Source organism: Pelophylax lessonae, assembly GCF_965119305.1.
Source record: "Pelophylax lessonae genome assembly, chromosome: 8".
Classification (NCBI taxonomy): Eukaryota; Metazoa; Chordata; class Amphibia; order Anura; family Ranidae; genus Pelophylax; species Pelophylax lessonae.
The window spans coordinates 136474684-136546772 of record NC_138775.1 but is presented as its reverse complement, the minus strand read 5'-3'; positions in this window follow the sequence as shown (position 1 = coordinate 136546772).

The window sequence follows — 72089 nt, the reverse complement described above, 5'->3', positions numbered from 1 at the left end:
TCCCGGAGCTCACATGTGGCAAGCCTCCACTACTACAGCGGCTTCCCTGCACTGCAGGAACCACCTTGTAAGTCCTGGGCTGCATGACACAAGCCCATATAACTCCGAACAGCGTCGGGCAAACAGGCACAGACAACTCTGCTGGCCACTGCTCCCCTGAGCTGGTGGAGGAAAAAAGGCACTGCAACACATCCATCATCCGACAGGAGGGGGGTGCTGGGATGAGCAGAAAAAAACCTGGGTAAAAAACCACTCCCCCCTCCCCCTTCAGTGAGAGCATAGCCCCCACTACAAAAGTTGCCTGCAGTGCCTCCATAGTGGAGGAAACACCATAACAGAAGGGCATGGTGGAAGAGGTAGAACTTAAAGGCTTGCTGTGGTGTTTCTTGGGAATTTGGGTGCAGCAACTCTCTCCAGGTGCAGTCCTGATAGACGAATGGGGAAGTGTAAAAGGTTAATTATACCCGATGCTGAATGAAAACAAAGAGCTCAATGCCAATATTTGTTCAATGCTTCTTAAGTCCATGCACACACACCTTCCAGCCATGGTCCATGGATGAACTGCAGAAACCTATTAAAGAGCTGAATGGAAGAAGAGACCACATGAACCAGAAGCTTGAATCCAATAGACCCCCAGCTTTTTAAGAGCATTATTTAAGGCAGTGGTGGTCAACCTTATTGACACAGGGGGCTTCAAGTGCAGACCCATACCACAGGCACCCGGGCACTCTGGAAGGGCATGGAGACCGGCACCCCGGGCACTCTGGAAGGGCATGGAGACCGGCACCCGGGCACTCTGGAAGGGCATGGAGACCGGCGACCCGGGCACTCTGGAAGGGCATGGAGACCGGCACCCGGGCACTCTGGAAGGGCATGGAGACGGGCACCCGGGCACTCTGGAAGGGCATGGAGACGGGCACCCGGGCACTCTGGAAGGGCATGGAGACGGGCACTATAAGTGGCTTTTTTCTTCACTTCCTTTTATCAGGAGAGCTCTATTTGCTTTAACATTAAACAATAACAAAGGGTCACAAATACAATCCCATTTTAAGTGGGCTCCAGCAACAATTGACCCACACCCGCCATGTGACCACCCAAGCTCCCCATGCAAGGTCAATCAACCGCAAATAGACAAGAGAGGAAGGAGCTCCGAGAACTTTCACCAATGCAAAGCTGCCCCCAAGCTGTAGCGCACTTCAGCAGCAGACTTCCTTTACCCTGACACCTAGAGAGGAAGGCACAATAAACCACACACAAGTAATCCCAATAGTAAGGATAACCAAAAGGCCCCTCTGCAAGGGCTTGGAGACACGCAACCGGGGCCCTCTGGAAGGGCTTGGAGACACGCAACCGGGGCCCTCTGGAAGGGCTTGGAGACACGCAACCGGGGCCCTCTGGAAGGGCTTGGAGACACGCAAACGGGCCCTCTGGAAGGGCTTGGAGACACGCAACCGGGGCCCTCTGGAAGGGCTTGGAGACACGCAACCGGGGCCCTCTGGAAGGGCTTGGAGAAACGCAACCGGGGCCCTCTGGAAGGGCTTGGAGACACGCAACCGGGGCCCTCTAAGAGGGCTTGGAGACACGCAACCGGGGCCCTCTGGAAGGGCTTGGAGACACGCAACCGGGGTCCTCTGGAAGGGCTTGGAGACACGCAACCGGGGCCCTCTAAGAGGGCTTGGAGACACGCAACCGGGGCCCTCTGGAAGGGCTTGGAGACACGCAACCGGGGCCCTCTGGAAGGGCTTGGAGACACGCAACCGGGGCCCTCTGGAAGGGCTTGGAGACACGCAAGCGGGGCCCTCTGGAAGGGCTTGGAGACACGCAAGCGGGGCCCTCTAAGAGGGCTTGGAGACACGCAACCGGGGCCCTCTAAGAGGGCTTGGAGACACGCAACCGGGGCCCTCTGGAAGGGCTTGGAGACACGCAACCGGGGCCCTCTGGAAGGGCTTGGAGACACGCAACCGGGGCCCTCTGGAAGGACTTGGAGAAACGCAACCGGGGCCCTCTGGAAGGGCTTGGAGACACGCAACCGGGGCCCTCTGGAAGGGCTTGGAGACACGCAACCGTGGCCCTCTAGAGGGGCTTGGAGACACGCAACCGGGGCCCTGCAACCGGGGCCCTCTGGAGGGGCTTGGAGACACGCAACCGGGGCCCTCTGGAGGGGCTTGGAGACAAGCAACCGGGGCCCTCTGGAAGGGCTTGGAGACACGCAACCGGGGCCCTCTGGAAGGGCTTGGAGACACGCAAGCGGGGCCCTCTAAGAGGGCTTGGAGACACGCAACCGGGGCCCTCTGGAAGGGCTTGGAGACACGCAACCGGGGCCCTCTAAGAGGGCTTGGAGACATGCAACCGGGGCCCTCTGGAAGGGCTTGGAGACACGCAACCGGGGCCCTCTGGAAGGGCTTGGAGACACGCAAGCGGGGCCCTCTAAGAGGGCTTGGAGACACGCAACTGGGGCCCTCTAAGAGGGCTTGGAGACACGCAACCGGGGCCCTCTGGAAGGGCTTGGAGACACGCAACCGGGGCCCTCTGGAAGGGCTTGGAGACACGCAAACGGGGCCCTCTGGAAGGGCTTGGAGACACGCAACCGGGGCCCTCTGGAAGGGCTTGGAGACACGCAAGCGGGGCCCTCTAAGAGGGCTTGGAGACACGCAACTGGGGCCCTCTAAGAGGGCTTGGAGACACGCAACCGGGGCCCTCTGGAAGGGCTTGGAGACACGCAAGCGGGGCCCTCTAAGAGGGCTTGGAGACACGCAACCGGGGCCCTCTGGAAGGGCTTGGAGACATGCAACCGGGGCCCTCTGGAAGGGCTTGGAGACACGCAACCGGGGCCCTCTGGAAGGGCTTGGAGACACGCAACCGAGGCCCTCTGGAAGGGCTTGGAGACACGCAACCGGGGCCCTCTGGAAGGGCTTGGAGACACGCAAGCGGGGCCCTCTGGAAGGGCTTGGAGACACGCAACCGGGGCCCTCTGGAAGGGCTTGGAGACACGCAACCGGGGCCCTCTGGAAGGGCTTGGAGACACGCAACCGGGGCCCTCTGGAAGGACTTGGAGAAACGCAACCGGGGCCCTCTGGAAGGGCTTGGAGACACGCAACCGGGGCCCTCTGGAAGGGCTTGGAGACACGCAACCGGGGCCCTCTGGAAGGGCTTGGAGACACGCAACCGGGGCCCTCTGGAAGGGCTTGGAGACACGCAAGCGGGGCCCTCTAAGAGGGCTTGGAGACACGCAACCGGGGCCCTCTAAGAGGGCTTGGAGACACGCAACCGGGGCCCTCTGGAAGGGCTTGGAGACATGCAACCGGGGCCCTCTGGAAGGGCTTGGAGACACGCAAGCGGGGCCCTCTAAGAGGGCTTGGAGACACGAAACTGGGGCCCTCTAAGAGGGCTTGGAGACACGCAACCGGGGCCCTCTGGAAGGGCTTGGAGACACGCAACCGGGGCCCTCTGGAAGGGCTTGGAGACACGCAAACGGGGCCCTCTGGAAGGGCTTGGAGACACGCAACCGGGGCCCTCTGGAAGGGCTTGGAGACACGCAACCGGGGCCCTCTGGAAGGGCTTGGAGACACGCAACCGGGGCCCTCTGGAAGTGCTTGGAGACACGCAACCGGGGCCCTCTAGAGGGGCTTGGAGACACGCAACTGGGGCCCTGCAACCGGGGAGACACGCAACCATGGCCCTCTGGAGGGGCTTGGAGACACGCAACCGGGGCCCTCTGGAAGGGCTTGGAGACACGCAAATGGGGCCCTCTGGAAGGGCTTGGAGACACGCAACCGGGGCCCTCTGGAAGGGCTTGGAGACACGCAAGCGGGGCCCTCTAAGAGGGCTTGGAGACACGCAAATGGGGCCCTCTAAGAGGGCTTGGAGACACGCAACCGGGGCCCTCTAAGAGGGCTTGGAGACACGCAACCGGGGCCCTCTGGAAGGGCTTGGAGACACGCAACCGGGGCCCTCTGGAAGGGCTTGGAGACACGCAAGCGGGGCCCTCTAAGAGGGCTTGGAGACACGCAACTGGGGCCCTCTAAGAGGGCTTGGAGACACGCAACCGGGGCCCTCTGGAAGGGCTTGGAGACACACAACCGGGGCCCTCTGGAAGGGCTTGGAGACACGCAAACGGGGCCCTCTGGAAGGGCTTGGAGACACGCAACCAGGGCCCTCTGGAAGGGCTTGGAGACACGCAACCGGGGCCCTCTGGAAGGGCTTGGAGACACGCAACCGGGGCCCTCTGGAAGTGCTTGGAGACACGCAACCGGGGCCCTCTAGAGGGGCTTGGAGACACGCAACTGGGGCCCTGCAACTGGGGAGACACGCAACCGTGGCCCTCTGGAGGGGCTTGGAGACACGCAACCGGGGCCCTCTGGAAGGGCTTGGAGACACGCAACCGGGGCCCTCTGGAAGGACTTGGAGAAACGCAACCGGGGCCCTCTGGAAGGGCTTGGAGACACGCAACCGGGGCCCTCTGGAAGGGCTTGGAGACACGCAACCGTGGCCCTCTAGAGGGGCTTGGAGACACGCAACCGGGGCCCTGCAACCGTGGCCCTCTGGAGGGGCTTGGAGACACGTAACCGGGGCCCTCTGGAGGGGCTTGGAGACAAGCAACCGGGGCCCTCTGGAAGGGCTTGGAGACACGCAACCGGGGCCCTCTGGAAGGGCTTGGAGACACGCAAGCGGGGCCCTCTAAGAGGGCTTGGAGACACGCAACCGGGGCCCTCTGGAAGGGCTTGGAGACACGCAACCGGGGCCCTCTAAGAGGGCTTGGAGACATGCAACCGGGGCCCTCTGGAAGGGCTTGGAGACACGCAACCGGGGCCCTCTGGAAGGGCTTGGAGACACGCAACCGAGGCCCTCTGGAAGGGCTTGGAGACACGCAACCGGGGCCCTCTGGAAGGGCTTGGAGACACGCAAGCGGGGCCCTCTAAGAGGGCTTGGAGACACGCAACTGGGGCCCTCTAAGAGGGCTTGGAGACACGCAACCGGGGCCCTCTGGAAGGGCTTGGAGACACGCAACCGGGGCCCTCTGGAAGGGCTTGGAGACACGCAAACGGGGCCCTCTGGAAGGGCTTGGAGACACGCAACCGGGGCCCTCTGGAAGGGCTTGGAGACACGCAAGCGGGGCCCTCTAAGAGGGCTTGGAGACACGCAACTGGGGCCCTCTAAGAGGGCTTGGAGACACGCAACCGGGGCCCTCTGGAAGGGCTTGGAGACACGCAAGCGGGGCCCTCTAAAAGGGCTTGGAGACACGCAACCGGGGCCCTCTAAGAGGGCTTGGAGACACGCAACCGGGGCCCTCTGGAAGGGCTTGGAGACACGCAACCGGGGCCCTCTGGAAGGGCTTGGAGACACGCAACCGGGGCCCTCTGGAAGGACTTGGAGAAACGCAACCGGGGCCCTCTGGAAGGGCTTGGAGACACGCAACCGGGGCCCTCTGGAAGGGCTTGGAGACACGCAACCGTGGCCCTCTAGAGGGGCTTGGAGACACGCAACCGGGGCCCTGCAACCGGGGCCCTCTGGAGGGGCTTAGAGACACGCAACCGGGGCCCTCTGGAGGGGCTTGGAGACAAGCAACGGGGGCCCTCTGGAAGGGCTTGGAGACACGCAACCGGGGCCCTCTGGAAGGGCTTGGAGACACGCAAGCGGGGCCCTCTAAGAGGGCTTGGAGACACGCAACCGGGGCCCTCTGGAAGGGCTTGGAGACACGCAACCGGGGCCCTCTAAGAGGGCTTGGAGACATGCAACCGGGGCCCTCTGGAAGGGCTTGGAGACACGCAACCGGGGCCCTCTGGAAGGGCTTGGAGACACGCAACCGAGGCCCTCTGGAAGGGCTTGGAGACACGCAACCGGGGCCCTCTGGAAGGGCTTGGAGACACGCAAGCGGGGCCCTCTAAGAGGGCTTGGAGACACGCAACTGGGGCCCTCTAAGAGGGCTTGGAGACACGCAACCGGGGCCCTCTGGAAGGGCTTGGAGACACGCAACCGGGGCCCTCTGGAAGGGCTTGGAGACACGCAAGCGGGGCCCTCTGGAAGGGCTTGGAGACACGCAACCGGGGCCCTCTGGAAGGGCTTGGAGACACGCAAGCGGGGCCCTCTAAGAGGGCTTGGAGACACGCAACTGGGGCCCTCTAAGAGGGCTTGGAGACACGCAACCGGGGCCCTCTGGAAGGGCTTGGAGACACGCAAGCGGGGCCCTCTAAGAGGGCTTGGAGACACGCAACCGGGGCCCTCTGGAAGGGCTTGGAGACATGCAACCGGGGCCTCTGGAAGGGCTTGGAGACACGCAACCGGGGCCCTCTGGAAGGGCTTGGAGACACGCAACCGAGGCCCTCTGGAAGGGCTTGGAGACACGCAACCGGGGCCCTCTGGAAGGGCTTGGAGACACGCAAGCGGGGCCCTCTGGAAGGGTTAGGAGACACGCAACCGGGGCCCTCTGGAAGGGCTTGGAGACACGCAACCGGGGCCCTCTGGAAGGGCTTGGAGACACGCAACCGGGGCCCTCTGGAAGGACTTGGAGAAACGCAACCGGGGCCCTCTGGAAGGGCTTGGAGACACGCAACCGGGGCCCTCTGGAAGGGCTTGGAGACACGCAACCGGGGCCCTCTGGAAGGGCTTGGAGACACGCAACCGGGGCCCTCTGGAAGGGCTTGGAGACACGCAAGCGGGGCCCTCTAAGAGGGCTTGGAGACATGCAACCGGGGCCCTCTAAGAGGGCTTGGAGACACGCAACCGGGGCCCTCTGAAAGGGCTTGGAGACACGCAACCGGGGCCCTCTGGAAGGGCTTGGAGACACGCAAGCGGGGCCCTCTAAGAGGGCTTGGAGACACGCAACTGGGGCCCTCTAAGAGGGCTTGGAGACACGCAACCGGGGCCCTCTGGAAGGGCTTGGAGACACGCAACCGGGGCCCTCTGGAAGGGCTTGGAGAACGCAAACGGGGCCCTCTGGAAGGGCTTGGAGACACGCAAGCGGGGCCCTCTAAGAGGGCTTGGAGACACGCAACTGGGGCCCTCTAAGAGGGCTTGGAGACACGCAACCGGGGCCCTCTGGAAGGGCTTGGAGACACGCAACCGGGGCCCTCTGGAAGGGCTTGGAGACACGCAAGCGGGGCCCTCTAAGAGGGCTTGGAGACACGCAACCGGGGCCCTCTAAGAGGGCTTGGAGACACGCAACTGGGGCCCTCTGGAAGGGCTTGGAGATACGCAACCGGGGCCCTCTGGAAGGGCTTGGAGACACGCAAGCGGGGCCCTCTAAGAGGGCTTGGAGACACGCAACTGGGGCCCTCTAAGAGGGCTTGGAGACACGCAACCGGGGCCCTCTGGAAGGGCTTGGAGACACGCAACCGGGGCCCTCTGGAAGGGCTTGGAGACACGCAAACGGGGCCCTCTGGAAGGGCTTGGAGACACGCAACCGGGGCCCTCTGGAAGGGCTTGGAGACACGCAACCGGGGCCCTCTGGAAGGGCTTGGAGACACGCAATCGGGGCCCTCTGGAAGGGCTTGGAGACACGCAACCGGGGCCCTCTGAAAGTGCTTGGAGACACGCAACCGGGGCCCTCTAGAGGGGCTTGGAGACACGCAACTGGGGCCCTGCAACCGGGGAGACACGCAACCGTGGCCCTCTGGAGGGGCTTGGAGACACGCAACCGGGGCCCTCTGGAAGGGCTTGGAGACACGCAAACGGGGCCCTCTGGAAGGGCTTGGAGACACGCAACCGGGGCCCTCTGGAAGGGCTTGGAGACACGCAAGCGGGGCCTTCTAAGAGGGCTTGGAGACACGCAAATGGGGCCCTCTAAGAGGGCTTGGAGACACGCAACCGGGGCCCTCTAAGAGGGCTTGGAGACACGCAACCGGGGCCCTCTGGAAGGGCTTGGAGACACGCAACCGGGGCCCTCTGGAAGGGCTTGGAGACACGCAAGCGGGGCCCTCTAAGAGGGCTTGGAGACATGCAACTGGGGCCCTCTAAGAGGGCTTGGAGACACGCAACCGGGGCCCTCTGGAAGGGCTTGGAGACACACAACCGGGGCCCTCTGGAAGGGCTTGGAGACACGCAAACGGGGCCCTCTGGAAGGGCTTGGAGACACGCAACCGGGGCCCTCTGGAAGGGCTTGGAGATACGCAACCGGGGCCCTCTGGAAGGGCTTGGAGACACGCAACCGGGGCCCTCTGGAAGTGCTTGGAGACACGCAACCGGGGCCCTCTAGAGGGGCTTGGAGACACGCAACTGAGGCCCTGCAACTGGGGAGACACGCAACCGTGGCCCTCTGGAGGGGCTTGGAGACACGCAACCGGGGCCCTCTGGAAGGGCTTGGAGACACGCAACCGGGGCCCTCTGGAAGGACTTGGAGAAACGCAACCGGGGCCCTCTGGAAGGGCTTGGAGACACGCAACCGGGGCCCTCTGGAAGGGCTTGGAGACACGCAACCGTGGCCCTCTAGAGGGGCTTGGAGACACGCAACCGGGGCCCTGCAACCGGGGCCCTCTGGAGGGGCTTGGAGACACGCAACCGGGGCCCTCTGGAGGGGCTTGGAGACAAGCAACCGGGGCCCTCTGGAAGGGCTTGGAGACACGCAACCGGGGCCCTCTGGAAGGGCTTGGAGACACGCAAGCGGGGCCCTCTAAGAGGGCTTGGAGACACGCAACCGGGGCCCTCTGGAAGGGCTTGGAGACACGCAACCGGGGCCCTCTAAGAGGGCTTGGAGACATGCAACCGGGGCCCTCTGGAAGGGCTTGGAGACATGCAACCGGGGCCCTCTGGAAGGGCTTGGAGACACGCAACCGAGGCCCTCTGGAAGGGCTTGGAGACACGCAACCGGGGCCCTCTGGAAGGGCTTGGAGACACGCAAGCGGGGCCCTCTAAGAGGGCTTGGAGACACGCAACTGGGGCCCTCTAAGAGGGCTTGGAGACACGCAACCGGGGCCCTCTGGAAGGGCTTGGAGACACGCAACCGGGGCCCTCTGGAAGGGCTTGGAGACACGCAAACGGGGCCCTCTGGAAGGGCTTGGAGACACGCAACCGGGGCCCTCTGGAAGGGCTTGGAGACACGCAAGCGGGGCCCTCTAAGAGGGCTTGGAGACACGCAACTGGGGCCCTCTAAGAGGGCTTGGAGACACGCAACCGGGGCCCTCTGGAAGGGCTTGGAGACACGCAAGCGGGGCCCTCTAAGAGGGCTTGGAGACACGCAACCGGGCCCTCTGGAAGGGCTTGAAGACATGCAACCGGGGCCCTCTGGAAGGGCTTGGAGACACGCAACCGGGGCCCTCTGGAAGGGCTTGGAGACATGCAACCGAGGCCCTCTGGAAGGGCTTGGAGACACGCAACCGGGGCCCTCTGGAAGGGCTTGGAGACACGCAACCGGGGCCCTGTGGAAGGGCTTGGAGACACGCAACCGGGGCCCTCTGGAAGGGCTTGGAGACACGCAACCGGGGCCCTCTGGAAGGGCTTGGAGACACGCAACCGGGGCCCTCTGGAAGGACTTGGAGAAACGCAACCGGGGCCCTCTGGAAGGGCTTGGAGACACGCAACCGGGGCCCTCTGGAAGGGCTTGGAGACACGCAACCGGGGCCCTCTGGAAGGGCTTGGAGACACGCAACCGGGGCCCTCTGGAAGGGCTTGGAGACACGCAAGCGGGGCCCTCTAAGAGGGCTTGGAGACACGCAACCGGGGCCCTCTAAGAGGGCTTGGAGACACGCAACCGGGGCCCTCTGGAAGGGCTTGGAGACACGCAACCGGGGCCCTCTGGAAGGGCTTGGAGACACGCAAGCGGGGCCCTCTAAGAGGGCTTGGAGACACGCAACTGGGGCCCTCTAAGAGGGCTTGGAGACACGCAACCGGGGCCCTCTGGAAGGGCTTGGAGACACGCAACCGGGGCCCTCTGGAAGGGCTTGGAGACACGCAAACGGGGCCCTCTGGAAGGGCTTGGATACACGCAACCGGGGCCCTCTGGAAGGGCTTAGAGACACGCAACCGGGGCCCTCTGGAAGGGCTTGGAGACACGCAACCGGGGCCCTCTGGAAGGGCTTGGAGACACGCAACCGGGGCCCTCTGGAAGTATTTGGAGACACGCAACCGGGGCCCTCTAGAGGGGCTTGGAGACACGCAACTGGGGCCCTGCAACCGGGGAGACACGCAACCGTGGCCCTCTGGAGGGGCTTGGAGACACGCAACCGGGGCCCTCTGGAAGGGCTTGGAGACACGCAACCGGGGCCCTCTGGAAGGACTTGGAGAAACGCAACCGGGGCCCTCTGGAAGGGCTTGGAGACACGCAACCGGGGCCCTCTGGAAGGGCTTGGAGACACGAAACCGTGGCCCTCTAGAGGGGCTTGGAGACACGCAACCGGGGCCCTGCAACCGGGGCCCTCTGGAGGGGCTTGGAGACACGCAACCGGGGCCCTCTGGAGGGGCTTGAAGACACGCAACCGGGGCCCTCTGGAAGGGCTTGGAGACACGCAACCGGGGCCCTCTGGAAGGGCTTGGAGACACGCAAGCGGGGCCCTCTAAGAGGGCTTGGAGACACGCAACCGGGGCCCTCTGGAAGGGCTTGGAGACACGCAACCGGGGCCCTCTAAGAGGGCTTGGAGACATGCAACCGGGGCCCTCTGGAAGGGCTTGGAGACACGCAACCGGGGCCCTCTGGAAGGGCTTGGAGACACGCAAGCGGGGCCCTCTAAGAGGGCTTGGAGACACGCAACTGGGGCCCTCTAAGAGGGCTTGGAGACACGCAACCGGGGCCCTCTGGAAGGGCTTGGAGACACGCAACCGGGGCCCTCTGGAAGGGCTTGGAGACACGCAAACGGGGCCCTCTGGAAGGGCTTGGAGACACGCAACCGGGGCCCTCTGGAAGGGCTTGGAGACACGCAAGCGGGGCCCTCTAAGAGGGCTTGGAGACACGCAAATGGGGCCCTCTAAGAGGGCTTGGAGACACGCAACCGGGGCCCTCTGGAAGGGCTTGGAGACACGCAAGCGGGGCCCTCTAAGAGGGCTTGGAGACACGCAACCGGGGCCCTCTGGAAGGGCTTGGAGACATGCAACCGGGTTCCTCTGGAAGGGCTTGGAGACACGCAACCATGGCCCTCTGGAAGGGCTTGGAGACACGCAACCGTGGCCCTCTAGAGGGGCTTGGAGACACGCAACCGGGGCCCTGCAACGGTGGCCCTCTGGAGGGGCTTGGAGACACGCAACCGGGGCCCTCTGGAGGGGCTTGGAGACACGCAACCGGGGCCCTCTGGAAGGGCTTGGAGACACGCAACCGGGGCCCTCTGGAAGGGCTTGGAGACACGCAACCGGGGCCCTCTGGAAGGGCTTGGAGACACGCAACCGGGGCCCTCTGGAAGGGCTTGGAGACACGCAACCGGGGCCCTCTGGAAGGGCTTGGAGACACGCAACCGGGGCCCTCTGGAAGGGCTTGGAGACACGCAACCGGGGCCCTCTGGAAGGGCTTTGAGACACGCAACCGGGGCCCTCTGGAAGGGTTCGGAGACAGGCACCCGGGCCCTCTGGAAGGGCTTGGAGACAGGCATCCGCGCACTTCTGATGGGCTGGAGACAGGCATCTGCGCACTTCTGATGGGCTGGAGACAGGCATCCACGCACTTCTGATGGGCTGGAGACAGGTGGTATCATTCAAAGTAAAAAAATCCTAAAGTTTGGGTTGTCCCCATAAAAGAAATAAACGGGAAATATTACAGTAGGGACACTAGATCTGGTGACCTGGCAGTCCCCAAGGAAACCCCTCAATCTGCAGGGATTTCTTCTAAGTTTGTCTACGGGACAGGAAGTTTAGGAAAATCTTGGCAAATGGACAGATGGCAAATAAATATCTGACTGAGGTTATAAACCCCCCCTTACTGTATACATAAAGAAAGTTTTGCTTGTAGTTCTACTTTAAGTGGCTTTTTCCAGGAAGAGCACTTCCTTTTATCAGGAGAGTTCTATTTGCTTTAACCTTAAACAACAAAGGGAAACAAATACAATCCCATATTAAGTGGGCTCCAGCAAGACAAGAATTGACTCACACCCGCCATGTGACCACCCAAGCTCCCCATGCAAGGTCAAACAACCGCAAATAGAGGAGAGAAGAAGGAGCTCCGAAAACCTTCACCAATGCAGAGCAGCCCCCCAGCTGTAGCACACTTCAGCAGCAGGCTTCCATCACCCCGACACCTAAAGAAGAAAGCACAATAAACCACACACAAAAAATCCCAATAGTAAGGACCACTGTACCCCCCTTACCTGGTCCTGGCTAGTGCATGAGATGAGGCACCTGATTCTGCCACAGCAGTCAGTTTCTGCTTTCTCCATGCTGCACAGTGCAGCGGAATACTGAGAATGTGAAGTGGCCAGGACCCGGCAAGCTTCCACTACTACAGCGGCTTCCCTGCACTGCAGGAATCACCTTGTAAGTCCTGGGGTGCATGATATGCCCATATAACTCCGAAAAGCGTCGAGCACACAGGCACAGACAACCACGCTGGCCACTGCTCCCCTGGGCTGGTGGAGAAAAAAAAAGGCACTGCAACACCCCCATCATCTGACAGGAGGGAGGGTGCAGGGATCGTCAGAAAAAACCCTGGGTAAGGCCACCACTACCACCCCCCCCCCCTCCAGTGAGAGCAGAGCCCCCACTACAAAAGTTGCCTGTAGAGCCTCCATAGTGGAGGAAACACCATAACCGATGGCATGGTGGAAGAGTGGAAGACGTAGAACCTAAAGGCTTGCTGTGGTGTTTCCTGGGAATTTGTGTGCAGCAACTCTCTCTCCAGGTGCAGTCCTGATAGACAAATGGGGAAGTGTAAAAGGTTAATTATACCCGATGCTGGATGAAAACAAAGAGCTCAATGCCAATATTTGTTCAATGCTTCTTAAGTCCATGCACACACACCTTCCAGCCATGGTCCATGGATGAACTGCAGAAACCTATTAAAGAGCTGAATGGAAGAAGAGACCACATGAACCAGAAGCTTGAATCCAATAGACCCCCAGCTTTTTAAGAGCATTATTTAAGGCAGTGGTGGTCAACCTTCTTGACACAGGGGGCTTCAAGTGCAGACCCACACCACAGGCACCCGGGCACTCTGGAAGGGCATGGAGACCGGCACCCGGGCACTCTGGAAGGGCATGGAGACCGGCACCCGGGCACTCTGGAAGGGCATGGAGACCGGCACCTGGGCACTCTGGAAGGGCATGGAGAACGGCACCCGGGCACTCTGGAAGGGCATGGAGAACGGCACCCGGGCACTCTGGAAGGGCATGGAGAACGTCACCCGGGCACTCTGGAAGGGCATGGAGACCGGCACCCGGGCACTCTGGAAGGGCATGGAGACCGGCACCCGGGTACTCTGGAAGGGCATGGAGACAGGCACCCGGGCACTCTGGAAGGGCATGGAGACAGGCACCCGGGCACTCTGGAAGGGCATGGAGACAGGCATCCGGGCACTCTGGAAGGGCATGGAGACGGGCACCCGGGCACTCTGGAAGGGCATTTTCCTTTTATCAGGAGAGCTCCATTTGCTTTAACCTTAAACAATAACAAATGGAAACAAATACAATCCCATTTTAAGTGGGCTCCAGCAACAATTGACCCACACCCGCCATGTGACCACCCAAGCTCCCCATGCAAGGTCAATCAACCGCAAATAGACGAGAGAGGAAGGAGCTCCGAGAACTTTCACCAATGCAAAGCTGCCCCCAAGCTGTAGCGCACTTCAGCAGCAGACTTCCTTTACCCTGACACCTAGAGAGGAAGGCACAATAAACCACACACAAGTAATCCCAATAGTAAGGATAACCAAAAGGCACCACTGTGCCCCCCTAACCTTGGCCTGGCTAGTGCATGAGATGAGGCACCTGCTTCTGCTGTAGCAGCCAACAGTTTCTGCTTTCTCCATGTTGCACAGAGCAGCAGAATTCTGAGAATGCGGAGTGGCCAGGACCCGCAGATCACATGTGGCAAGCTTCCACCACTGCAGCGGCTTCCCTTCACTGCAAGAACCACCTTGCAAGTCCTGGGCTGCATGACACAAGCTCATATAACTCCAAACAGCATCGGGCACACAGGCACAGACAACCCTGCTGGCCACTGCTCCCCTGGGCTGGAGGAGGAAAAAAAGGCACTGCAACACCCCCATCATCCGACAGGAGGGAGGGTGCAGTGATGGTCAGAAGGCCCTCTGGAAGGGCTTGGAGACACGCAACCGGGGCCCTCTGGAAGGGCTTGGAGACACGCAACCGGGGCCCTCTGGAAGGGCTTGGAGACACGCAACCGGGGCCCTCTGGAAGGGCTTGGAGACACGCAACCGGGGCCCTCTGGGGCACTTGTCTGCCGGTTGCTGTGTGGAGAGGACACCCAATTTCCTTCCAACTTTATCCTCAAGATCGGCAGTACCTCCATTGGATTGTTTACACCATAAGGGATTGCTCCTGGCTCCTCCCTTTGAGGACTTCAGATGCCCAGCTATTTGTGGGGCACCTACCTGACCTGATCCTCCGGGGTTCCAAATATTCGATCAATCCACAAACTATACTGCTGCATACATTGCCAGATAAATCCACACCAATCAGATGTTTTTAACCTTTGTGCATGCAATGAAAGCCCAGTTATGACCTAACTCTAGTACCGCTTTGAACCACCCCTGAAGAAGAAGCAAGCATTTTGGCTTCGAAACATGTCGGGTTTCATAGTTCTAGCGTTATGAGTTTTTTCCCCCTGTCTATTTCATGCTTGTACATGTCTTTTTAACCCATTGTTTTTTGTATTCAATAAAATTTATTACCTTTTCTATTATATACAATTTTACCATTTTTATGTGCCTTCAAAGTCCCATTTAGGGGAACCCCTGTTTCTTTGGCTTGGAGACACACAACCGGGGCCCTCTGGAAGGGCTTGGAGACACGCAACCGGGGCCCTCTGGAAGGGCATGGAGAGCGGCACCCGGGCACTCTGGAAGGGCATGGAGACCGGCACCCGGGCACTCTGGAAGGGCATGGAGACCGGCACCCGGGCACTCTGGAAGGGCATGGAGACCGGCACCTGGGCACTCTGGAAGGGCATGGAGACAGGCAACCGGGGCCCTCTGGAAGGGCCTGGAGACAGGCAACCGGGGCACTCTGGAAGGGCATGGAGACAGGCAACCGGGGCCCTCTACACAAAAATCACACTCAAAATAGGGGGATCTGTGCCATGTTATAGGATAGAGGGGAACCCTCTGCTGCTGAAGTGCGCTAAAGCGTGGGGGCAGCTTTGAATTGGTGAAAGTTCTCGGAGCTCCTTCCTCTCTTGTCTATTTGCGGTTGATTGACCTTGCATGGGGAGCTTGGGTGGTCACATGGCGGGTGTGGGTCAATTGTTGCTGGAGCCCACTTAAAATGGGATTGTATTTGTTTCCCTTTGTTATTGTTTAAGTTTAAAGCAAATGGAGCTCTCCTGATAAAAGGAAAATGCCCTTCCAGAGTGCCCGGGTGCCCGTCTCCATGCCCTTCCAAGGTGCCCGTCTCCATGCCCTTCCAGAGTGCCCGGGTGCCCGTCTCCATGCCCTTCCAGGGTGCCCATCTCCATGCCCTTCCAGAATGCCCGGGTGCCGGTCTCCATGCCCTTCCAGAGTGCCCGGGTGCCAGTCTCCATGCCCTTCCAGAGTGCCCGGGTGCCAGTCTCCATGCCCTTCCAGAGTGCCCGGGTGCCGGTCTCCATGCCCTTCCAGAGTGCCCGGGTGCCGGTCTCCATGCCCTTCCAGAGTGCCCGGGTGCCGGTCTCCATGCCCTTCCAGAGTGCCCGGGTGCCGGTCTCCATGCCCTTCCAGAGGGCCCCGGTTGCGTGTCTCCATGCCCTTCCAGAGGGCCCCGGTTGCGTGTCTCCAAGCCCTTCCAGAGGGCCCCGGTTGCGTGTCTCCAAGCCCTTCCAGAGGGCCCCGGTTGCGTGTCTCCAAGCCCTTTCAGAGGGCCCCGGTTGCGTGTCTCCAAGCCCTTCCAGAGGGCCCCGGTTGCGTGTCTCCAAGCCCTTCCAGAGGGCCCTGGTTTCGTGTCTCCAAGCCCCTCCAGAGGGCCCCGCTTAAAATGGGATTGTATTTGTTTCCCTTTGTTATTGTTTAAGTTTAAAGCAAATGGAGCTCTCCTGATAAAAGGAAAATGCCCTTCCAGAGTGCCCGGGTGCCCGTCTCCATGCCCTTCCAAGGTGCCCGTCTCCATGCCCTTCCAGAGTGCCCGGGTGCCCGTCTCCATGCCCTTCCAGGGTGCCCATCTCCATGCCCTTCCAGAATGCCCGGGTGCCGGTCTCCATGCCCTTCCAGAGTGCCCGGGTGCCAGTCTCCATGCCCTTCCAGAGTGCCCGGGTGCCAGTCTCCATGCCCTTCCAGAGTGCCCGGGTGCCGGTCTCCATGCCCTTCCAGAGTGCCCGGGTGCCGGTCTCCATGCCCTTCCAGAGTGCCCGGGTGCCGGTCTCCATGCCCTTCCAGAGTGCCCGGGTGCCGGTCTCCATGCCCTTCCAGAGGGCCCCGGTTGCGTGTCTCCATGCCCTTCCAGAGGGCCCCGGTTGCGTGTCTCCAAGCCCTTCCAGAGGGCCCCGGTTGCGTGTCTCCAAGCCCTTCCAGAGGGCCCCGGTTGCGTGTCTCCAAGCCCTTTCAGAGGGCCCCGGTTGCGTGTCTCCAAGCCCTTCCAGAGGGCCCCGGTTGCGTGTCTCCAAGCCCTTCCAGAGGGCCCTGGTTTCGTGTCTCCAAGCCCTTCCAGAGGGCCCCGGTTGCGTGTCTCCAATCCCTTCCAGAGGGCCCCAGGTGCGTGTCTCCAAGCCCCTCCAGAGGGCCCCGGTTGCGTGTCTCCAAGCCCCTCCAGAGGGCCCCGGTTGCGTGTCTCCAAGCCCCTCCAGAGGGCCCCGGTTGCGTGTCTCCAAGCCCCTCCAGAGGGCCCCGGTTGCGTGTCTCCAAGCCCCTCCAAAAGCCCCCCGGTTGCTTGTCTCCAAGCCACTCCAGAGGGCCCCGGTTGCGTGTCTCCAAGCCCCTCCAGAGGGCCCCGGTTGCGTGTCTCCAAGCCCCTCCAGAGGGCCCCGGTTGCGTGTCTCCAAGCCCCTCCAGAGGGCCCCGGTTGCGTGTCTCCAAGCCCTTCCAGAGGGCCCCGGTTGCGTGTCTCCAAGCCAAAGAAACAGGGGTTCCCCTAAATGGGACTTTGAAGGCACATAAAAATGGTAAAATTGTATATAATAGAAAAGGTAATAAATTTTATTGAATACAAAAAACAATGGGTTAAAAAGACATGTACAAGCATGAAATAGACAGGGGGACAAAACTCATAATGCTAGAACTATGAAACCTGACATGTTTCGAAGCCAAAATGCTTGCTTCTTCTTCAGGGGTGGTTCAAAGCGGTACTAGAGTTAGGTCATAACTGGGCTTTCATTGCATGCACAAAGGTTAAAAACATCTGATTGGTGTGGATTTATCCAATGTATGCAGCAGTATAGTTTGTGGATTGATCGAATAAAAAAATGATTTGCTGTAGCAGAGAGCGAGAGGATATACCCTCGGGGACTGCCCCTAGGGTGTGGCCAGAGCATTTTCTTTCCTGTCTAGTCCTACTCCTGTGGAGGGCAGCATAACCCGAGGGTGTTGAATCACCGAGGACTACATCTGTCAATGAGCGATAGAGAAAATCATTTGTGTCCGGATAGAATTGAGGGACAGGTCAGAGTGTGTTAGGCAGGGTGAGTTGTAGGGCATTTTAGGGCGAGGCTGCTGATTTTTAGGGTCAGTGTTCTACAATCGATATTGCTGTGTGTGTGTGTGTGGGGGGGGGGGGGGTTTGCAGTGACCGATCTTATCAATCCTTTTAGGGAGAGGCTGGAGATAGGCAGGTGTCAGTGGTCCACATCGATTTTGCTGTGTGTGGGGTGCAGTGAACACAATCTTTTTTTGCCCACTGAGGAGGAGGGAGAAAAGTCTTTTTCTATCAGTCACTGTGTGCAGCGTTTTTCCTTCAGTGCTGTGCTGTGCTGTGCTGACTGTGATAATACACTGCTGTGTTCAGTGTTCACATGTGCTATTATTGAGAGATTTCAAAAGTTATACACTTTTTTCTATTCCACTATTCAATATACACCCTTGGGTTAAAAAAATTAAATTGTGGCATAGTCTGTACTAATCTAGTTAAAAATTACAAACTTAAAAGGGGAATTTTTTTTTCCCTCCATAGCCTGCAGCAGAGCTGGTCCATGTCGATTTTGCTGTGTGTGGAGTGCAGTGAAAACAATCTTTTTTGCCCACTGAGGAGGAGGGAGAAAAGTCTTTTTTCTATCAGTCACTGTGTGCAGCGTTTTTCCTTCAGTGCTGTGCTGTGCTGACTGTGATAATACACTGCTGTGTTCACATGTGCTATTATTGAGTTGTTTCAAAAATTATACACTTTTTTCTATTCCACTATTCAATATACAGCCTTGGGTTAAAAAAATTAAATTGTGGCATAGTCTGTACTAATCTAGTTAAAAATTACAAACTTAAAAGGGGAATTTTTTATTTCCCTCCATAGCCTGCAGCAGAGCTGAATGATATAAGACACTGCTGTTTACATGTGTTATTGATAAATCACACCAATTTTATATCATATTTTCTACTCCGCTATTCAATAAAAACCTTTGGGTATAAACAATTAAATTGCGGGATAGTCTGTGTTGGTACGTGTGAGATACACCTTTCCAATTTTTGGGGTGCATCTCATACTTCCGAGGATTTGAGGGTGCTGCCTGTTCCGAACTCCTCCTACTCCTCATCCTGCCTTTGGGGGTACAAAAAATAGTAATTGGGGCCTAGTCTGGTTCTGTATGTGTGAGATACATACACCGTTTTTTGATAATATTTTCTATTCCGCTATTCAATAAAAACCTTTGGGTAAAAACAATTAAATTGCGGGATAGTCTGTGTTGGTACGTGTGAGATACACCTTTCGAATTTTTGGGGTTCATCTCATACTTCTGAAGATTTGAGGGTGCTGCCTGTTCCGTACTCCTCCTACTCCTCATCCTGCCTTTGGGGGTACAAAAAATAGTAATTGGGGCCTAGTCTGGTTCTGTACGTGTGAGATACATAGACTTTTTTGGATAATATTTTCTATTACGCTATTCAATAAAAACCTTTGGGTATAAACAATTAAATTGCGGGATAGTCTGTGTTGGTACGTGTGAGATACACCTTTCCAATTTTTGGGGTTCATCTCATACTTCTGAAGATTTGAGGGTGCTGCCTGTTCCGTACTCCTCCTACTCCTCATCCTGCCTTTGGGGGTACAAAAAATAGTAATTGGGGCCTAGTCTGGTTCTGTACGTGTGAGATACATACACCGTTTTTTGATAATATTTTCTATTCGGCTATTTAATCTACACCTTTGGGTAAAAACAATTAAATTGCGGGATAGTCTGTGTCGGTACGTGTGAGATACACCTTTCCAATTTTTGGGGCGCATCTCATACTGCCGAGGATTTGAGGGTGCTTCAGTCTGCCTCCTGCCTGTTCCGAACTCCTCCTACTCCTCATCCTGCCTTTAGGGTACAAAAAATTGTAATCGGGGCCTAGTTTGTGTTTGTACGTGTGAGATACACCGTTTTGTAAAATTTGTCCTATTCCGCTATTCAATATACACCCTGTTTGAGTGTAAAAAATTAAATTGCGGGATAGTCTGTATCGGTACATGTGAGATACACCTTTTTAAATTTGTTTCGCGCATCTCCTTCTACCGCCGAGGATTGCAGGGCGCTTCAGTTTGCCTCCTGTTCCCAACTCCTCCTACTCCTCTTCCTCTTCCTGCCTTTAAGGTACAAAAAATTGTAATCGGGGCCTAGTCTGTGTGTGAGATACTCCGTATTATAAAATTTTTCCTATTCCGCTATTCAATATACACCCTTTTGGGCATAGTTTGCATATTTGACTGTGAGATACACCCGTGCGATACTGTTGTTGTTTTGTTCCGCTATTCAATAAACACCTTTCTAGGGCAAGATCATAAATTACAGAAATATGAGGAGACCGTCAAATAGGGGCCGTGGCCTGGGTCGTGGTGCTGCTGGTAGAGCTCCTGTTGCAAGGAGAGGACGTGGTCGATCTGTGCCAGCTACACGCACAAGTGAAACACCTTCCTCAAGTGTGAGTAGGCGACAGAACCTGCATCAGTATTTGGTAGGGCATCATACGCCTCTAGAAGTGATGAGACCAGAACAAGTAGAGGCGATAGTAGATTGGTTTGCTGCTGACAGTGCCTCTAGTTCCTTCACATTATCTCCCACCCAGTCTACTGCAGAAAGGTCAGAGTTGGCACCTGCAGCCAATGTCCAACCGTCTTTCACCTCACCCCCTTGCAAATCAGGCAAGCAGCCTGAGCCCCAAGCCATACAGCAGTCTCTTCTTTTTGATGACTCTGTCAGCAGGGTTTCCCAGGGCCATCCACCTAGCCCTGCCCCAGAAGTGGAAGAGATTGAGTGCAGCGATGCCCAACCACTTATTTCTCAAGATGAGTACATGCAAGGACCAATGCAGCACGTCTCCGATGATGACGAAACGCAGGTGCCAACTGCTGCGGTGTTCAGAATTGTGGAGACCGACAAGGAGGGCAGGGGTGAAGACTGGGTAGAAGATGATGTGGAGGACGATGAGGTCCTCGACCCCACATGGAATGAAGGTCATGCAGGTGATCTGAGTAGTTTGGAGGAAGAGGCGGTGGTCGCACAGACCCACCAGCACAGCAGAAGAGGGAGCAGGGTGCAGAAGCGGAGCGGCCGTGCCCTACACACTACGCCTGCTACTGCCCAACGCAGCAAGGGAACAAGCGCAGCAAAGCCAGCTCAAAGGAGTTCTCTAGTGTGGAAGTTCTTTAGAAAATGTGCTGATGACAGGACACGAGTGGTTTGCACCCTGTGCAATCAGAGCCTGAAGCGAGGCATAAACCTTCTCAACCTGAGCACAACCTGCATGATCAGGCATCTAAGTGCAAAGCACGAGCTGCAGTGGAGTAGACACCTTCAAAACCAAGAAACGTCTCTGGCTCATCCTGCTTCCTCTCGGCCACTCCATCCACATCTGTAGTGATACCGGCCGGCACCTGCCACCCCGCAAACAGACGATCTGTCAGCAACATCACCACCTGGGTCACCAACCATCTCCACAATGTCCCGTGGAAGCGTTCAGCTTTCCATCTCCCAAACACTTGAGAGGAAGAGGAAGTACCCCCCTACCCACCCGCGATCCCTGGCCCTGAATTCTTGAGGCCAAGAAAAAGGCCAAAATTCTTGGCCTTTGAAATGCTGTCATTCCGTCTGGTGGAGACGCACAGTTTTAAAAACCTTATGTTGGTGGCTGTCCTACAGTATGTCGTGCCCAGCCGCCACTACTTTTCCAGGCAAGCCATACATTCCCTGCACAACCAAGTGGGGGAAAAAAATCAGGTGTGCACTGCGCAACGCCATCTGTGGCAAGGTCCACCTAACTACCGATACGTGGACCAGTAAGCACGGTCAGGGGCGTTATATCTCCCTAACGGCACACTGGGTAAATGCAGTGGCGGATAGGCCTGAGGCGGATAGCAATTTGGCGCATGTCCTTCCACCACTGAGGATTGCAGGGCGCTTCAGTTTGCCTCCTGTTCCTAACTCCTCCTACTCCACTTCCTCATCCTCTACCGCCTCCTCATCCGGACAGCGTAACACCTTCACCACCAACTTCAGCACGGCTAGGGGTAAATGACAGCAGGCAGTTTTAAAACTTGCCTGTTTGGGGGAAAAACCACACACCGCGCAGGAGTTGTGGAGGAGCATGGAACAGCAGACAAATGAGTGGTTGCTGCCAGCGAGCCTCAAGCCCGGCCTGGTGGTGTGCGATAACGGGCGAAATCTCATAGCAGCTCTGGGCCTAGCCGGTTTGACGCACATCCCTTGCCTGGCGCATGTGCTGAATTTGGTGGTGCAGAGGTTCCTTAAAAACTACCCCGATATGTCAGAGCTGCTGCAGAAAGTGCGGGCCGTCTGTGCGCACTTTTGGCGTTCTCACCCTGCCGCTGCTTGCCTGTCAGCACTGCAGCGTAACTTCGGCCTTCCCGCTCACCGCCTCATATGTGACGTGCCCACAAGGTATAACTCCACCTTGTACATGCTGGAAACACTGTGCGAGCAGCAGCAGGCCATAGTGGAGTTTCAGCTGCAGCACGCACGCGTGAGTCGCTCTGCGGAACAGCACCACTTCACCACCAATAACTGGGCCTCCATGCGAGACCTGTGTGCCTTGTTGCGCTGTTTTGAGTACTCCACCAACATGGCCAGTGCCGATGATGCCGTTGTCAGCTTAACTATCCCACTTCTATGCCTCCTTGAAAAAACTATTTGGGCGATGATGGAAGAGGATGTGGCACAGGATGAGGAGGAGGAGGAGGATGAAGAGGTAACATTTCCAAGGCTTTCAGGGTAGTCATTCACAAGGGGCTCCGAGGGTGGGTTCCTGCACACACAAACGCCAGGGACACAATTGTCCAGCAGGGGCACAGTTCTGGAGGATGAGGAGGAGGAGCTGGAGGAGGAGATGGAACCATGTTCACAGCAGGGTGGCACCCAGGCCAGCTCATGGCCATCACTGGTGTGTGGCTGGGGGGATACAGAGGACACAGACGATACACCTCCTACAGATTACAGCCTTTCGTTGCCTCTGGGCAGCCTGGCACACATGAGCGATTACATGCTGCAGTGTCTCCACAACGACCGCCGAGTTGCCCACATTCTAACTTGTGCTGATTACTGGGTGGCCACGCTGCTGGATCCCCGTTACAAGGACAACGTACCGTCCTTAATTCACTCATTGGAGCACGATCGCAAGATGCACGAGTACAAGCACACGCTGGTAGACGCGATGCTGCTGGCATTCCCACCTGACAGCGGGGCCACAGTGGAAGCACAAGGCAGAGGAGGAGGAGGAGGAGGAGGAGGAAGAGGTCGCCAACGCAACCAGGGCACCGCCAGCACCTCAGAAGGCAGGGTTAGCATGGCCGAAATGTGGAAAAGCTTTGTCAGCACGCCACAACAAACAGCAGCTCATATGGAACGTCTTAGCAGGAGGCAGCATTTCACCAACATGGTGGAGCAGTATGTGTGCACACGCCTAGACATACTGAATGACGGGTCTGCCCCCTTCAACTTCTGGGTCTCCAAATTGGGCACATGGCCTGAGCTTGCCCTTTACACCTTGGAAGTGCTGGCGTGCCCTGCAGCCAGTGTATTATCTAAATGGGTATTTAGCACGGCTGGGGGTGTTATCACAGACAAGCGCAGCCGCCTGTCCAGAGACATTAACATGAACCAAGCATGGATTCCACGGGACTTTTCCGTACCTTGTGTAGAATAGCGATGGATACCGACCTAACCCAGCCATTGTTCTATTTTTGCTCTTTCTCACTCTTTTGGGGTGTACCCTCATTTAAAATTTCTGAAAAAAAGCAGTATTGGCTACCTCGTCCTCCTCAGGGCCAGATTAACATAGGGGCTATTGGAGCTGCAGCTCCAGGCCCCTACCTTAATATAGGCCCCGGGTTGGCCATATTCACTGTTACCGCTCTTCTGTCACTTGTAAACACAGAAGTCTGGCTTCTATGCTCGCTTCCCCAGGCAGCTCCCTCAGAACCTCCCCACATAGCACGAAGGCCGGACAAGGAGGGACAGTTGCCGATGCATGGATGTGTTTATGGGCTTCAGAGACAGCATCCCATGTTGAATTAGGCATGCATGGCTGCACCCTTCCTCCTCTGGGTTCATGCCAAGCCACGGCCCTTAAGGCCCTTCAAAATCCTCAGCACCAAGCCCATGATGCTTTTAATCCAGCCCTGGTCCTCCTCCACCGCCGCTTCCACCTACACCGCCCATAGGTGTGCGCAGCCTATTGCATTAGGGTGTGCACCCCAAAGTTTAAATACACATGCATGTGTTTGCCTACATGTACATGGCCCCGATACATTACTCTCCCTGCTGACAAAGTGAAATAGAGCAGAGTAGGTCCGAGGGAGATCTTTCCCATCTCCTCACTGGCAAACAGAGCGATAATGCTATGTGCCCTAGGTGATTGTGCGCACGCCTATGACACCGCCACATCCACCACCACCTCAACCTCCCTCCTACTCCATATGGGCCTCGTCCTTCAGAGATGAAGAACATTGTTTTATTTTTCTGTTTTTTTTTGTTGTTTTAAGTTATTTCCCTATCCACATTTGTTTGCAGAGCACTTGCCATGCTCTTAACTACGTTTTGCTGCCATTTGCAGCACTCTTGCCCTTTCCATTTGTGTTTTAGAGCCATTTTAGTGCCTGAAAGTTCGGGTCCCCATTGACTTTAATGGGGTTCGGTGTCCGGGAAAAGTTTGGCAAAAGTCCGGGACACGGACCCGGACTTTTTTTTCAAGTTCGGCCGAACCCGCCGAACACGGACATCCAGGTGTCCGCTCAACTTTACATTGCGCCTTTTTTGCAAAATGGTGAAAAATGAACGTACCCAAAAATTTCTCTAAAAATCTGGAGGTTTTCATAGTTACATAGTTAGTGAGGTTGAAAAAAGACACCAGTCCATCCAGTTCAACCTATGATGAGTGTGTGTATAAGTTACTATGTCAATAGTACATTGTATACCCCTGTATGTTGTGGTCGTTAAGGTGCCCATCTAATAGTTTTGCACCGCTTGTGGAAGAGAATTCCACATCCTTACCGCTCTGATGGTATAGAACCCTTTAGGCCACAGGTGGCAAACAAAAGGCCCGTGGGCTGAATCCGGCCAGCCGGGTATTGTGATGTTGCCTGCGGAGCGGCCGCCAGCCGCCAGCTGCTTTCTGCTGTCACGGAACAAGTCTCCTTGGCAACAGGAGTAAACACACTCTCCTGCACTCTCCTCCTCCTCCTCTCCCTGGCTGTGTGTAGCTGAGCGCATGATGCTGTTGATTCAGCATAGTCTGTCAGTGGCAGAGGTACCTGGCGGCTCCAGTGGCTGTGTGTTCTAATCTGCATCAAGCAGCTGCATCTTGAGGGTGGGATTTTGAGGACTTGTAGCAGTAGTGGCCATGAAAGCATTCTGTAAATGCCATCTTAAATCAGGTAGGAGAGAGTACAGATGTGTGGTTTTCTTTGGAAGGTGGGGGGATGGGGCAGAGTGCAGGGTGCTGATGTCCGAACCCAGGATCAGCAGTGGAAATGAGATGTTGCACAGTGGGCACAGCGCACCTCTGAACCCTGCACTCTGTACATAGTAGACCCCTGAACCCTGCTGTCTGTACGTCGTTACCCCTGAACCCTGCTCTCTGTACATAGCGCACCCCTGCCCTCTGTACATAACGTGCTGCTGACCCCTGAACCCTGCTCTCTGTACATAGCGGACCCCTGAACACTGCTCTCTGTACATAGCGGACCCCTGAACCCTGCTCTCTGTACATAGCGGACCCCTGAACCCTTCTCTCTGTACGTAGCGGACCCCTGAACCCTGCTCTCTGTACGTAGCGGACCCAAGAACCCTGCTCTCTGTACGTAGTGGACCCCTGAACCCTGCTCTGTGTACGTAGCGGACCACTGAACCCTGCTCTCTGTACATTGCGGACCCCTGAACCCTGCTCTCTGTACGTAGCGCACACCTCTGAACCCTGCACTCTGTACATGGCGGACCCCTGAACACTGCTCTCTGTATGTAGTGCACCCCTGAACCCTGCTCTCTGTATGTAGCGCACCCCTGACATCTGTACATAGTGAGCTGCTGAACCCTTCACTCTGTACGTAGAATAATCCTGAGGTAATACTGAACTCTGCACCGTGTACATAGTGCAACCCAGCTACAACTGGCCCTTTGATGGCAAACGCATTGCTGATGCAACCCAGCTACAACCGGCCCTTTGAGGGCAAACGCATTGCTGATGCAACCCAGCTACAACCGGCCCTTTGAGGGCAAACGTATTGCTGATGTGAAGAAAAATTGTAAACAACTGCGCTAAACCAAAAATAAAAGCGGCAACTTCAAGTGTGACTATCACCTTAAAAACAATGTATAAATATAAGTTGCGCTAAAATGTGAAAAACATATGTGATAATGTAAAAGTGTCCAAAATAAAGTCCATGTATGAGTGAACAGCACGTCTGGCGAAATTTTCTGTACAGGTACCGCTTACCAAAGGCAAATGATAAATAGGCCCAAAGAATCCAAGGGGTCCACAGGAACCAGATGTCAGACGGACTCCGTATTTTGAGTGGATCTCCTCAGTGTTGGGTGATCATGTGAAATATAAATTGAAAAACGCCATAGCGTAAAACCACAAACAATTGAATAAACACCCCAAGTGATGGGAATATCAGAAAAGTGCTATAGTAGTGATGGTAAAGGACATAGACACCTCCAATCCTGTGAAAATACTCCTTACCAGAGTAATAGAAAGTGTTGCAGAAAAGAGAAGAAGACCTCCCCCGATAGGACTGCAGCTTACCGAAAGGAAATTAAATTGAGCACATAGATCCCAACCGTGTCACCGAAGAGGGCTGACATACATATGTCTGAGACTCAGGAGGGAATCTGAGAGAGGAGCTCTGTGTGGACTTTCAAAAGAACAGCTGTTACCATCTGTATGCTGAGCCTGTATTCAGCGTTCCCATTGGAAGCGTCTGGTCTGGAGTGTTTAGACACTAGCATCTGGAGCTTTGCCCTTAGTGGAAGTGCCTAGGTGAACTGGATCCTCTCTGCTTTGCATCATTTGGAGCTGGTAAGGGCATATGTATGTCAGCCCTCTTCGGTGACACGGTTGGGATCTATGTGCTCAATTTAATTTCCTTTCGGTAAGCTGCAGTCCTATCGGGGGAGGTCTTCTTCTCTTTTCTGCAACACTTTCTATTACTCTGGTAAGGAGTATTTTCACAGGATTGGAGGTGTCTATGTCCTTTACCATCACTACTATAGCACTTTTCTGATATTCCCATCACTAAAGGGGTTTATTCAATTGTTTGTGGTTTTACGCTATGGCGTTTTTCAATTTATATTTCACATGATCACCCAACACTGAGGAGATCCACTCAAAATACGGAGTCCGTCTGACATCTGGTTCCTGTGGACCCCTTGGATTCTTTGGGCCTATTTATCATTTGCCTTTGGTAAGCGGTACCTGTACAGAAAATTTCGCCAGACGTGCTGTTCACTCATACATGGACTTTATTTTGGACACTTTTACATTATCACATATGTTTTTCACATTTTAGCGCAACTTATATTTATACAATGTATTGCTGATGTGGCCCATGATGAAATTGAGTTTGACACCCCTGCTTTAGGCAATTTAGGTTAAACTGCTTTTCTTCTCATTTTACCAAATGGCCGTGAGTCCTTTTATATTCCCTTTCACTGAATAGTTTGTCGCCAGTACTGTATTTGTACATTGATATCATATCTCCTCTCAAGTGTCTCTTCTCCAGAGAGAATAAGTTCAATGCTTGTAGTCTTTTCTCAGAGCTGTGATCCTCCAGTCGCTTTATTAGCTTTGTTGCCCTTCTCTGGACTCTCTCCAGTTCCAGCTCATCCTTCCTGAGGAGCGGTGCCCAGCGTAGATGAAAGTCTAATGGCCTACAAGGGAAGGCTCAGCTGGGTGCAATACATTGCATCAAAGAGGGCACGATTTGGCGTAAAAATCCTACATGCTATGCAAATCGTCAATGGGCTACATTTGGAATTCAGTGATATACACTGGAAAAGGAACAAAATTTGATGAAAAATACAGCAATTATGGAATGGCAACATCTTCTGTTCTTTCACTAATTGAGCCATTGCTAAATCAGGGCTATTGTGTAACAACGGAAAACTTTTAGGTATCTCCTGAACTTTATGAGGTTCTACAGTTACATAGTTGCATAGTTACATAGTTAGTGAGGTTGAAAAAAGACATCAGTCCATCCAGTTCAACCTATGATGTGTGTGTGTGTTTGCTTTTAACCGTACATTGTATACCCCTGTATGTTTTGGTCTTTAAGGTGTCCATCTAATAGTTTTTTGAAACTATCAATGCTCCCTGCTGATACGACTGCTTGTGGAAGAGAATTCCACACCCTTACCGCTCTTACAGTGAAGAACCCCTTACGCACTTTAAGATTAAACCGCCTTTCCTCTAGTTTTAGTGAGTGGCCACGTGTCTTATTGTATCTCTTTTCACTGAATAGTTTGTTCCTTATGCTCGGGTCACCAGTACAGTATTTGTACATTGATATCATATCCCCCCTCAATCGTCTCTTCTCCAGAGAGAATAGGTTCAGTGCTTGTAGTCTTTCCTCATAGCTGATGTCCTCCATTCCCCTAACTATTTTTGTTGCCCTTCTCTGGACTACATTGATATCATATCCCCCCTTAATCGTCTCTTCTCCAGAGAGAATAGGTTCAGTGCTTGTAGTCTTTCCTCATAGCTGATGTCCTCCATTCCCCTAACTATTTTTGTTGCCCTTCTCTGGACTTTCTCCAGTTCCAGCACATCCTTCCTGAGGACCGGTGCCCAGAACTGGACAGCATACTCCAGATGTGGCCGGACCAGAGTCTTGTAGAGAGGGAGAATAATCTCTTTATTTCTGGAGTGAATCCCCTTTTTTATACATCCCAGTATTCTGTTGGCTTTGCTTGCGGCGGCTTGGCATTGCATGCCACTGCCAAGCTTGTTGTCTACCAGTACCCCCCAAGTCCTTTTCCATCCTAGACTCCCCCAGAGGTTCCCCCCCTAGTGAGTAGCTTGCTTTCTGGTTTCTGGCCCCCAAGTGCATTACTTTAAATTTTTCAACATTAAACCTCATCTGCCATGTAGTTGCCCATCCCGTTATTTTGTTCAGGTCCGCTTGCAAGGTTTCCACATCCTGCATAGAAGATATTGGCATGCCTAGTTTAGTATCATCTGCAAATACTGAGATTGTACTCGATATCCCCTCCTCTAGATCATTTATGAATAAATTAAACAGGTTTGGTCCCAGGACAGAACCCTGGGGGACCCCACTTTCCACCCCCGCCCAATCCGAGTACTCCCCATTAATCACCACCCTCTGGACTCTCCCCTGGAGCCAGTTCTCTATCCAGGTACTCACCTTATGGTCCATACCTACCTTCCTTAGTTTGTACAGTAAGCGTTTGTGGGGAACGGTGTCAAAGGCCTTTGCAAAGTCCAGATAAACCACATCCACCGGCTTACCTTTATCTAGATGGCAGCTCACTTCATCGTAGAAGGTTAATAGATTGGTTTGGCACGAACTATTTTTCATGAATCCATGCTGATTACTACTTATAATACCATTTTCATTACTAAAGTCTTGTATGTGGTCCCTTAACATCCCCTCCAAAATTTTGCAGACTACTGATGTTAGGCTGACCGGCCTATAGTTACCCGGGATATATCTCGGCCCCTTTTTAAATATCGGTACCACGTTGGCTTTTTTCCAATCAGCTGGCACCATACCCGTCTGTAAACTATCCTTAAAGATCAAGAATAATGGTCTGGCAATCACCTGGCTGAGCTCATTGAGAACCCTCGGGTGCAAGCCATCCGGTCCCGGGGATTTATTTATGTTAAGTTTCTCTAGTTTAGCTCTAAGTCTATCTTCTGTTAGCCATGGCGGCACTTCCTGAGGTGTATTATTTAGTTCGGCCTTACAAGCTGGGTTAGTGTAGCACCCCGATTCTTTTGTGAAGACTGAAGAGAAGAAATTATTTAACACTTCCGCCTGTTCTCTGTCCTCAGTGGCCATTTTTCCTTTATCATCTTTTATGGGGCCAATGTGTTCTGGCCTCGCTTTCCTACTGTTTATATACTTGCCAGTTACTATACTCAGTAGTGATGTCGCGAACCTAAAATTTGCCGCTCGCGAACGACGAACGCGAACCTCCGCGAATCGGCGAACCGCCATAGACTTCAATAGGCAGGCGAATTTTAAAACCCACAATAGTGATGGAAAAGTTGTTTCAAGGGGACTAACACCTGGACTTTGGTATGCCGTAGTTGACGCAGAGTCGGGTTTTAATCCATAAAGGGCATAAATCACCTAACATTCCTAAATTGTTTGGAATAACGTGCTTTAAAACATTCAGTGTGTGTGTACGATCAGGTATGATGTTGTATCAATCAGGTAGTGTAAGGGTTATGCCCGCTTCACAGTGACAGACCAAACTCCCCGTTTAACAGTCAGTCAGTCAGTCCATTTGCACAACCGCAAACTCCACATTTGCACAAGGTTGGATACCAAGCTAGCCATGTCCCGTTCCTTGTCCTCACTGACGTCATTGAAGGTCTCTTCCTCCACCCAGCCACGTACAACTCCAAGGGTCCCCGAAAGGTGACAACAAGCCCCCTGGGACGCCTGCTGTGGTTGGTCTTCCACCTCCTCAAAGCCACCTTCCTCCTCTGACTTCTCTTCTTCAGACTCCTCTCTCTGCGTTGCCACAGGTCCAGCAATCGACAACGACCAGGCTGCTTCTGGTGGTGATGGGGACCACAACTCTTCCTCTTCATGCTCATCTACGGCCTGATCCAGTACTCTTCGCAGGGCACGCTCCAGAAAAAACACATATGGGATGAGGTCGATGATGTTGCCTTGGGTTTGACTGTCACCTCCGCAAAAGGACGCATGAGCCTACAGCCATTGTGCATGAGCATTCAGTAACACGGCCAAAAAATACCCAGCTCTGCAGAGGCTGTCCTCTTTTTTTTTTTAAAACTAAAAAAATCTGTTCTTATCAGTTTAATCCCTTTTACGTTACATCCCCTATCAGGGGCCGGTGTACGGAATAGATTTTAGGAACCGGGAGATGGAAAAAGATGGTTGGTCTGTCCTCTTACTTCCAATTTCGGCACTGCGCGTGCCCCGTGCAATGTACTGTGCCATCCTAAATGAGTGGTGTGTTAAGTGGTACTATTCTTATCAGTTTAATCCCTGTTACGTCCCCTATCAGGGGACGTGTATTGAATAGATTTCAGACAACCGCAAAGAGTTGTCAATAGTTGACACACTCATGACATAAATTTTATTCCTCTATGCGTCAATCTTGCTGTAGTGATGACTGTGCTCATGCGCACATTTGGGAGATTGCAGGCGGTTTTTCAAAGCTTATGGTCGTGCTGAGGTAGTTCAGTGACAATTAAGTGACCCAGAAAACAATGATTCTGCAGTGTGGGCCCATTGTTGGCCTAGTAGGCTTTAATGATCACCCAAGATGATCATAAAGAAAATTAATGTATTTTCTATGAAAAATTATCCAGCGGATCGCTTTTGGTCTGTTCACAATGAAGCAACGACCTTATCATCTGGGGTGTGCCAACATTGGCAACACACTCCTAGAGGTGATCGCTTCATTGTGATACGCAAGCCCCTTCACCACAACAAGGTAACGATCACGAAGGGGAATTGACACATGTATGTGCCTGTGACGAGACCAATCTCGCCTCTGGGCATTGGAGAAGCCTGGTTGCTCGCCTCCTGCAAGGTGACTATGGACCCTCTCTCATCAGCCCATGCTAAACGTAAACCCCATGGCAATTTGACTGTGTTTGTGGCATCTGAGCGCTGTTTGGATATGTTGAGCGCTCCGATCCAGGCTATCTGGGGATGGGTTGAATGTGGGGGTTCTGTTCAGTAGACTGGGAGTTATGCATTTTTGTGTCTTTTTGTGTTTCTTTAAACAATGTGGCTAATGGAGTCTTGCCTCTATCCTGGAAGCTAAAACTTATTCCTGTAAACTGTAAGGAACAGGAAGTCGACTCCTAATATGGTCATTCCAGGAAGTTCTGAGGAGACGGACTGTCTAAGGTGGCTCCCCATTCACCTTTTGTCAGGTGTGCTAATGACCTCACCTGTTGTCTGCTAAGGGATGTATTGACACTCAGAGTAATGTGTATTGAGAGCTCGTTAGGGAACCATTGTTCTGTGTCTGACTGCAGACTGCAGGTACTGTGAAATTGACCAATGGCAAAGCGGTTGTTGGGGGAAGGATGTTCCAAATTCTGTATAAAAGTGTGCTGTGTTCTTCCAATAAATGTTGTTCCTGTTTTACCCTCATCTCGGAGCTTTGTCTCGTTATTGGGGGGATTCACTGTATGCTGTTGGAGACTGATTGCTAGGAGTGTAAGCTGATGTATGCTTTTCCTGTTCGTCTGCTAGCAGCTATTCGTGAGGTTCCAGGTTGGAGTGCTATTTTGTATCCAGTTCGGGAGTTTGATGTTCTGCAGTAGCTGTGCCTGTCTCTCAGAAAGGGGCATATCGCCTAAACGGATTTTAACCCCTTGTCTGCTGAAACAGTCCGTAACAATTGGTGGCAAGCGGCGGGATCGTTCCCACAGCCAGAAGGACAGCTACAGGAGACACCATTCCGTGGATTTACAAGTTTGGGGCAACGCATGTCTCAGTACAGCAACCCTTAAAGCAACAGGATGGAACCAGCAGTGGAGTACAGATATTCTCTGAAAGAATATGACCGTATGGTGTGGTTACGGCTGAGCTTCTTTGGACCCAATCCACTGGAGAGATCCAAGCGGTTCGTGAAGAACTTAGTGTTCGGGACTCTGCTAGACAGGGCAGAGAGAGAGGGCCAGCTGGCATGTTGGGAGGAACTCCAGCGGCAGGTACAGTTAAGGGAAGAGGAGAACCCAGTCTCCATTCCCCAGCGGCAGTGTAAAGTGCAGGGAGAGGAGAGCAATGTCCCCCCCCCCTAGCAGCAGGCTGAGTTACAGGGGGCAGAGGTAGTTGTTCCTGCCCCCTAGCAGCAGAGTTATATGCCTGGAAGGCAGTGTGAAGTACAGGGAGAGGAGAGCAGTGTCCTCCCTCCCCAGCGGCAGCGTGATTTTTTGGGAATTGGGAGCCCAGTCTCCATTCCCCAGCGGCAGTGTGATGTGCCGGGAATTGGGAGCCCAGTCTCCATTCCCCAGCGGGAGAGTATCCTACAGGGAATAGAGAGCCCAGTCTCCTTTCCCCAGCAGCAGGACTCTGTGTTGGGAGGAGATACAGTCGGTCTCCCTCCGCAAAGGCTTGTTACCCCCTCTCCCCATGGACAGTTTGATTTGTTGGGAATTGGGAGCCCAGTCTCCATCCCACAGCGGCAGGCTGAGTTACAGGGGGCAGACACAGTTGGTCCTGTCCCCCAGCAGCAGATGGATTCATTGGGAATTGGGAGCCCAGTCTCCATTCCACAGCGGCAGAGTATTTTATTGGTAATTGGGAGCCCAGTCTCCATGCCACAGCAACAGGGCTGTTTAGCCAAAGGGGAGACAGTCGGTCTTCCCCCACAGCAGCAGGGTGGGTTATCTAAAGGGGAGACAGTCGGTCTCCCCCTCCAACAACCAGGCTACTTCCGTGGTAGCGCTTGCAACAGGGCAGAGTACCGCTGGTCTCTGCCCACTCAGCAACCCACCAAGGCAGTCTACCAGTCCCCCACACAGCCAAGGTGAGGCACCTGGACATGGACAAATTTCTCTTCTACCCAGGTGTAGTAACCAGTTCTTTTGGGTGGGCTGTACTGCTGTTTCTGTTTTGTGGGTGGGCTGCTGGACTAACAAGGGCACTGACCGGCAGAAGGTCAGATACCCTGTTAGTCTGTTTGGAAAAGGGGAGAAATGTGACGAGACCAATCTCGCCTCTGGGCATTGGAGAAGCCTGGTTGCTCGCCTCCTGCAAGGTGACTATGGACCCTCTCTCAGCCCATGCTAAACGTAAACCCCATGGCAATTTGACTGTGTTTGTGGCATCTGAGTGCGGTTTGGATATGTTGAGCGCTCCGATCCAGGCTATCTGGGGATGGGTTGAATGTGGGGGTTCTGTTCAGTAGACTGGGAGTTATGCATTTTTGTGTCTTTTTGTGTTTCTTTAACCAATGTGGCTAATGTAATCTTGCCTCTATCCTGGAAGCTAAAACTTATTCCTGTAAACTGTAAGGAACAGGAAGTCAACTCCTAATATGGTTATTCCAGGAAGTTCTGAGGAGACGGACTGTCTAAGGTGGCTCCCCATTCACCTTTTGTTAGGTGTGCTAATGACCTCACCTGTTGTCTGCTAAGGGAGGTATTGACACTCAGAGTAATGTGTATTGAGGGCTCGTTAGGGAACCATTGTTCTGTGTCTGACTATAGTTTACATTGATTGCCCCCTGGGGCTTCTGTCTCCTTGCATTGGTCAAAGCTATCTGACCAATCCCTGTTGACTCATTTTCAAGTCCTCATTTGCATAGCAGCCCTCCTGGTCAAGCTATCTGACCAATCACTACTGACTCATTTTCGAGCCCTCATTTGCATGTCTGGAGAGGACCTTATGGGGGACTGCAGGTACTGTGAAATTGACCAATGGGAAAGCGGTTGTTGGGGGAAGGATGTTCCAAATTCTGTATAAAAGTGTGTTGTGTTCTTCAAATAAATGTTGTTCCTGTTTTACCCTCATCTCGGAGCTTTGTCTCGTTATTGGGGGGATTCACTGTATGCTGTTGGAGACTGATTTTTTAGGAGTGTAAGCTGATGTATGCTTTTCCTGTTCGTCTGCTAGCAGCTATTCGTGAGGTTCCAGGTTGGAGTGCTATTTTGTATCCAGTTCGGGAGTTTGATGTTCTGCAGTAGCTGTGCCTGTCTCTCAGAAAGGGGCATATCGCCTAAACGGATTTTAACCCCTTGTCTGCTGAAACGGTCCGTAACAGTGCCTTTTTTTGTTTTTTTGTTTTTTTGCAGCCACAGAGTAGCACCAGAGGCCAGAAAAATTAAGCATGTACACATGCCTGAAAAAAGAAGGTATTGTTTCAGCTGCTGCTGTAGCAGCGGCCGGAAAAATTGAGGTTTTTCAGGCAGAAAGTTCACTAAAACATTGTGGCTTGAACCGTAGTTGGTGGCGGAGAAGTCACGTAAGTCATCCGGCATGCAGAGATTAAATACAGCAGCGTGTGGACCATTTTTAGCTCAAGGCATCTCATCAGGCCTTTTTTAGTCAAATGCATCCCCCACTGTCATTCCCTTCGGGATCCATGCCTCATTCATCTTAATAAAGGTGAGGTAATCTAGACTTTTTTGACCTAGGCGACTTCTCTTCTCAGTGACAATACCTCCTGCTGCGCTGAAGGTCCTTTCTGACAGGACACTTGAAGCGGGGAAGGACAGAAGTTCTAAGGCAAATTGGGATAGCTCAGGCCACAGGTCAAGCCTGCACATCCAGTAGTCAAGGGGTTCATCGCTCCTCAGAGTGTCGATATCTGCAGTTAAGGCAAGGTAGTCTGCTACCTGTCGGTCGAGTCGTTCTCTGAAGGTGGACCCCGAAGGGCTGTGGCGATGCGTAGGACTTAAAAAGCTCTGCATGTCCTCCATCAACAACACGTCTGTAAAGCGTCCTGTCCTTGCCGGCGTGGTTGTGGTAGGAGGAGGATTACTTTCACCTCTTCCCCTGTCAGATTCCCATTGTGCTGTGACATCACCCTTATACGCTGTGTAAAGCATACTTTTTAACTTGTTTTGTAACTGCTGCATCCTTTGCGACTGCCGGTAATTCGGTAACATTTCAGACACTTTCTGCTTATACCGGGGGTCTAGTAGCGTGGCCACCCAGTACAGGTCGTTCTCGTTCAGCCTTTTTAGACGAGGGTCCCTCAAAAGGCATGACAGCATGAAAGACCCTATTTGCACAAGGTTGGATGCCGAGCTACTCATGTCCAATTCCTTGTCCTCACTGATCTCATTGAAGGTCTGTTCTTCCCCCCAGCCACGTACAACACCACGGGTACCAGATAGGTGACAACGAGCACCCTGGGATGCCTGCTGTGGTTGGTGTTCCTCCTCCTCAAAGCTACATTCCTCCTCTGACTCCTCTTCCTCAGACTCCTCTTCCAGCGTTGCCGCAGGTCCAGCAAGCTATGATAAGGCTGTTTCTGGTGGTGATGGTGACCACAACTGGACGCATGAGCGTCCAGTAACATGGCAAAAAAATACCCAGCTCTGCAGAGGCTGTCCTAGCACCCCGGCAGAGATGTATAGTAACGAAGTAGAACTACTTAAGTACTGTACTTAAGTACCGAAATGCGGTATCTGTACTTTCCTAGAGTAGAATTTTTTTCTCCTACTTCTACTTTTACTTCACTACATTTTTTTCGATGATTTCAATACTTCTACTCCGATATTTTTTTTTTTGTGCTGCATCGTTACTCGTTACTTTTAAAAAAATTACCACTGCCAGAACAGTAGATGGCAGGTTGCATAAAGCTCAAAAAAATGTGTATAATGTTATTTGTAAATCAGCGCATACGAAAATAAAGGCTGTGTATAATAAAAGCTGCTATACCAAATCTTTCCAATAAAAAGAAAATAAGAAACAAACAAATAAATGGTGCTACAGCGCTTAAAGTGCATCAAGAAACTACTAACAAACACAACTTGGCTGTGCGAATAAAGTGCCTGTGCAATCGATATAATATCATCATTGCCCCCAGTGCCCTGCCCACACTCCACACAGTATCAAAAATAAAGTGACATGAATGTGCTAAAGCCTAAATGCAGTGAAAATAATTATTCCCACAATGTAACAGTAAATTCTATTCATATAAAATATGACAAAATAATTTTTAAATCACAATAAAATAAGTTATGAAATAAGTTAGGTCAGGTGCGTGCAACAAGTTGAAGTGTGTAAACCTATCTAGAACGAAAAGTCCATAAATGAATTCCAGTGTGCAAATCTAAAGTGTCACTTCACTTGTCAGATGCTTCCACCTCCTTCAGTGCTCGAGTAACCGACCAACACACTTAATGGTGGTGGCACTGGTGGATAGCGTCTGGGTGGCACTGTGGCACTGGCACTGGCACTGACTGCACTGGTTCAAAAAGCCATATATATTTAATTATTTCAATTCTCAATCTCATAGGTCCTCTCCTCATAAGATATTAATAACTTAAGATTAGGTGATGAACTTCTTGGCGGCCCTGGCAGGATGACGGGGACACCCGCCACTTCTGGAGCCGAGCCGCTGTGATTCCCCAACATGTGACAAAGTGACAGCCAGGAGATCTAGTGGCTAGTAGTGCTCAACAATATCGCTTTTATATATAAAAATGAAATAAAATATACTGACTCACAATTTAGTAGTAGTAGTAGGTAGCGTGTAGCAGTAGGCAGCACAACTCAATTCAATCAATCCCACAGCCTCGCTCGCGCCGCGGCATCACTGTCATGATCATCAAGTTAAGAGACCGCACTGGAGGAGCCGTGCTGCCATCTTCCCGCTCGAGGTCTCTGCCTCTAAACGTGTTGTGTGTCACTCAGACTCCACCCCTTACGGCCCTTACTGAGAGGAGTTGTGACGCTGGCGGCGGGACGCGGGAGCAGGACTCGGAGCATTTTCTTCGTCATCTCTTCTTCTCTATGAGGTGAGTGAGGTGGACCGTGGAGAGGGCCTAATCCTTGCCATGGCAAATGTGCCATTTGAGAAACAAATAATCAATATGAAATATTAATATATTATATACACACGGGTCATGGGTGGCTTTTTTGAACCAAGAAGAATGAGACTGACGGCTATGATGATTATCCGACCATCCATGGTCCATGGACCATAAGTGTTGTGTTGTGGTGGTGCCTGTGCTTCCTGCGGCCTGCCTCTGCCTGTGCGGCTGTGCCTGCACTGCAGTGGCCACTGGCAGTGGCACTTGACTTGAGCAAATCAAATGAGCACTACTAGTGTGAAGGACAGGTGGTGGAAGCATGTTCTGACAAGTTCTTATAATGAAAATAATATAGACAGCTTTTTGAACCAGTGCAGTGCCAGTGCTACTAAGGTGAGAGGCAGAGAGAGAGGCTATCCAGTCCACCACTTTACTTGAGCAGATCACAGAAGAAAGGTGGAAGCATCTGACAGCAAGTGACAAGCACTTCTTAGATTGCACACTGGAATTTATGGACTTTTCGTTATAAAGTTTAGTTTACACACTTAAACTTGCACCTAAATTATTCACAATCACAACTTATTTTATTGTGGTATTGTCATATATATTTTATATGAATTAAATTCACATTGTGGGAATAATTTGCACTGCATTTAGCACAGACATGTCACTTTATTTTTGATACTGTGGGCGATGATTTTGAATACAAGAAGAATATATATATATATATATATATATATATATATATATATATATAATTGCAGGCACTTTGTTAGTAGTTTTTGATGCATTTTTCACTTGTAGGTTTGATGAAGCTGGCCTGGCACATCATCATCAATTGAGCAAATCAAATCAAACCGCGATTAACTACTTGCCTTCTGTGCACTTAAACACCCTTCCCATCCAGGCCAATTTTCAGCTTTCAGCGTTGTCACACTTTGAATGACAATTGCGCGGTCATGCTACACTGTACCCATATAAAATTTTTATCATTTTTTTCACACAAATAAAGCTTTCTTTTGGTGGCATTTAATCATCTCTGGGTTTTTTATTTTTTACAAAAAAAAAGAAAAAAGGCAGAAAATTTTGAAAAAAAAAAAAGTTTCTTATTTTTTGCAAGTAAATTTTGAAAATAAATAAACTTTTCTCCTTCACTGATGTGTGCTGATGAGGCGGCACTGATGGGCACTGATGGGCACTGATGAGGTGGCACTTATGGGCATTGATGAGGTAGCACTGATGAGGAGGTACTAATATGCCGCACTGATGAGCACTGATAGGCGGCACTGCTGGGCACTGAGAGGTGGCACTGATGGGCACTGAGAGGTGGCACTGATGGGCACTGAGAGGTGGCACTGGCGGGTGGCACTGATGGGCACTGGCGGGTGGCACTGATGGGCACTGGCGGGTGGCACTGATGAGGACTGATGGGCGGCACTGATGAGCACTGATGGGCAGCACCATCAGTGCCCACACTCAGTGCCCATAGTGCTGCCAGTCAGTGCTCATCAGTGCCTAGATGAGCAGGCACTGACTGGCAGCACTATGGGCACTGATTGTGTGCACTGATGGGGGGCACTGATGGTGGGCACTGTGGGCATTGAAGGTGTGTTTGGTGTACCTCTAGTAATCAGGGCACTGGTGATCGGTGTCCTGATCACTTTTTGATCGAGTACTTGTACTTGTATTTTTACTCAAGTAGAAATTTTGAGTACTTTATACAAGTCTGCACCACGGTCATACAAATACTCGTTGACGGCTTTTTCTTGTTGGAGCAGGCGGTCGAACATTAGGAGTGTTGAATTCCAACATGTCGTGCTGTCGCAAATCAATCGCTTCACTGGCATGTTTCGCCGCTGAATATCTGAAAAGTGCGCCATGGCCGTGTAGGAACGCCTGAAATGGCCACACACCTTCCTGGCCTGCTTGAGGATGTCCTTTAAGCCTGGCTACTTATGCACAAAGCGTTGTGCAATCAGATTCAACACATGTGCCATGCACGGTACATGTGTCAACTTGCCCAAATTCAATGCCGCCAACAAATTGCTTCCGTTGTCACACACACTTTGCCGATCTCCAGTTGGTGCAGGGTCAGCCACTGATCCACCTGTGTGTTCAGGGCGGACAGTAGTGCTGGTCCGGTGTGACTCTCTGCTTTCAGGCAAGCCAACCCCAAGACGGCGTGACACTGTCATATCTGGCATGTGGAATAGCCCCTGGGGAGCTGGGGGGTGCAGTTGGTGTGGAGCAAGACGCAACAGCAGAAGAGGACTCAGCCGAGGAGGTTAGCAAAGAGGATGGAGTAGGAGGAGTAGAGGAGATGGCAGCAGGCCTGCCTGCAAGTCGTGGCGGTGTCACCAACTCCTCTGCAGAGCCACGCATTCCATGCTTGGCAGCCGCCAGCAGGTTTACCCAATGCGCAGTGTAAGTGATATACCTGCCCTGACCGTGCTTTGCATACCAGGTATCAGTGGTTAGATGGACCCTTGCCCCAACACTGTGTGCCAGACATGACATGACTTCCTTTTCCACAATAGAGTACAGGTTGGGGATTGCCTTTTGTGAAAAAAATTTCGGCCGGGTACCTTCCACTGCGGTGTCCCAATAGCGACAAATTTTTGAAGGCCTCAGACTCCACCAGCTTGTATGGTAAAAGCTGGTGGGCTAAGATTTCCGACAAGCCAGCTGTCAGACACCGGGCAAGGGGGTGACTCTGTGACATTGGCTTCTTACGCTCAAACATTTCCTTGACAGACACCTGACTGTGGGCAGATGAGCAGGAACTGCTGAAGGTGAGAGGCGGAGTGGCGGGTTGTTATGGGGCAAGGAGGACAGCAGTGGTTGACGTGGCCGAAGATGCTGGACCAGGAGGAGGATGGTGGCTTTGAGTTTGTGTGCTGCTTGTACTCCTGTGTTGATCCCATAGGCGTTTGTGATGCAAAGCAGTTGTACCTAGGTGGGTGTTGGACTTCCCACGACTCAGTTTCTTTTGGCACAGGTTGCAAATGGCATCGCTGTTATCAGAGGCAAACACACAAAAAAAATGCCACACTGCTGAGCTTTGCAATGATGGCATTCTGGTGGTGAAAACAGCTTGCGTTGATTGGCGGGCTGTCTGGCTGACCCCGGGTGCAGATACATGCTGTCTGACTGTGCCACTAGCTCCTTGCGATGACCTCCCCCTGCTTCCAACTCGTCTCCTCCTCCTCTCCGTCTCCCCATCTGAACTTTCCCCCTCTTCCCCCTCTTCTTCTCCTCTTCGAGCAGGCACCCAGGTGACATCCACAGACACATCGTCATCATCAGCCGCTTCACTTGACAACTCAGCAAAGGCAGCAGCAGCAGGTACAACATCATAATCATCATCACAATGTACGTCAATGTGTATAATGCTGCCTGACAGACATATCCCCATTATCTACATCCTCTGGCACTAATGGTTGCGCATCACTTATTTCTTCCAACTGATGTGTAAATAACTCCGACAGATCAAGTGAAGTGGCTGTGGTGCTAGTGTTGGTGGTGGTGCCGGCGGGCGGGCGAGTGGTAAATTGAGAGGTGCCCGAAGCTGAGCTGGAGGAGGATGGTGCATCAAGGTTCCGAGCGGAAGCTGTAGAAGATTGGGTGTCCTGTGTAAGCCAGTCAACTATGTCCTCAGAATTTTTTGAGTTCAGGGTACGTGGCTTCTGAACACTGGGCATTATTCTAGGGCCAATTATTGGCATTATCACAGCACCATGACCACGACGGCCCCTGAGGGGTGGCCTGCCTCTGCCTGTGATTTTTTTTAGATTTGTGGTACTATGCATGCAAGGTGCTGTGCCACCCTATATGAGTGTTGGGCAGTGGGTACAGTACAGTCTGTGGACCTGACACTCACTGGCAGGCAACTATAAAATATATATATTTTTTTAATTTGCAAGGTGCTGTGCCACCGTATATATGAGTGGTGGGCACTGCAGTGGGCATAGTACACTCTGTGGACCTGACACTCACTGGCAGGCCAGGCAACTGCAATTATAAAAAATAATTTGTGCAATGTGACGGCGCGGCCCCTATCTCCATTCCCAGTCGATGCCTCATCAGGGAAAACGCGTTGGGGGAGAAGCCTGCGCTGTCACCACCTGTGGTCCATGCTGCAGAGCGGCCACGATTGAAATAACATTCGCCTATTTATCCAACTTTAAATGTAAGTGTTCTACCTTTACTAATAAAGTCTTATAAGAGGTAATGCACTATTGCCTGTTTTATTCTCCTTTTGGGAATTATCTGTGATTGAGTGTGAGGGGTACAGGAAAGAGATTAACCTCCCCACGGCAACAGGAGTCTGAACAGGATCTGCTAGAAAGTTCACTGCCTGACAGTCTGGATAGCCACAAATTGAAAGTTCTGCACCCGCACAAAGCGGTTCAGTGATTTGAGGTCCATAAAGGGCTCTTTAATGGAAAGAGCCTGTAGATCACCAATTCTTCTTGCTGTAGTGTTGGCTACTTTTAGAGAAAGAAATTTTAATGAGATTTCCTTTAAAGGTTCAAAAAGGGTCCTTAGATAACGCCTCTAGGACCCTGTTCAGGTCCCAAGGAGGGAACCTGTCTTTAGTAATAGGGGTAACCCTTTGTCTAGCCAACAAAAATCTTTTAACGGCTCTTTTGCCAGACTGGAGTCCAAAAAAACTGAAAGAGCCACTATCTGTACCTTAAGGGTGTTCACCGCCACACCCTTATCTACTCCATCTTGCAAAAATTCCAGGATCATGGGAGTAGAGGTAGCAGCAAAGTCCTTTTACTTCTTCCAGGCACAGAATTTTTTCCATACTTTCAAATACATTTTTCTAGTGACTGTTTTTCTGCTCAGTAGGAGTATCTACAACTTTATCTGAGCATCCTTTTGCTCTAAGCAATTGGTGTTCAGTAACCAGGCCGTCAGATGGAAGAAACCTGGGTTCTGCCACTGTACTGGTCCCTGAGACAGAAGGTCTGGGGAGACTGGGAGATGCCAAGGACAGGCTATGGACATGGCTTTCAGGATTGGGAACCATGGCCTTTTGGGCCACCAGGGAGCGATCAGAATTAAATTCAGATCCTACGTCCTGCTCAATTTCTGGAGCACTCTGGGAATTCGCATCAGATGTGGAAAGGCGTAGGCCAGATTGAACTTCCAGGGCTGAGCTAAGGCATCCAGCCCTACCATTTCTTTGGACCTGGATAGGGAGAAGAAGTTCTTCACCTTCTTGTTCAGAGCTGAGGCAAATAGGTCTATCTCTGGTTGCCCAAACCTCTCTACTACAGACTGGAAGACTTTGGGATTCAATTCCCATTCCCCTTCTTTGATGCTGTAGTGGCTGAGAAAATCCGACTGCAGGTTGTCCTTTCCCCTGATGTGGACAGCTGCTAGTGAGATTACCCTCCCTTCGGTCCATCCCAAGATGTCTTGGGTTAGGGTAAGGAGAGATCTCGATCTGGTCCCTCCCCGTCGGTTCAGATAGGCCACAGTTGTGGTGTTGTCTGATAATATCAGAACCTCTCTGTTCCATATGAGTTTCCGAAAGGCTTTTAGGGCTTTTCCTACTGCCTTCAGTGCTCTGAAGTTGGATGAGGCTTGTGCTGTTTGTTTGCCCCATATTCCCTGGGTTTGTGCCCCCTCTAGGTGGGCTCCCCAGCCTCTTATACTGGCATCTGTGGTAATCCTTAGTGGGTCCCACTGACCCCATGGCCTACCTTCCGCTAGGTTGTTTGAATTGGTCCACCATTCCAGGGAGGTCTGGACCTGTGGAGTGAGGACAACCATTTCGTCTAGCGACTCTATTCTTCTGTCCCAAGAGGACAGATGGAAGAACAGTAGTTCTCTTGCATGCAGCTGTGCCCACACAATGGCTGGGATACTGGCTGACATAAGGCCTAAGACTTAATACTTTTCTCCTGGGGCAAGATTGAGCATTCTTTAAGTCTAAGACTGCCGAAACTATTTATTCCCTCTTCTCTTTGGGAAGAAAGAGTTTGTGACACCGAGTCCACCTGAAATCCCAGGAAGGATTGTACCTGTGTTGGCACCAGGGACGATTTTTCCCAATTTAGAAGCAATCCTAACTCTTGTAGGGAGGTTATTACTTGCTGGGTGTCTGTCTTTAGTTGGGCCTCTGTTTTTGCAAAAACCAGCAGGTCGTCCAGGTAAGGGATTAGAGCTATCCCTTGATCGTGTAACCAAGCCACTGCTTCCGCTAGGATCTTGGTAAAGATTCTTGGACTGGAGGTTAGTCCAAATGGTAGTGCCCTGAACTGCCAGTAAGAGGTTCCTTTCTCTGTCACTCTGTCATCAGCCTCAGAAACGGCTGATGATCCTGGTGAATAGGAACATACAGGTACGCATCTTTTAGGTCCAGGGTGATCATGAACACATCTTTCAGTAGGTTTTTTCTTACTGAGTAGATGGTCTCCATAGTGAATTTTTTGTATAGAAGGAACTTGTTGAGGTTTCTCAAGTTTATTATCAGGCAAAGTTTCCCTGAGGGTTTTGGGACCACAAACACGTGGGAGTAAAACCATTGGAAAAACTGTTCCTTTGGTACTGGGATGATTACCAGTTGTTCCGCCAGTTCCTGAATCTCTAATAGTAGGGCTTGCCCTTTTTGAGTTCCCTTGGGGACATTTGTAAGGGTTACTGTTGGGAGGTGGTATTGATGCAAATTCCAGTCTGTAGCCTTCTTTTATGGTGCTGCGGATATATGGGGAGACTTATCTCTTCCCAGCCGGAAAGAAATTGAGTCTGCACCCTACTTTGACTTTTAAGTCATTTTTAATCCTTTACAGCTGAGGTGGAAGGAAAGGACGCACTGTTTCTTGATCTTTCCTTCCGAAAATTCCAGCTCTTTGAAGGTTCCCTTTTCCTTCTTTGTTGTTTATTATCCCTGGGGCCACAAAAAAAATTCCTGTTAGCCTCTCTAGGTTTTGTGGGAAATTTCTTCCCTTTTTCTGAAGATCTGGAAAGGACATTGTCCAAACCTGAACCAAACAAAAGGGTCCCCTCAAATGGAAGACCACAAAGCTTGGTCTTGGATGTGAGGTTACCTTCCCACTCCTTAAGCCAAATAGCTCTTCTGGCTGAGTTCAGGAGAGCTGTTTTGGCAGATGCTTCTGATTCTAGTGCGGTGTCTGCCAGGTAGGCCAATGCCTTATCACCGACAGGGAGTCCTGGATTTCTTGGGTTTTTGTCTGAGACAGACTTTTACTGAGTCTATCCACCCAGGAAAAGGCATTTCTGGCCACACAGGAGGCTGTTAGACCTGAAGCCATAGTAGCTGCATTGGAATCCCAAGCTTTTCCCAGTAAAGTTTCTGCTTTTCGGCTCATGGCATCCTTGATGCTACCAGCATCTAGAAAGGAGAGATCTGATTTTCTAGAAACTTGTGCCAGGGGAGCATCCAGTTTTGGTATTTTTAGGAATTTGCTTGTATCCTCCTCCTTAAAGGGGAATCTCCTCTTCCAGGAGCTCCCTTTATTTAACCTATTCTCAGGTAATTGCCACTGCTGAAGAATCAGTCTTCAGTGAATGGTGAACATGAAAAACTCTAGAGAAACTCTTCCCTGTCCCTTTGTAGAGTTTATCCTGTGCCATGGTTTCTCTAGGCAAACCAGGTATCTCTTCTGAGGCATAGATGGCCTGAAGGAGAACCTGCATATTTTCTAACCCAAAAAGGTTTTTGCTGACTCTGCCTCGTCTGGGGCATCTGAGTCCTTATTCCCTTCAGCATCTGAGCAGGATGGGGAATCTGAGCGGCTCTCCTCTGGAGAAAAACCTTCTGTCCTGACTCGAGTTGGGGGAAGGTTTTCTGTAGTTTGGAGTAATACCTGACTGTCCCGCTCTTGATAGAGCTCTTCCTTTAGAAGAAGTCCCTTCCATTGAAGAGGGATCTATAGGGTCCACTCTATTAGCTCCTAGAGTGGACCTAACTGTCATCATAGTGGACAGCATTTCCTCCTGCATTGTCTTAAAAAAGTCTTTCATCATTCCTGAAGTTTCCATTGCTGTCATTCTATAAAGGCATTTATAGCAAAAGGCCTTAGTGTGGGAGCTGGGCAACTTATCTGAGCAATTACCACACTTCCTATGAACAACGTGCCCTTACAATGCTGGTGTAGAGACAGAGGTTTCTTGTGGACCGCTCAAGGACTCTGGAAGACAGGATACAAGATAGTATACAGTAAGTATCACCCTTCCTATAATAAATTATGACATGAGGACCATCTGTTTTTGAATCATTTCACTGCATCTAATTAGAAATTTGCTATCCTAGGAACCTAACAGGAGGCTGCACCCTATTTATAGTTCCTACTATCTAGGTCCAGCTACTCCAGGTACTTTTCCCCATTTTTATACCCTCCTCTGTTTAGACAATGATTACATTACACTATGATTTCATACACACTATGCTATTTTTCCAGGTGTATGATTCAACTACTCAATTCAAGAATTGGATACGCTTGAATCTCTACTCCTCAGTTATATCCGCACCAATTAACTCCATATATAGATGAAGACATGATTAACAGTGATATATAACAACATATGTTCCTATTTCAGTACCTATCCTTGGACCACCCTATCCCTACACACATCTTGTTTATTTGGGGGAACACTGGACCCCCATAACGCTTTTTTGGAGGACCCGATCACCCCATCATTCACCCACTGACATACCAAGGTACGATGTAACACAGATCCTACAACTTAAAATTATGTTACCCCTAGACCAGCTCTCATATAAGGATATATACATTGCAGGAAGGTGATTCCGGTTGGAAACATACTCTCCTGCACTCGGACCCGCTTAATACAGGATCTTGCCTCCATAGACGTACTAACGTTTCCACAAGGTATACCTCCATAGTATATATTTCACCTATAACTCGCAGGATATTTCCAAATAAAGTAACTACTCTACATATCCCCCTATATATGCCAACACAGACGCCATTGTGACCTTCCACTGGGTATCCTCGCTGGGACCACATGCGGGAGGATCGGTACCCCTAGGACCCCCTCTTGGCGCACTGTCGGCACCCTACGCAGCGGACCTCTCCCTTCTCTGCTTTTATCAGCTGTGACTCTCTTGTCACATTCGGATCACTCTACTGGTATGCATTTCTGTACATCAAATGATATTCACAGATGTAATGATTAACTACTCTGTTATATCTGTATATGAACATATATTTAACATACCACAACCTGTGTAACTAACAAAACTACTATCTGCTATGTTATGTAGGAAATCAAAATCTCTCCGCATCCAGACCCCTGAAGAAAGGCCTGCGTGCCTGAAACGTGTCGGGTTGGAGGATTTCCTTCAAAGCAAACATATGCCACTGAGTATATGTACCATCATCATCTTTATTGTCCTGGTTTTACATCCATACACACTCTGTATATATTGTAATATGTCTACATTCTAGATCTTTTACAGATCGATTTTAATATTTTTTTTAATAAAATTATTTAAATTTTACTTTCTTGTGGAAGTGTATTACCGCTAAAATCCCGCAACCCAGGGGGACCCCTTGTCCACTTTTGAGGACCATAGAAAGAACATGGTGGGTTCCAATAAGTTCAAGGAAATGATACAACTTCCAGGTATTTTTTATGTCGGTAACCAGCAGTCTTAAAAAATGCATAGACCCAATAAGGGTTACATGTTCAGCAATTACCCTGCTCAGGCCTGGGTTTGGCTGCCGACACCTGGAGCTGCCTCTCCTCTTCCTTCCCCGGAGGATGAGTCATGGAGGGCTTCATTTCCACAGCAGACATCCGAGCTCTGATAGCCTTGGATTCTGCTTTGCCGCTCGTAAGTGGCTCCGGCATCTCCTCCACGTTCTTCCGCTTTCCCGTGTCGCGCGTGTATGACGTTGCGCCGGAATTTCCAGTTTTGAAGATGAGGCTTGAAGTGCCTGTCCGGCGGGAAATTCAAAAACCTTCGGTGGAGGAGAGCTGCTGGCGCCGGATCGCAAGACCTGGAAACATCCCGCAGGTGACCGAGGGCTTGCACCACATTGGGCGACCTGCAAGAAGCCTGGATGGGGCAGCAGGTAAAGCTCCGCTCGTGGGGTCCCCCAGGGGGAACCCGTGGCCTTTCGCTGAACCTGGCTCACAGGGTTCCCTTTCGACTCCATAAGTCTGAAGGTTAGTAATAACACACGTATCTTGTAGGAAGAAACGCAATCTAAACTGAGGGCCTGAGGGAAGGGTGGGGCCTTTTAACTAATCTTAATTGATTGTGTTTCCGGTAGGAGGAGCCTCTCATCTCTCACTGTTGGGCCGTCCTGGAAGACGGGGAGAGAAAAACTTTTTAAAGGGACAGTGTAAAAAAATACAAGAAGAAAAAATAAGAAAAAAAAAAAAGCACCTCGTCCCTCTGTGCTTGCGCGCAAATGCAAACACATACACAAGTCGCGCCCACATATTTATATGGTTTTCAAACCACACGTGAGGTATCTCCACGATTGTTCAAGCGAGAGCAATAATTCTAGCACTAGACCTCCTCTGAAACGCTAAACTGGTAACCTGTAGAAATGTTTAAAGCAACGCCTATGGACATTTAAGTACCAAACTTTGTTACCATTCCACGAGCGTGTGCAATTTTGAAACATGACATGTTAGGTATCAATTTACTTGGCGTAACATTCTCTTTCACATTAGAGAAAAAAATTGGGCCAACTACTGTTTTTATATTTTTTTATTCACATAAGTGTATTTTTTCCCAAAAAATTGCATTTGTAAGACCGCTGTGCAAATACGGTGTGATAAATATTGCAACGATCTCCATTTTATTCTCTAGGGTCTCTGCTAAAAAAAAAAAAAAACAAATATAATGTTTTGAGGGTTCTAAGTAATTTTCTAGCAAAAAATATTGATTTTAACTTGTAAACAAGTGTCAGAAATAGACCTGGTCCTTAAGTGGTTAAGATTGAACTAGACAATAATGTCCATACTAAAAGGGCAGCACTTTTTTTTCATAACTAATGGCATCCATACCTGACTGTATTCTGTGATATTAGACATGTATTATTGTACGCACTTATAGGTAATACTTTGGTGCTTTGGTGGGGGGGCTCCCATGGAAGAGGAATAGAGACTAAGATAAGGAGGCAGCCAGCATCACACAGATGTTTTCATATTTCACAGTGCTGGAGCCTTGAGATGCTTAAGGGAGGAGGTGGGTGAAGCCAACACCCACTAGGCGTGCGGTGGAAGAGGAAGGTGGCGGCTCCGCTCAGTTTGGACTTGGTACTCTGGAGTAATACTTTTTTGAGGGGCAATTGCCCAGTTGCGCCCCCCCCACCCTGGATCCGGCCCTGGTTCAGCAGGAACCAGCCAAGTGTCGACCCATGTAAGGGCGGGCTGGTTGTACAATAGCCTATTTGAAAAAGTCTGCACGATCAACACTGAAGTGATATCCGGCAGTGCTGATCAGTGTATTCTGACAGCAGGGAACTTTCCCCACCATCAGAATACAATACCTCAGCAGGAGTGATTTCCCCATCCACATTAAGTGTGTGGGAAGAGTTGATCGAAACGAAAAAAAATAAATCGTGTATGGGCTGCTTTATTCTGATGGATCAAATGGTATCTGAATTCAAAGTGCATGCATCTTAATACTACGATCCAGGTTAGAAACACAGAGAAAAAAATGGGAAGACATAACTAAGGTTTAAAAATCAGGTCAACATTTATTTTTTAGCTATATTTAATGACTCCATGTTATAAAGAATGGTAGAGGACAGTCCTTCAAGTCATCAGAAAGGGGCTACATCTTCATGCACATTACAGAACAAAATTGCAAAGCAAGTCGGGAAAATTGATGAAGATGAGATCTTTGCATTGATTGCAGTTCACCTCAACCTTGCTGACAAGCACTGCTAGTCCAGTTAGGCAGACTCGTTGAAATGAAGGCAGGAGCTAAAAAAGAGGAGAGGTATAGGGTTAGAGACAAAACATTTGTAAAGCAGTCCTTAAAGCATATTTCCACTTTTGGAGCCAAAGTGGAATGTAACATGTACTTTATATATTGTTAGATGCTCCTATTAACATAGCATTATTTCAAACTTTAAAAAACTTACCGTTAGTTCACCGGTAACGGCTTTTCTCTTCAATCCTTCCAGGACGGCCTACAATTGGGAGATTGTGGCTCCGCCTCACAGGAAACACAACTAATTTGCAGCTGTTTAAAAGGGTCCCACCCATCCTTAGCTCCAGTTAATAGGAAAGTAGTTTCCAACCGAACCTTAAGGAATATAGTCAATCAAACAGCTACATATAAATACATATACATTTATATTATACATATTCTTTTAGAATTCACCACCACATAGGGCGGGATGTAGGCCGGCCGTCCTGGAAGGATTGAAGAGAAAAGCCGTTACCGGTGAACTAACGGTAAGTTTTCTCCTTTCATCCTTCCAGGACGGCCTACAATTGGGAGGATAATAAAGGAATCCATACAGGCCTACCTCAGGGCGGGACCACTGCCTGTAAGACCTTTCTGCCAAAGGCCAGGTCTTGTTGCGACAGTACTTCCACACGATAGTGCTTTAGGAAGGTATCTTGACTGGACCAAGTAGCAGCATGGCGGATCTGTTCCCAGGATGCTCCGGCTTTTTCGGCCCAGGAAGTTGCCATGCCCCTTGTGGAATGTGCCTTTAGAGTTGTTGGTGTGGGGGTACCCGACACCTTATATGACATACTAATGGCTTGTTTAATCCACCTAGAGATTGAGGGTTTTTATGCTTGTAAACCCTTCCTTGGTAAAGAATGCAGAACCAATAAGTGACTAGATCTTCTAAAACTCTTGGTTCTTTCTAGATATGCTAGAAGGCATCTTCTAACATCTAAGCAATGGAATTTTTCTTCTTTTGCGCATTTAGGTTTCTCACAAAATGATGGGAGAACCATCTCTTGATTCTTATGAAAAGATGACACTACCTTGGGCAGGTATAGTGGATCTGGTTTAAGAATCACCCTGTCTTGGAGAATTCTCATAAAGGGTTCTTTCATGGATAAGCTTTGCAAATCACCCACTCTCCTGGCTGTGGTGATTGCTAACAAAAAAGTTAATTTAATAGACAAAATGTCTAAACTAATTTTGTTTAAGGGGTCAAACGCTTCACTAGATAGCGCCTCTAGTACTAGCGTTAAGTTCCAGGCCGGAACAATAGTTCTGTTTATTGGAGATACCCTACTCCGGGCCAACAGAAATCTTTTAAAGGTTCTTGGGCTAACCTTTTGTCTAAAAAAACAGAAAGTGCCGCTATCTGTACTTTAAGGGTGTTCACCGCCACTCCCTTATCTACCCCATCCTGTAAAAAATCCAGGATCCTTGGGGTTGAGGCAGAGGAATCATTCTTCTGACTCTGCCAAGTACAAAAAGTTTTCCAGATTTTGGAATAAATTTTTCTAGTTACTGGCTTTCTACTAGAAAGGAGGGTCTCAATGACTCTGTCTGAGCATCCTTTTTCTTTTAATATCTGTCGTTCTCTATCCAGATTGTTGATCTGGGGTGAACCGTTCTAGTATTATCCAAAGAACTGTCACAAATAGAGACACCAGGGTTGCAAATCACATCGTTTTTTGCGACCATACTTTGTGACTCTGCAGAACTCTTGATATTAAATTTTGTAGTGGAAAGGCATAGGTTTGCTTGAAAGGCCCAGGTGGTACTGGGGCCTCCAAGCCCAGCATATCCTTCTGTACCATCAGAAGGAAGAACTGTTCTACTTTTTGGCTCTTCTGTGTGACAAACATGTCCACTCCTGTTTGACAATTTTATTGGACCAGGTTTTAGACTATTGTGGGGTTCAGTTCCCATTCTACCTGTTGGGTGAGATGGTAACTGATTCCCAATAGACCTGCTGATTTTAGCCGAGTCCCCATATCGTCCAGAGATGGGACCCACCTTTTGCCTAGTAGTTACTGAGGCCCTACTACCTTGATCCAAATCTTTATAAAGATCCTTGGCTCTGCTATCAGGCAAGGAGGAGAACCTCTGGGCTGCCTGAGAAAAGCATGATGTTTCCCACACATTGTAATGTGTAGGTAAGCATTTCTTACATCCAACATTGTCATACAGACATTTTGGTACAGATTTTTTCTGACCATGAACATGTTCACCCTGGAGAACTTTTGTTCTATTTTTAAGGGACAAGTCATAGTTGATTTTTGTACCACTTGGGAGACCAACTCCAATTGGTACCCTTCCCGATGCAGAAAGTAGGGACTGGCAGAGATGTTTTCCCATTGGGAAGCAAAATGGGTTAGTCTGCCCCCTACACTGACTCTGACGTCAGTTAGATTCTTTGGGTTTAGGCCCAGGTTTAAGGAACAACAAATTGTCCCCTTGTTTTCCTTTCCCAGAGCCTTTTTTCCTGGCTTTAAATGGTCTTTGACTCTTGCCTTGGAAGTTTTGAAAGGAATATCTTCCTGATTTATCCTTTCTCTTGGTGGGGAATTTTATCCCTTTTTCTGCGAATCTGGACAAGGTATCATCAAGTCCTGAACCAAAAAGCAATGAACCTTCAAAAGGCAGGGCACAAAGTCTTACTTTAGAGTTTGTATCACCTTCCCAAGCTTTGACCCAAAGCGCCCTTCTAGCAGAATTAACCAATGCTGCTGTTTTAGCAGATGCTGCTAATGACTCCACAGCTGCGTCTGCTAGATAGGACGCAGCTTTACTAATCAGGTTTAAGGAATTTATCAAATCTTGTGATCCTGCCATACTGCGGACACGTTTTAATAGTTCCTTAAACCAAAAGTCTGTATTCCTGGCCACACAGGTATCAGCTAAGGCTACAGTGGTATTGTATGCATTTGAATCCCAGGCTTTACTTAATGCGGATTCAATCCTGCGATCCATGGGATCTGTAATATGCCCGGCATTTTCAAAGGACAAATCTGTTCCTTTTGATAATTGTGACAGGGGAGCATCAAGTTTAGGGTTTTTTGTAAATACCCTCAAAATCCTGAGGCTCAAAGGGAAACCTTCTTTTCCAGTTTTTTGGTCTGGAAAAGGCATGTGTAGGTACCTTCCATTCCTGATGTATTATGTCCTTTAATGACTGATGAATGGGAATGGTTCTGTACTGGGCTTTCCCCAAGCCTTTGTACACTTTGTCTTTCTTTGCAAGAAGACTTTTTTGCTGGAATAGGAATCTCTTCAGTGTCATATACCACTTTGAGAAGATTTTGCATATATTCCAAGGGAAAAAGATTTTTAACTTCTGGATCCTCCTGTTCCCTAACCTGAGTTGAGGGAATGGATAAATTATCTTCCCAGAGGGATGGGGGTCCCATTGACCCCTCAGCGTCTTGGGAGGATGCATTGTCTGCTCCTTCCATTGCTGGAACTAGAGGGATGGCTGCTGGAGCCTTAAAGGTTTGAACAGCAGCTGCTATTTCCTCCCTCATAGATTTAAGTAAATCTTTCATAAGGTCCTGCCCTGCCAATTTATTAATGCAAGTCTGGCATAAGGGCTTTGTATAAGACCTAGATAACCTAACCCCACATTCCCCACATTTTTTAGTTGAGGATAGGGGTCTGGCAGGGGCTTCCTGTGCCGGTGGTGTACCTGTGACAACACATGAAAAAACAAGAAGAGAGGACACCATGAAGCGACATAATCTTCTTGCCTATCACTACGGCAACATACAGGAAAAGCATGGCATGGCATACCTGTCCTAATAGACAGCAGTGGGCCACCATCGGTATCACTTACCCGATCCTGTCGCCACCTGCGTTGCCGCTTTCTCCCCTGTGAGGACTGCGGCTGCTTGTGTCTCTTTTTGGGGCTTTCGCCCTCTCGGAGTCGGAGAGTCAGTCATGGTATCACCGAGTTCGCTCCGATCCGGCGTCTCCTCCACGCTGGGTTTCTTCCGGGAGTCAGCCGCTCCGCCCCTTCCGCCGGAACTTCCTGTCTCCATAGCGAGGCTTGGGTCTCACCGCTCGGCGGGAAATTCAAAATCCTTACCGCCCAACGAAGTGAATGGAGGAGACTTCCTGCAGAGACTAGCAGGACTTCAGGTATGAGGGACCTTCCACGAGGCAAACCGCACTACCTGGTATGTTTGGCGACCTGAAAGCTCCTTTTTCCAAAGGACACAGCTAGGGAGGAACCTGCTATTAGGCCGACCGAAGCCGCCTTACAGGGGTACCGTCTTGGCCAGCTATTTGCCTCAGGTTAGTTAAAAAAAACAAACGTTCCGATGTGAGGTTGGAAACACAACTGAACTGGAGCTAAGGATGGGTGGGACCCTTTTAAACAGCTGCAAATTAGTTGTGTTTCCTGTGAGGCGGAGCCACAATCTCCCAATTGTAGGCCGTCCTGGAAGGATGAAAGGAGAAAAATTGCCTTTTTACATGCATTTTATTTGCTTAAAATAGTTACATGCTCTTGGCTGGAGACAGGCAACCGGGCACTCTGATGGGCTGGAGATAGGTGGTATCAGTGAAAGTAAAAAAATCCCAAAGTTTGGGTTGTCCCCATAAAAGAAATAGAGGGGAAATATTCCAATGGGGACACTAGTTCTGGTGACCTGGCGGTTCCCAAGGAAATCCCTCAATCTGCAGGGATTTCTTCTAACTTCCTGTTTGGCTATGGGACACGAAGTGAAGGAAAACATCAGCAATGGGACAGATGGTGAAAAAATATCTGACTGAGGATATACCCCCCCCCTTACTCTATACAAAAATAAAGTTTTACTTGTAGTTATACTTTAAGTGGCTTTTTCCAGGAAGGGCACTTCATTTTAATCAGGTAATCTCTATTTGTTTTAACCTTAAACAATAACACAGGGAAACAAATAAAATTCAATTTTAAGTGGGCTCCAGCAAGAATTGGCCCACACCCACCATGTGACCACCCAAGCTCCCCATGCAAGGTCAAACAACCGCAAACAGAGGAGAGAGGAAGGAACTCCAAGAACCTTCACCAATGCAGAGCAACCCCCAAGCTGTAGCGCACTTCAGCAGCAGGCTTCCTTTACCCTGACACCCAGAGAGGAAGGCACAATTTCACACACAAAAAAGCTCAATAGTAAGGATAACCAAAAGGCACCATTGTACCCCGCTTACCTGGGCCTGGCTAGTGCATGAGATGAGGCACCTGCTTACGCTGTAGCAGCCAGCAGTTTCTGCTTTCTCCATGTTGCACAGTGCAGCGGAAAACTGAGAATGTGGAGTGACTAGGACCTGGAGCTCACATGTGGCAAGCCTCCACCACTATAGCGGCTTCCCTGCACTGCAGCAACCACCTTGTAAGTCCTGGGCTGCATGACACCAGCTCACATAACTTCACACAGCTTCGGGCACACAGGCACAGACAACCCGGCTGGCCACTGCTCCCCTGGGCTGGTGGAGGAAAAAAGGCACTGCAACAATCCCATCATCCAACAGGAGGGGGGTGCTGGGATGAACAGAAAATCAGAAACAACCCTGTGTAAGGCCACCACTCTCCCCCCCCACCCCCTCCAGTGAGAGCATAGCCCCCACTACAACAATTGCCTGCAGTGCCTCCATAGTGGAGGAAACACCATAACCGAGGGCATGGTGGAAGGGGTAGAACAAAAAGGCTTGCTATAGTGTTTCCTGGGAATTTGAGTGGAGCAACTCTCTCTCCAGGTGCAGTCATGAAAGATGATTGGGGAAAGTGTAAAGGGTTAATTATACCCGATGCTGGATGAAAACAAAGGAGAGCTAAGTACAAAATTTGGTTCAATGCTTCCAAGTCCTTACACACACCACTTCCAACCATAGGAGGTCCATGGATGAACTGCAGAAACCTATTAAAGAGCTGAATGGAGGAAAAGACCACATGGACCAGAAGCTTGAATCCAATAGACCCCCAGCTTTTTAAGAGCATTATTTAAGGCAGTGGTGGTCAACTTTCTTGACACAGGGGGTTTCAAGTGCAGACCCACACCACCAAAGGGACGCACATACAATTAAAAGTGAAGTTTACCCTTGAGGGTGGAAAAAAAAAAAAAAATCGTAAAATGCACATATTATTGCAGGAAAAAAAAAGTGTGTACCCTTTCCTTATATCCCATGATCCTCCTAGATTTTCCTCTAAATATAAAAAACAACATAGGTTGCATATTCCAACGACTAAATTGTATGCTTACCAATTTACCAAACTAACCCAAACAGCAAAGTCTTGCCAGAGCCCAACCATGCTGCTCATTCTGATCCGCAAAGAGATTTAGAAAGAGGCTGGGCATAAATCAACAGGGAAGGGGAATTACTGGCATTGTATACAAACAATGCTAGAGAGGGCTTGATTACACAACATATCATTTGCATTTCAGATGAATGAAACATGGCTCTAGTAAAGCAGCCAATCACTATATGCATTGCCTATGAACTCTGCTTTGTTGGGACCACAAAGAGCATATGCTCAAGGGGAAATCATTTGCAATGCATTCTACACTGCTCCAGGGTGGGCATATAAATGAGCAACAATTAATGGCATAATAATGGCATAATAAAAGTATGTTAAGCTTTGGGTCCACAAAACTGAGTGGCTAAACCCAAGCAACGAGTTAGAATGAAAGCTCATAACTCAGTTCATCTCCTTCCTTACTCAGCATAAAACACTAAATATTTTTCAGTCCACAAAATTGAGAGGCTAACCCAAGCCATGAGTTACATTGATACCCACCATCCGCCAATGCCTCAGGAAAGGGATTTCATCTTGCTTGGAGTGTTCATGGCTTCTCACTTTGCTGTTCATTGTTTCCATCTATTAATGGAAAAGATAAAATTTACAACGGCATCATGCCTATGTTTTCAGAGATAATGAAATATGAGATTTGGGTTAAAAACACAAAATGTAAACCATTTCATGAGAAAGACTTTCGCCTTGAACCTAAAATGCTTGCTGCATGGTTGTTATAATAAATCTGGCTTCCCTGCTGTGGCATTGTATTCTGACAGCGAGGAGACTCCCCTGCTGTCAAAATATACAGATCAGCTCTGCAGCCTACTGCACTGATCGAGCGGGAATATACTGACTTCTGTAAACCACATTGGCCACACATGGATCGAAATTCAGCTGGGCCCTGCTGAACCAGCCACATTTTAATCCATGTATGGCCAGCTTAAGGAAGTTACAACTCTTTCTGAATACATGTCACAGTTTAGTTACTTTAAGGCTGGCCATACATGGAACCGTTTAACTGAACAGATTTCCCCATCCACACAAGGTGGAAGGAGATGTCCTTCCAATTTTGTTAATGTATTTTAGACTCCTCCACTGTCAGATTACACTGATCATCACTTATTGAAAGGAACAACAAGCTGGCTCGAGAGAAGTCTTACCATTAGATCTACATTTCTGGAATAGGAACAGCCATAGATTAACTGAAAATGCAGCCCAGTCCCTGCTGAACTGCTTGAATTGTGATCCATCTATAGCAAGTTTTAGTTTTTCAAGAGAATCAGCAGTCTCCAGTTGAATAAACCCATGAGGGAAGCCTCCATGTTTTCTTATGTTACTTCTATCAAAACCGCAAGATGCCTTGACACATGAAATTCTAGCCAACCAAAAAAAAAACATGTATTGCTTTGTTTGCATTTAAACATTTTCATGCACTGCAAGACAGCATTTTAGTCTCAGATGGTAAAGTTACAGAAGTAATATTGAACAAGCAACTCTTATTTAACCACTTGAATACAAGGGCACTCTCACCCCCTGCCCAGGCCAATTTTCAGCTTTCAGCGCTCTCACACTTTGAATGACAATTACTCAGTCATGCAACGCTGTACCCAAATTTTTTATCCGTTTTCACACAAATAGCGCTTTCTTTTGGTGGTATCTAATCACCACTGAGTAATTAATTTTTTTGCGAAAAAAGTGAAATAAGAGCGAAAATGTAGAAAAAAAAAAAACATTTTTATTTAGTTTCCATTATAACATTTTGCAAATAAGTAATTTTTTTTTCTCATAAATTTGAACTGCTACATATCTTTGGTAAAAATAACCCAAAATTACTGGGTATTATTATGTGTGACAGTTAGGGTTCTTTTACACTAGGATTCCGTCAAACGGACTCCGTTTATCTCAGCGGGGGATCGATCCGTCGATCCCCCGCTGAGCAGCCGGATGACAGCTGTTCTCCGCACTGTGTGCGGAGATACAGCTGTCAGGTCCCTATGCATCTCTATGGGGGAATTGGATGGGAACGGACCGTCGGTCCATTCTCATTCGATCCCATCCGATCGACGGATGGAAAATAGGGTTTCCATCCGTCCAGATTTGATGGATCTGATGGGATGTCAGCGGACATGTCTCCGCTGACACCCGATGCCCCATAGAGATGCATGGGGTGTCCGTTCAAATCCACAAAAACAACTGACAGGCGGATTTGAACGGTCCGTCTGTGTGAAAGGGGCCTTATGGAGTCTATGGTGCCAATCATTAAAAATTGATCACACCTAATCACATCAGATGTACCGACGGGCCCATCTAATTTCTTGAGGCCCTGAAATGTTAGGACAGTAAAATGACCCCTTTTTGGAAAGTAGACATTCCAGGGTATTTAGTAAGAGGCATAGTGAGATTTTTGGAGTTGTAATTCTTTCCCACAATTCTTGAGGAAATAAATACTTTATTTTTCACACAAAATTGTAATAACAAGTTATTTCTCACACACAGTATAGGCATACTTGCAATTACACCCCAAAATACATTCTGCTACTCCTCCTGAATATGGCAATACCACGTGTGAGACTTTTACACAGCCTGGCCACATACAGAGGCCCAACATGCAAAGAGCAACGTCAGGTGTTCTAGGAGCATAAATTACACGCAATTTCATAACGACCCAACACACTTTGAAGGCCCTGGAGCACCAGGACAATCGAATTACCAACAAAATGACCCCATTTGAAAAACACCCCAATGTATACTCTATGAGGCACTATGTCATTTTTTTCCACAAATTTTTAGAAAATGTGGAAAGAAAAATAAACATTTTTTATTTATTTATTTTATCTACACAAAGCTGTCAATTTTAAAAGATATTCCTAACACATAGCATGTACACAGCAAAAATTACACCCCAAAATACATTCTGCTACTCCTCCGGAGTAAGGCGATACCAGGTGTGAGAGGCCCAACATCCAAGTAGCACCTTCAGGCGTTCTAGGAGAATTGCACATCTAATTTCATTACAACCAATCACACTTTTGAAGGCCCTGGAGGACCAGGACAATGGAAACACCCACAAAATGACCCCATTTTGGAAAGCAAACACCCTAACACAATCTTTGAGGCATGGGCTGCAGACAGGCACCCGGCGCCCTCTGGCAGGCTGGACACAGGCACCCGGACGCCCTCTGGCGGGCTGGACACAGGCACCCGGGCGCCCTCTGGCGTGCTGGACACAAGCACCCGGGCGCCCTCTGGCGGGCTGGACACAGGCACCCGGGCGCCCTCTGGCGGGCTGGACACAGGCACCCGGGCGCCCTCTGGCGGGCTGGACACAGGCACCCGGGCGCCCTCTGGCGGGCTGGACACAGGCACCCCCCTGGGCCCTCCGACAGGCTGGACACAGGCGGCACCCGGGCCCTCCGACGGGCTGGACACAGGCGGCACCCGGGCCCTTCAACGGGCTGGACACAGGCAGCACCCGGGCCCTCTGATGGGCTGGACACAGGCAACCGGGCCCTCTGAGGGGCTGGACACAGGTGGTATCATTGAAAGTAAAAAAAGTTTGGGTGGTCCCCATAAAAGAAATAAAAGGGAAATATTCCAATAGGGACACCTTTTTTGGTGACCTAGCTGTCCCCAAGGAGGTCCCTCAATCTGCAGGAATTTCTTTTCCCTTCCTGTTTGGCTATGGGACAGGAATTGAAGGAAAATCTCGGTTATGGGACAGATGGCGAATCAATATCTGATTGAGGTTAATCCCCCCCCCCTTTACTCTATACATAAAGAAAGTTTTACTTGTAGTTCTATTTTAAGTGGCTTTTTCCAGGAAGGGCACTTCCTTTTATCAGGAGAGCTCTATTTGCTTTAACCTTAAACACAGGGAAACAAATACAATCCCATTTTAAGTGGGCTCCAGCCATGTGACCACCCTTGCTCCCCATGCAAGGTCAAACAACCACAAATAGAGGAGAAAGGAAGGAGCTCTGAAAACCTTCACCAATGCAGAGTAGCCCCCCATCTGTAGCGCACTTCAACAGCAGGCTTCCATCACCCTGACACCCAAAGATGAAGGCACAATAAACCACACACAAAAAATCCCAATAGTAAGGATAACCGAAAGGAACACTGTACCCCCTTACCTGGGCCTGGCTAGTGAATGAGATGAGGCACCTGCTTCTGCCGTAGCAGCCAACAGTTTCTGGTTTCTACATGTTGCACAGTGCCGCGGAATGCTGAGAATGTGGTGTGGCCAGGTCCCGGAGCTCACATGTGGCAAGCCTCCACTACTACAGCGGCTTCCCTGCACTGCAGGAACCACCTTGTAAGTCCTGGGCTGCATGACACAAGCCCATATAACTCTGAACAGCGTCGGGCAAACAGGCACAGACAACTCTGCTGGCCACTGCTCCCCTGAGCTGGTGGAGGAAAAAAGGCACTGCAACACATCCATCATCCGACAGGAGGGGGGTGCTGGGATGAGCAGAAAAAAACCCTGGGTAAAAAACCACTCCCCCCTCCCCCTTCAGTGAGAGCATAGCCCCCACTACAAAAGTTGCCTGCAGTGCCTCCATAGTGGAGGAAACACCATAACAGAAGGGCATAGTGGAAGAGGTAGAACTTAAAGGCTTGCTGTGGTGTTTCTTGGGAATTTGGGTGCAGCAACTCTCTCCAGGTGCAGTCCTGATAGACGAATGGGGAAGTGTAAAAGGTTAATTATACCCGATGCTGAATGAAAACAAAGAGCTCAATGCCAATATTTGTTCAATGCTTCTTAAGTCCATGCACACACACCTTCCAGCCATGGTCCATGGATGAACTGCAGAAACCTATTAAAGAGCTGAATGGAAGAAGAGACCACATGAACCAGAAGCTTGAATCCAATAGACCCCCAGCTTTTTAAGAGCATTATTTAAGGCAGTGGTGGTCAACCTTATTGACACAGGGGGCTTCAAGTGCAGACCCATACCACAGGCACCCGGGCACTCTGGAAGGGCATGGAGACCGGCACCCGGGCACTCTGGAAGGGCATGGAGACCGGCACCCGGGCACTCTGGAAGGGCATGGAGACCGGCGACCCGGCACTCTGGAAGGGCATGGAGACCGGCGACCCGGGCACTCTGGAAGGGCATGGAGACCGGCACCCGGGCACTCTGGAAGGGCATGGAGACCGGCACCCGGGCACTCTGGAAGGGCATGGAGACCGGCACCCGGGCACTCTGGAAGGGCATGGAGACTGGCACCCGGGCACTCTGGAAGGGCATGGAGACGGGCACTATAAGTGGCTTTTTTCTTCACTTCCTTTTATCAGGAGAGCTCTATTTGCTTTAACATTAAACAATAACAAAGGGTCACAAATACAATCCCATTTTAAGTGGGCTCCAGCAACAATTGACCCACACCCGCTATGTGACCACCCAAGCTCCCCATGCAAGGTCAATCAACCGCAAATAGACAAGAGAGGAAGGAGCTCCGAGAACTTTCACCAATGCAAAGCTGCCCCCAAGCTGTAGCGCACTTCAGCAGCAGACTTCCTTTACCCTGACACCTAGAGGTGGCACAATAAACCACACACAAGTAATCCCAATAGTAAGGATAACCAAAAGGCACCTCTGCAAGGGCTTGGAGACACGCAACCGGGGCCCTCTGGAAGGGCTTGGAGACACGCAACCGGGGCCCTCTGGAAGGGCTTGGAGACACGCAACCGGGGCCCTCTGGAAGGGCTTGGAGACACGCAACCGGGGCCCTCTGGAAGGGCTTGGAGACACGCAACCGGGGCCCTCTGGAAGGGCTTGGAGACACGCAACCGGGGCCCTCTGGAAGGGCTTGGAGACACGCAACCGGGGCCCTCTGGAAGGGCTTGGAGACACGCAACCGGGGCCCTCTGGAAGGGCTTGGAGACACGCAACCGGGGCCCTCTAAGAGGGCTTGGAGACACGCAACCGGGGCCCTCTGGAAGGGCTTGGAGACACGCAACCGGGGCCCTCTAAGAGGGCTTGGAGACACGCAACCGGGGCCCTCTGGAAGGGCTTGGAGACACGCAACCGGGGCCCTCTAAGAGGGCTTGGAGGCACGCAACCGGGGCCCTCTAAGAGGGCTTGGAGACATGCAACCGGGGCCCTCTGGAAGGGCTTGGAGACACGCAACCGGGGCCCTCTGGAAGGGCTTGGAGACACGCAACCGGGGCCCTCTGGAAGGGCTTGGAGACACGCAACCGGGGCCCTCTGGAAGGGCTTGGAGACACGCAACCGGGGCCCTCTAAGAGGGCTTGGAGACACGCAACCGGGGCCCTCTAAGAGGGCTTGGAGACAGGCAACCGGGGCCCTCTAAGAGGGCTTGGAGACACGCAACCGGGGCCCTCTGGAAGGGCTTGGAGACACGCAACCGGGGCCCTCTGGAAGGGCTTGGAGACACGCAACCGGGGCCCTCTGGAAGGGCTTGGAGACACGCAACCGGGGCCCTCTGGAAGGGCTTGGAGACACGCAACCGGGGCCCTCTGGAAGGGCTTGGAGACACGCAACCGGGGCCCTCTGGAAGGGCTTGGAGACACGCAACCGGGGCCCTCTAAGAGGGCTTGGAGACACGCAACCGGGGCCCTCTAAGAGGGCATGGAGACACGCAACCGGGGCCCTCTGGAAGGGCTTGGAGACACGCAACCGGGGCCCTCTAAGAGGGCTTGGAGACACGCAACCGGGGCCCTCTAAGAGGGCTTGGAGACACGCAACCGGGGCCCTCTGGAAGGGCTTGGAGACACGCAACCGGGGCCCTCTGGAAGGGCTTGGAGACACGCAACCGGGGCCCTCTGGAAGGGCTTGGAGACACGCAACCGGGGCCCTCTAAGAGGGCTTGGAGACACGCAACCGGGGCCCTCTAAGAGGGCTTGGAGACACGCAACCGGGGCCCTCTGGAAGGGCTTGGAGACACGCAACCGGGGCCCTCTGGAAGGGCTTGGAGACACGCAACCGGGGCCCTCTGGAAGGGCTTGGAGACACGCAACCGGGGCCCTCTAAGAGGGCTTGGAGACACGCAACCGGGGCCCTCTAAGAGGGCTTGGAGACACGCAACCGGGGCCCTCTGGAAGGGCTTGGAGACACGCAACCGGGGCCCTCTGGAAGGGCTTGGAGACACGCAACCGGGGCCCTCTGGAAGGGCTTGGAGACACGCAACCGGGGCCCTCTGGAAGGGCTTGGAGAAACGCAACCGGGGCCCTCTGGAAGGGCTTGGAGACACGCAACCGGGGCCCTCTGGAAGGGCTTGGAGACACGCAACCGTGGCCCTCTAGAGGGGCTTGGAGACACGCAACCGGGGCCCTCTGGAGGGGCTTGGAGACACGCAACCGGGGCCCTCTGGAAGGGCTTGGAGACACGCAACCGGGGCCCTCTGGAAGGGCTTGGAGACACGCAACCGGGGCCCTCTGGAAGGGCTTGGAGACACGCAACCGGGGCCCTCTGGAAGGGCTTGGAGACACGCAACCGGGGCCCTCTGGAAGGGCTTGGAGACACGCAACCGGGGCCCTCTGGAAGGGCTTGGAGACACGCAACCGGGGCCCTCTGGAAGGGCTTTGAGACACGCAACCGGGGCCCTCTGGAAGGGCTTGGAGACAGGCATCCGGGCCCTCTGAAAGGGCTTGGAGACAGGCATCCGCGCACTTCTGATGGGCTGGAGACAGGCATCTGCGCACTTCTGATGGGCTGGAGACAGGCATCCGCGCACTTCTGATGGGCTGGAGACAGGTGGTATCATTCAAAGTAAAAAAATCCTAAAGTTTGGGTTGTCCCCATAAAAGAAATAAACGGGAAACAGTAGGGACACTAGATCTGGTGACCTGGCAGTCCCCAAGGAAACCCCTCAATCTGCAGGGATTTCTTCTAAGTTTGTCTACGGGACAGGAAGTTTAGGAAAATCTTGGCAAATGGACAGATGGCAAATAAATATCTGACTGAGGTTATAAACCCCCCCTTACTGTATACATAAAGAAAGTTTTGCTTGTAGTTCTACTTTAAGTGGCTTTTTCCAGGAAGAGCACTTCCTTTTATCAGGAGAGTTCTATTTGCTTTAACCTTAAACAACAAAGGGAAACAAATACAATCCCATATTAAGTGGCTTCCAGCAAGACAAGAATTGACTCACACCCGCCATGTGACCACCCAAGCTCCCCATGCAAGGTCAAACAACCGCAAATAGAGGAGAGAAGAAGGAGCTCCGAAAACCTTCACCAATGCAGAGCAGCCCCCCAGCTGTAGCACACTTCAGCAGCAGGCTTCCATCACCCCGACACCTAAAGAAGAAAGCACAATAAACCACACACAAAAAATCCCAATAGTAAGGACCACTGAACCCCCCTTACCTGGTCCTGGCTAGTGCATGAGATGAGGCACCTGATTCTGCCACAGCAGTCAGTTTCTGCTTTCTCCATGCTGCACAGTGCAGCGGAATACTGAGAATGTGAAGTGGCCAGGACCCGGCAAGCTTCCACTACTACAGCGGCTTCCCTGCACTGCAGGAATCACCTTGTAAGTCCTGGGGTGCATGATATGCCCATATAACTCCGAAAAGCGTCGAGCACACAGGCACAGACAACCACGCTGGCCACTGCTCCCCTGGGCTGGTGGAGAAAAAAAAAGGCACTGCAACACCCCCATCATCTGACAGGAGGGAGGGTGCAGGGATCGTCAGAAAAAACCCTGGGTAAGGCCACCACTACCACCCCCCCCTCCAGTGAGAGCATAGCCCCCACTACAAAAGTTGCCTGTAGAGCCTCCATAGTGGTGGAAACACCATAACCGATGGCATGGTGGAAGAGTGGAAGACGTTGAACCTAAAGGCTTGCTGTGGTGTTTCCTGGGAATTTGTGTGCAGCAACTCTCTCTCCAGGTGCATTCCTGATAGACAAATGGGGAAGTGTAAAAGGTTAATTATACCCGATGCTGGATGAAAACAAAGAGCTCAATGCCAATATTTGTTCAACGCTTCTAAAGTCCATGCACACACACCTTCCAGCCATGGTCCATGGATGAACTGCAGAAACCTATTAAAGAGCTGAAGAAGAAGAGACCACATGAACCAGAAGCTTGAATCCAATAGACCCCCAGCTTTTTAAGAGCATTATTTAAGGCAGTGGTGGTCAACCTTCTTGACACAGGGGGCTTCAAGTGCAGACCCACACCACAGGCACCCGGGCACTCTGGAAGGGCATGGAGACCGGCACCCGGGCACTCTGGAAGGGCATGGAGAACGGCACCCGGGCACTCTGGAAGGGCATGGAGACCGGCACCCGGGCACTCTGGAAGGGCATGGAGACAGGCACCCGGGCACTCTGGAAGGGCATGGAGACAGGCACCCGGGCACTCTGGAAGGGCATGGAGACAGGCACCCGGGCACTCTGGAAGGGCATGGAGACGGGCACCCTGGAAGGGCATTTTCCTTTTATCAGGAGAGCTCCATTTGCTTTCACCTTAAACAATAACAAAGGGAAACAAACACAATCCCATTTTAAGTGGGCTCCAGCAACAATTGACCCACACCCGCCATGTGACCACCCAAGCTCCCCATGCAAGGTCAATCAACCGCAAATAGACGAGAGGAAGGAGCTCCGAGAACTTTCACCAATGCAAAGCTGCCCCCACGCTGTAGCGCACTTCAGCAGCAGGCTTCCTTTACCCTGACACCTAGAGAGGAAGGCACAATAAACCACAAGTAATCCCAATAGTAAGGATAACCAAAAGGCACCACTGTACCCCCCTTACCTGGGCCTGGCTAGTGCATGAGATGAGGCACCTGCTTCTGCTGTAGCAGCTAACAGTTTCTGCTTTCTCCATGTTGCACAGAGCAGCAGAATTCTGAGAATGTGGAGTGGCCAGGACCCGCAAATCACATGTGGCAAGCCTCCACCACTGCAGCGGCTTCCCTTCACTGCAATAACCACCTTGCAAGTCCTGGGCTGCATGACACAAGCTCATAACTCCAAACAGCATCAGGCACACAGGCACAGACAACCCTGCTGGCCACTGCTCCCCTGGGCTGGAGGAGGAAAAAAAGGCACTGCAACACCCCCATCATCCGACAGGAGGGAGGGTGCAGTGATGGTCAGAAGGCCCTCTGGAAGGGCTTGGAGACAGGCAACCGGGGCCCTCTGGAAGGGCTTGGAGACAGGCAACCGGGGCCCTCTGGAAGGGCTTGGAGACAGGCAACTGGGGCCCTCTGGAAGGGCTTGGAGACAGGCAACCGGGGCCCTCTGGAAGGGCATGGAGACTAGCACCCGGGCACTCTGGAAGGGCATGGAGACCGGCACCCGGGCACTCTGGAAGGGCATGGAGACCGGCACCCGGGCACTCTGGAAGGGCATGGAGACCGGCACCCGGGCACTCTGGAAGGGCATGGAGACCGGCACCCGGGCACTCTGGAAGGGCATGGAGACAGGCAACCGGGGCCCTCTGGAAGGGCATGGAGACAGGCAACCGGGGCACTCTGGAAGGGCATGGAGACAGGCAACCGGGGCCCTCTACACAAAAATCACACTCAAAATAGGGGGATCTGTGCCATGTTATAGGATAGAGGGGAACCCATCCTTACCATACAGAGAGGGGCCCGCGTTCACCACAGGACCCGTCAGGGGAAATGGGGGAACATACTACTCACCGTACCGGAACCAGGCGGGTGCCAACTCCTGACAGTACCCCTCTCCACCGAAGTTGGAGGGCTGTCGACCAATACGGGCGCCGTGACTCATGGTCTTTGGCGTTTCAGTGAGACGTTTAACTCGCAGGGTCAGTCCCCGTCCAGTGGGACTATGTCGCGGCCGACCCAGCGCGGAGCTATGGCCTGCACGCGCTCGTAGGCTGAACTGGGGTGACCACTGGATCTCAACATCCCGCCCGTCGCCCAGTTCAGCTTTCTTGCTTGAAGATCTCACAGGAACACTGGAGAAAAAAAGCTGTCTAAAAATCTTTTTAAGAAAAAAATCCTGCCAGGACCGAAGATCCCAGCAAGGTATCTAGGTCCTTACTCCTGAATAGACAGAAAAAAAATGATTTGCTGTAGCAGAGAGCGAGAGGATATACCCTCGGGGACTGCCCCTAGGGTGTGGCCAGAGCATTTTCTTTCCTGTCTAGTCCTACTCCTGTGGAGGGCAGCATAACCCGAGGGTGTTGAATCACCGAGGACTACGTCTGTCAATGAGCGATAGAGAAAATCATTTGTGTCCGGATAGAATTGAGGGACAGGTCAGAGTGTGTTAGGCAGGGCGAGTTGTAGGGCATTTTAGGGCGAGGCTGCTGATTTTTAGGGTCAGTGTTCTACAATCTATATTGCTGTGTGTGTGTGGGGGGGGGGGGGGGTTTGCAGTGACCGATCTTATCAATCCTTTTAGGGAGAGGCTGGAGATAGGCAGGTGTCAGTGGTCCACATCGATTTTGCTGTGTGTGGGGTGCAGTGAACACAATCTTTTTTTGCCCACTGAGGAGGAGGGAGAAAAGTCTTTTTCTATCAGTCACTGTGTGCAGCGTTTTTCCTTCAGTGCTGTGCTGTGCTGTGCTGACTGTGATAATACACTGCTGTGTTCAGTGTTCACATGCGCTATTATTGAGAGATTTCAAAAGTTATACACTTTTTTCTATTCCACTATTCAATATACACCCTTGGGTTAAAAAAATTAAATTGTGGCATAGTCTGTACTAATCTAGTTTAAAATTACAAACTTAAAAGGGGAATTTTTTTTTCCCTCCATAGCCTGCAGCAGAGCTGGTCCATGTCGATTTTGCTGTGTGTGGAGTGCAGTGAAAACAATCTTTTTTGCCCACTGAGGAGGAGGGAGAAAAGTCTTTTTTCTATCAGTCACTGTGTGCAGCGTTTTTCCTTCAGTGCTGTGCTGTGCTGACTGTGATAATACACTGCTGTGTTCAGTGTTCACATGCGCTATTATTGAGAGATTTCAAAAGTTATACACTTTTTTCTATTCCACTATTCAATATACACCCTTGGGTTAAAAAAATTAAATTGTGGCATAGTCTGTACTAATCTAGTTAAAAATTACAAACTTAAATGGGGAATTTTTTTTCCCTCCATAGCCTGCAGCAGAGCTGGTCCATGTCGATTTTGCTGTGTGTGGAGTGCAGTGAAAACAATCTTTTTTGCCCACTGAGGAGGAGGGAGAAAAGTCTTTTTTCTATCAGTCACTGTGTGCAGCGTTTTTCCTTCAGTGCTGTGCTGTGCTGACTGTGATAATACACTGCTGTGTTCACATGTGCTATTATTGAGTTGTTTCAAAAATTATACACTTTTTTCTATTCCACTATTCAATATACAGCGTTGGGTTAAAAAAATTAAATTGTGGCATAGTCTGTACTAATCTAGTTAAAAATTACAAACTTAAAAGGGGAATTTTTTATTTCCCTCCATAGCCTGCAGCAGAGCTGAATGATATAAGACACTGCTGTTCACATGTGTTATTGATAAATCACACCAATTTTATATCATATTTTCTATTCCGCTATTCAATAAAAACCTTTGGGTATAAACAATTAAATTGCGGGATAGTCTGTGTTGGTACGTGTGAGATACACCTTTCCAATTTTTGGGGTGCATCTCATACTTCCGAGGATTTGAGGGTGCTGCCTGTTCCGAACTCCTCCTACTCCTCATCCTGCCTTTGGGGGTACAAAAAATAATAATTGGGGCCTAGTCTGGTTCTGTATGTGTGAGATACATACACCGTTTTTTGATAATATTTTCTATTCCGCTATTCAATAAAAACCTTTGGGTATAAACAATTAAATTGCGGGATAGTCTGTGTTGGTACGTGTGAGATACACCTTTCGAATTTTTGGGGTTCATCTCATACTTCTTAAGATTTGAGGGTGCTGCCTGTTCCGTACTCCTCCTACTCCTCATCCTGCCTTTGGGGGTACAAAAAATAGTAATTGGGGCCTAGTCTGGTTCTGTACGTGTGAGATACATAGACTTTTTTGGATAATATTTTCTATTACGCTATTCAATAAAAACCTTTGGGTATAAACAATTAAATTGCGGGATAGTCTGTGTTGGTACGTGTGAGATACACCTTTCCAATTTTTGGGGTGCATCTCATATTTCTGAAGATTTGAGGGTGCTGCCTGTTCCGTACTCCTCCTACTCCTCATCCTGCCTTTGGGGGTACAAAAAATAGTAATTGGGGCCTAGTCTGGTTCTGTTCGTGTGAGATACATACACCGTTTTTTGATAATATTTTCTATTCCGCTATTCAATAAAAACCTTTGGGTATAAACAATTAAATTGCGGGATAGTCTGTGTTGGTACGTGTGAGATACACCTTTCCAATTTTTGGGGTTCATCTCATACTTCTGAAGATTTGAGGGTGCTGCCTGTTCCGTACTCCTCCTACTCCTCATCCTGCCTTTGGGGGTACAAAAAATAGTAATTGGGGCCTAGTCTGGTTCTGTTCGTGTGAGATACATACACCGTTTTTTGATAATATTTTCTATTCCGCTATTCAATAAAAACCTTTGGGTATAAACAATTAAATTGCGGGATAGTCTGTGTCGGTACGTGTGAGATACACCTTTCCAATTTTTGGGGCGCATCTCATACTGCCGAGGATTTGAGGGTGCTTCAGTCTGCCTCCTGCCTGTTCCGAACTCCTCCTACTCCTCATCCTGCCTTTAGGGTACAAAAAATTGTAATCGGGGCCTAGTTTGTGTTTGTACGTGTGAGATACACCGTTTTGTAAAATTTGTCCTATTCCGCTATTCAATATACACCCTGTTTGAGTGTAAAAAATTAAATAGTCTGTATCGGTACATGTGAGATACACCTTTTTAAATTTGTTTCGCGCATCTCCTTCTACCGCCGAGGATTGCAGGGCGCTTCAGTTTGCCTCCTGTTCCCAACTCCTCCTACTCCTCTTCCTCATCCTGCCTTTAAGGTACAAAAAATTGTAATCGGGGCCTAGTCTGTGTGTGAGATACACCGTATTATAACATTTTTCCTATTCCGCTATTCAATATACACCCTTTTGGGCATAGTTTGCATATTTGACTGTGAGATACACCCGTGCGATACTGTTGTTGTTTTGTTCCGCTATTCAATAAACACCTTTCTAGGGCAAGATCATAAATTACAGAAATATGAGGAGACCGTCAAATAGGGGCCGTGGCCTGGGTCGTGGTGCTGCTGGTAGAGCTCCTGTTGCAAGGAGAGGACGTGGTCGATCTGTGCCAGCTACACGCACAAGTGAAACACCTTCCTCAAGTGTGAGTAGGCGACAGAACCTGCATCAGTATTTGGTAGGGCATCATACGCCTCTAGAAGTGATGAGACCAGAACAAGTAGAGGCGATAGTAGATTGGTTTGCTGCTGACAGTGCCTCTAGTTCCTTCACATTATCTCCCACCCAGTCTACTGCAGAAAGGTCAGAGTTGGCACCTGCAGCCAATGTCCAACCGTCTTTCACCTCACCCCCTTGCAAATCAGGCAAGCAGCCTGAGCCCCAAGCCATACAGCAGTCTCTTCTTTTTGATGACTCTGTCAGCAGGGTTTCCCAGGGCCATCCACCTAGCCCTGCCCCAGAAGTGGAAGAGATTGAGTGCAGCGATGCCCAACCACTTATTTCTCAAGATGAGTACATGCAAGGACCATTGCAGCACGTCTACGATGATGACGAAACGCAGGTGCCAACTGCTGCGGTGTTCAGAATTGTGGAGACCGACAAGGAGGGCAGGGGTGAAGACTGGGTAGAAGATGATGTGGAGGACGATGAGGTCCTCGACCCCACATGGAATGAAGGTCATGCAGGTGATCTGAGTAGTTTGGAGGAAGAGGCGGTGGTCGCACAGACCCACCAGCACAGCAGAAGAGGGAGCAGGGTGCAGAAGCGGAGCGGCCGTGCCCTACACACTACGCCTGCTACTGCCCAACGCAGCAAGGGAACAAGCGCAGCAAAGCCAGCTCAAAGGAGTTCTCTAGTGTGGAAGTTCTTTAGAAAATGTGCTGATGACAGGACACGAGTGGTTTGCACCCTGTGCAATCAGAGCCTGAAGCGAGGCATAAACCTTCTCAACCTGAGCACAACCTGCATGATCAGGCATCTAAGTGCAAAGCACGAGCTGCAGTGGAGTAGACACCTTCAAAACCAAGAAACGTCTCTGGCTCATCCTGCTTCCTCTCGGCCACTCCATCCACATCTGTAGTGATACCGGCCGGCACCTGCCACCCCGCAAACAGACGATCTGTCAGCAACACCACCACCTGGGTCACCAACCATCTCCACAATGTCCCGTGGAAGCGTTCAGCTTTCCATCTCCCAAACACTTGAGAGGAAGAGGAAGTACCCCCCTACCCACCCGCGATCCCTGGCCCTGAATTCTTGAGGCCAAGAAAAAGGCCAAAATTCTTGGCCTTTGAAATGCTGTCATTCCGTCTGGTGGAGACGCACAGTTTTAAAAACCTTATGTTGGTGGCTGTCCTACAGTATGTCGTGCCCAGCCGCCACTATTTTTCCAGGCAAGCCATACATTCCCTGCACAACCAAGTGGGGGAAAAAAATCAGGTGTGCACTGCGCAACGCCATCTGTGGCAAGGTCCACCTAACTACCGATACGTGGACCAGTAAGCACGGTCAGGGGCGTTATATCTCCCTAACGGCACACTGGGTAAATGCAGTGGCGGATAGGCCTGAGGCGGATAGCAATTTGGCGCATGTCCTTCCACCACTGAGGATTGCAGGGCGCTTCAGTTTGCCTCCTGTTCCTAACTCCTCCTACTCCGCTTCCTCATCCTCTACCGCCTCCTCATCCGGACAGCGTAACACCTTCACCACCAACTTCAGCACGGCTAGGGGTAAATGACAGCAGGCAGTTTTAAAACTTGCCTGTTTGGGGGAAAAACCACACACCGCGCAGGAGTTGTGGAGGAGCATGGAACAGCAGACAAATGAGTGGTTGCTGCCAGCGAGCCTCAAGCCCGGCCTGGTGGTGTGCGATAACGGGCGAAATCTCATAGCAGCTCTGGGCCTAGCCGGTTTGACGCACATCCCTTGCCTGGCGCATGTGCTGAATTTGGTGGTGCAGAGGTTCCTTAAAAACTACCCCGATATGTCAGAGCTGCTGCAGAAAGTGCGGGCCGTCTGTGCGCACTTTCGGCGATCTCACCCTGATGCTGCTCGCCTGTCAGCACTGCAGCGTAACTTCGGCCTTCCCGCTCACCGCCTCATATGTGACGTGCCCACAAGGTATAACTCCACCTTGTACATGCTGGAAACAAGGTGCGAGCAGCAGCAGGCCATAGTGGAGTTTCAGCTGCAGCACGCACGCGTGAGTCGCTCTGCGGAACAGCACCACTTCACCACCAATAACTGGGCCTCCATGCGAGACCTGTGTGCCTTGTTGCGCTGTTTTGAGTACTCCACCAACATGGCCAGTGCCGATGATGCCGTTGTCAGCTTAACTATCCCACTTCTATGCCTCCTTGAAAAAACTATTTGGGCGATGATGGAAGAGGATGTGGCACAGGATGAGGAGGAGGAGGAGGAGGATGAAGAGGTAACATTTCCAAGGCTT